At 43.1% G+C, this 71,021-nt stretch overlaps 2 protein-coding genes across 3 annotated transcripts; both read left to right on the top strand.

The window, feature by feature from the left end:
* Positions 1–8,299: 8,299 nt before the first annotated feature.
* MALT1 (MALT1 paracaspase) lies at positions 8,300–25,872 on the top strand. Its single transcript, XM_066569914.1, has 18 exons — positions 8,300–8,451; positions 9,219–9,385; positions 10,297–10,418; positions 10,803–10,953; positions 11,076–11,254; positions 11,500–11,596; positions 12,226–12,258; positions 13,317–13,343; positions 14,402–14,434; positions 15,291–15,494; positions 16,438–16,467; positions 18,530–18,707; positions 19,859–19,933; positions 20,321–20,448; positions 21,995–22,144; positions 22,856–23,013; positions 23,190–23,315; positions 24,057–25,872. Exons 1-18 carry the CDS (start codon positions 8,300–8,302, stop codon positions 24,519–24,521), a joined length of 2,475 nt encoding a protein of 824 aa, XP_066426011.1. The 3' UTR covers positions 24,522–25,872.
* A 12,135-nt stretch (positions 25,873–38,007) lies between these two features.
* Positions 38,008–69,221, top strand: ZNF532 (zinc finger protein 532). 2 transcript variants are annotated; one of them, XM_066569908.1, is made up of 10 exons: positions 38,008–38,041; positions 38,842–38,951; positions 44,636–46,995; positions 51,542–51,723; positions 54,608–54,784; positions 58,863–59,025; positions 62,423–62,701; positions 66,124–66,236; positions 66,575–66,722; positions 66,980–69,221. In XM_066569908.1, exons 3-10 carry the CDS (start codon positions 44,656–44,658, stop codon positions 67,472–67,474), a joined length of 3,897 nt encoding a protein of 1,298 aa, XP_066426005.1. In that variant the 5' UTR covers positions 38,008–38,041; positions 38,842–38,951; positions 44,636–44,655; the 3' UTR covers positions 67,475–69,221. The 2 variants fall into 2 exon arrangements, with proteins under 2 accessions (XP_066426005.1, XP_066426004.1); XM_066569907.1 differs by lacking the exon at positions 38,008–38,041 and adding an exon at positions 38,249–38,403.
* Positions 69,222–71,021: the final 1,800 nt, after the last annotated feature.

Here is a 71,021-nt window from a genome sequence, read left to right as displayed (position 1 = left end):
CCAGAGCAGCCTTTCTGATCAAACTGCCTTCCTTTTCAACTCCAAGGAATATATTTAACAGGACAAAACCAGAGCAGTAGGGATTAATCTTTTCCTCATCCATTTATTACAGTACCATGGAAATACCCTTCAGAGTTCAGCCTCTCCTCATTAAGTAAATATGCATTTGCTTAATGTTTCCTGTTGCATTGTTTCAATGCTTCTCTCATTTTTCCTTTTCAGAAGACCAGATGGCTCTCTCCTCTCTTTTGGAGGTTGCAAATTATTTTAAAAGCAGGTAATTTCCCCAGCTGAAAAGAGCTCTGGCAACATGTTCTTAAAGCAGATTGACTAATGCAGAGCCTTTCCTAAAGGCCATTGTACTAGACAGTTATCATTGTCTCAGTTTGGCTGCACTCTGACATTGAGGGGAAAAGAGCTGTCAAGATTTCTCCATATGAAAATTACATTGGGTTTCCATGCACTGTCAGACACAACCACATAAATGAAAGCAAAATAACATTCCAGGAGAAAACTGCATGTGTTTCCACCCAAGACAAAGAGATACTATTTTTTAAATCTAGGAGGAAAGTAGAAAGTATTAAGATTTTTTAAAAATCCAATTACTGAATTTAGACAGAAACTGGAAAGAGAACTTCTAGTACGATACCCTCTCAGCTCATCAGGAAAACTTGTGACAGAGGATGCACAGTGAAATTCCCAAAGGGAAGAGGAATGGGAGAGACCATGGTAATTTACCTTCAACTATTGACCAGTAACCTGAAATTAACTCACTTCCTGATAAACTGGGAGTTGAACGCTTGCTGGCAGAAGACACGAGAACATGCCAGGGTGTTGTGGCTGCTTGTCCCCACTCTCACTCTGAAAACCAGTGATGTTACAGTGATGATCAGGCCCTGGCTCACAACAGGAGGCACTTGAAGCACAGCCACACAGGAGGAATTCACACACAAGGTTGAGCAGGTCATGGCAGGAAATATGCCTGGTTTGGCTCTCGAATCTTCTGTAAACAGATTTTCCATCTCTGATCAGAACCATGGGGAATTTTTATGGTAGCCCTTGAGGCAAATGAAACACAAGTTCATGCTCAGCAGGGTCTGCTCCTGCCTGAGCTCAGTGCCTGGGAACTGAGATTAAGGGAGAACAAAGCTGGGAGCAGCATGAGAACAGCAACCTGACAACTGTGCTTGGGTGTGATTGAGGAGAAATGTTGAACTGATGCAAACCTGCAACAGTCAGATTAACAAGGCAGCAAGAGGCAGATGGAGCTGCTTCACCAAAACCCTTTGATGGCAGGAAGTTATCAGGGTTTGTGAAAAATAATCCATTTCAAATAGTATTTAACAAAAGAATGGCTGGGAAAAGCATCAAAATGGATAAAACAATCACCAACATTTCTGTAAGGCATATATATAATAAAACAAATTCAAGTCAATTTCCAGAAGAGATTTTTCATTTAAAATTCATACTTTGTCATAATTCCACATTGGTTGTGAAAAGCCTATTCACTATTCATATTGAAAGTATTGTCTGAAATTCCAATTCTAAATATAAAATTTGACTGTTCAATATTATCTTCCTTGAAATGACATCACTCCCAATTGAACCTTATTTTTTATACATTATTAAATATGTTCAATATTTGATAATTTATTTCAATTGAGATCAAAACAGTTTTGAATTACACTTCAACATGGAAGGAAAAAAAAATTAAATTATTTTATATTTTGTAGGTAGTTCTGGTGACAAAGCCACTTCTAGTGATTTCAGAGGGATTATTCCTAATGTCAGAAAAAAAATTAACAAACGAAAAATATAAACTTGATTAAACTTAAAAAGTGGCCATTAAATTTTCTCTCCTGCATCACATTTTACCTACTTTATTAAATTATTACCAAAATTAAAATCCTCCTGTGAAAAATGACTAGACAATATTGGCTTTTGCATTTAAGTATTAGCCTATGCATGCTGTTAGTGATTATAACTATTTAGAAATAATATCAATTATAACTGGTTTTAGCTGCATGTTAATATAATATAATCTATCAGCTAAAGTATGCACTGTGTTGCTCATAGAAATAGTAGTGTAATGAATATAATAGTTATGTATCACTTACGGAAATAATAGTGTGATGAATGTACTGTGTTATAGACCTTAGCAAAACATAAGATGTGGGAAAAAAAGGCTTTTGTGTAACCAAAAACAGTGCAAGGTCATCCACTGACCAACCTGTCCAAGTGATAAGATAACCATGACACAAACTGGAGCACCGGAGGACAATTAGAGAATACCATGTTAAAATTAAGGAGGACATACTAAAATCTTATCAGAGGATGTGAAACAGCAGGATGGAGACACAAAAAGAAATAAAATATATTGACCTGACACCCAGCATGTCATGCAGATAAGCTGGAGTATGAAGAAGTCAAACAAAGGAGTTCTCAAAACATCAGAAAGTTCAAAAGAACATTTGAATAATGCATGAAACACAAGAATATGCATGTATCTTACTGATGTAACTGTATAAAGATAACATTGTCTGTATGCCCCCCCCCCCCCCCCCCAGCACTGGAAATATTGTCCTTTTTTATCCTATTACTATTACTATCATTATTATTATTATCATTAAACTTTTAAAAACTCTAAGCAGTGATCTCTGTTTTTCACGTTCTTTGTAAGCGATTTTATAATCACAGAAATTCTTTCTACAGGAAGCTTATGCATTTTAGCCACCCAGAAGTGAATTTGTGCCTTTCTGTGAGGTTCATGTCCTCTAGAGTCAGTGGGAAAACACCCTTTATGACCTCTCTGAAGCACTTTTATTTAAGACCTATTCACGGAGTAATCTCTGTTTTGTGTGCAGGCCCTCCTTGGCCCACACCCTTTTCAGTAGGATTCCCTCCTATCTTTCAGCAGCACTCTCTGGTCCCTGACCTTGCTGACCAGCTCCCGTTATCTGTGCAGCCCCAGCCCTGGGCTCAGGGCCCGTCCCACGCGTTCCCATGGCACGGTGAGTACCTGGCCAATGCCCACCCTCGATGGAGCCAAGCTGTGACCCCCAAAGCTCCCACTCAGAGCAGGCCCTGCCAAGGAGCTGCCTCATGCCCACCCAGCGAGAGGAGAGGGAACGGAGAGGCTGAGTGAGCCCACACAGGGGATATCTCAGCAGAACACTGGGGAATGACATTGATAATGCCACAGTGGCTCACCCTGGGAAACAGCCTTTCATCAACCAACATGCTGGGGTCTCTACACTGGGCTGACAGCAGTTCTGGGACACCTGAACCATGAGAGAGAGCTCCAGAAACACTGTGTGCTGCAGGCACATGGACCATGGCTGCAGGAACTGAACTGCTGCTGGCCACACCAATCCTGTCAGAAGCCCTTGCCTTAGGTGGTCAAGGATCAACTTTCACCAGAGTTGTATGCACAAGAAGGCCAGCCTTCCTCCTTTGTACGTAGGTGCACCTGAGGAGGATGTGGATGTGAGCCACACATGGTCTGCTCACCTGTGCTTCGAACACTTCTCCAGCAGACAGATTCTGTTTAGAGAGTCAGTGCTTGTGTGCTTTGCCTTTTTTAATCTGAGCTTTTTGGTCTGAGACAACTCCCCAGCTGCCGGCTGAGCTTCCTACTATGGCCTCCACTCCACAGGCTGAACTTTGGAATCTGCAGTTATTCTTTTGCAACATAATTATATCCTATCCTATCCTACCCTACCCCATCCCATCCCACCCTACCTATTACTGTTCTTAGATTTAGCAAAAGCTCTTTCTCCACCTCCCTGAGCATACATCATACATTCTCATACATCCCTTTAAAAGATGTTTTACTGGCAGGTAGCTAAACCACAAAGAAATATAATATATTTGGTCAATATAATTAGACTTCATGTGAGATGAACATGAAATATTTCTAAACCAAACCACCAATAACCAGAGAACTTGTCTTGATGATGAACAGAAGTGGTTATATATTACACAGATCCAACCAGAAAGCTTGCTGGTACGAACAGCAGGATGTAAGAAATATTGATTAAAGGAACAGAAAGCAGCAAAAGTAGAACAGAAACAATAAATTAAAAAAAAAAAAAAAGAAAGAAAGAAAGGAATCTCCACTAACCACAGGATCACAAGGCTGACCAACTACAGTACCATATGTATAACAAAAAACCTGTCACCTGTGAAATCTGAGTGTCCTGCCTAAATGCTGCCATGCTCCAAGGTTAATGCTACTTCCCTTGCCATTCTCCCTGGGATGTCCCTCAAATATGTCTTAGCTTTCCTACAGAACTTTGCATATGTTTTGTTTAGCTCTTCTAAAAAGTCAACAGGTATAATTGCATCCAATCACCATTCCCACCCCGCCATCTGTTTTGTATCTGGGAACATACATATTTTTTTACTCCTCATGCAGGGCACCTCTCAACAGAGATCTTTTGAAATGCTACATTCTTCTTCTTCCAAAGTAAAACAAAACATAAGACTTTTCAGTTATACAATTAACACAGACATTACACACCAATTTGTATTTCTTAAATGAGGTATTATATGCCCCGTATGGAAATACATACAATATACTTATGGTCTGGAACATATAACTTTATCTTTCCAGAAAGGTTGCCATGAATGTTTTGCTATGTTTAAATGCTTTTCCTGATGTTCTCTGTTTAAACTTTTCCTTTAACAGAAATTAAAGATTTCAAAAGTTTTTGGTTCAAAACTTCATCAATACTGACATTGGGAATCTTTTCAGCTCAGTGCACCTGTAAGTACTAATGGAATCTAGTTCCACATGAAATTTCTGATCCGCCATTCCTGGTCTGTACAAGCTTTCCAACTTGGAACACCATAAAAACATTTTCCAAATGTGTTGTGATCATGGTTGCATTCTTAAACTGTTACCTTGTAAAAGTTACAATCTCCGAAAGAACAGAAACCAGAATTCCAGATGCTCTGTAACTTTGTGAACTCTACTCACCACAAGGCTATAGTAAGGATTTGTACAGCACTGAGCCTACTACAGAGTGTAACATTTGATGGGGTAGTAATGACAACCCATGGGTGCACAGATTTACAATTATGCATTTTCTGCTTGTTTCTTCACCTCACAGGAGTTCTGCCTGGTTCAGTTCTGTCTTAGATACAAATAACCACATTATTCTTTTCCAGTCCTTTGAGATACCACAATCAAATGGTACACCTCGAGCAGCATACTTGTCAAAGACTGCACAGTGTCAGAAAGCAAACTACAGAAACGCTGTATTATCAAAACCAGTTATCACACTATTTGTTGGATTAACAAGGTCTAGGTAAGAAAAACATCAGTGAAGTTGTGGCTGCTCAAAAAGCAGATGTCTGGAAAATATGCCCTTGCCAAAATTCTGTGATACATTGCAGTTCTTCAGCTGCCAATATCCAAGGCTTTTTGACAACATTTTGATTAGTGCAGTACCCACTGTAAACAGCCCCACACTATAAAAACACCTCAGCCATAATTTATCAGCTAAATAGAATAATAAATGACTGGCTCTGCACATGTCAAACAAACACCTTAATATAGAGTAATTAAAATAAGCAATCACAGCACAACTCTTAACACTGATCTGTCTTAATCTATTTTTAACATCTGTCAAGCATCTGACCCTGTCAGACTGAGCAATTCATGAAGCCTGGGAATCGTCTATTACTACCAAGTGACCAGACCTTTTTCTCAAGAATGGAGGAACTTTTTATCTAATGAGTATTAGACCATGCAATAAACATTTAGAATTAATAAATTTGTTTTTCAGGATACCTAGTATCACTTACACACTCTTTAGAGAAGGAAGCTTGCTTTTGTACAATTTTTGCAATTTTGTCTTAATGAGACTTGGTGGAAATAGTAGCAGAGTGTAGTTTCAGAAACAGTGAGCAGAACTATAAATGCAACACATTTAGAAAGACCCAAATCTATCAGAATAAACAAAAATGGCTCTTCTTTAGCAGAAGGAAATAACAAATCCCATTTCCTGGTCAATAGCAGTATAAATCACTATATCCATGTAGTGCATTGATAATAAAACTAACTTGCTCTTCTTCTTAAATTAGACTTTTATGATTCACATTCTATTTGCCCACAGGAGAAAAACAGAAAAATAATTTTCAAAGTCCAAACACCCTGACCCCCTCACTTACCCTCGAGCTCTTTGTGGATGTTCTGGGATAGGCTGGTCCTGGGCTGGGCTTCCCTGCTGGAGACAAAGGAGGCTGAATTTGTGCGCGTTGTTTGGAGCTGCAAGCCAGCGCGACGGCTTCGCTGGTGTTTGGAGTGTGACCTCAGGATAGGGAGTCTGATCACTGAACAGTTTGACTTTTAAGAGAGACGATTTCATTACATGCAGCAGATGGCCCTTCCTGGGAAAACCTCTGCCAGGCAGGGAGTTGGCAGTGAGGAGAGGGCACATCCTACTTCCATAGAAGTCCATAGGAATTTCCTAATGGCCTTGAGACAGAGGAAGTGTTGGCCTTAGCTTTTCATAACAAAGCACAGGCTTGTTTTTTTAAGCACGTGCCTAACTGCTCTCCTAGGCACATTGGGAATTTCTTACTTGCTGGAAGTTAAGCACACAAAAGTTCTGCTGAGCATGAGAAAATCCACAGTGTCTACCTAACTAACAAGCAGGCTGAGGAAATCGAAGGTGGACAGTGAACTTTTCAAAATCTCTACACAGAAATTCACCTAATGATTCTCATCCCTCAAAGGCAAATAAGCAAATCCTGAAGTAAGAAAGTATTTCCACTCTTGGTACCCAAGAAGACAAGTCTCACACAGGGCAAACTGGAATGAATTGCACAAACTGCCCTAAGCTCAAGGGATCTGAAAGAGGCTGAAAAGCAACTTTTGTGCCACGCTTTTTCTTAAGCATTTTGAAGGACATGCAGCTAAAACTGGTTACAAGATACTACTGTGCTAAATACTCCTTGCTCCCAGTGTTATCTATACAGATAGGAAACAGGTCTTCAGCAGTAAATACAGCACTTCCAACCACCCTCATCCAGAAATAGCAATAGGGATATTGAGAGCCTAACAGTCAAGATAACCCCCAAAGAAATGAGAGGCAGCCACATTCAAATCGGAACAGTTTGGGTTGGAAGAGACCTTTAAGGGTCATACAGTCCTACACCAACATGGGCAGAAACACCTTCCACCACACCAAGTTGCTCCAAGCCCCATCCAACCTGATCCTGAACACCTCTAATGATGGGGCCTCTACCACCTCTCTGAGCTACCTGAATGCTGATTAAAAATGTTTGTAAAATTACCTTCTTAGGCACTTCAAGTCCACTTTGAGCAAGCTGCAATACCAGAGAGTGTAGGGGGATACAGTATGGGTAAATGAAGGTGGTACAGAATGTAATCTTATCCCCTAAAGAGTTGCAGCTGGGTTAATTACTAAAGATTAGGAGCAGGCCTGATGCCAACAGGCCACACCTGTAGCCAATAAGAAGAGTGTTATAAAAGAGTGGATTGGTGAGAGTGGGAATTAGTTGGCTACTGTGAGGATGAGTCAGTGCTTAGAGGAGCTGCCTACAAGAAACATCAAGGAGGTATGATACTCTAGCAATATGCAACCCTTGTAATGATAATAAAACCTTTGTACTATAATTATAATGATAATAGAACCTTTGTACTATAATGACAACAGAGAGGTCAGAATTCACCTCAGATCATCTGTCCATTTGCAGTGATGACCATCACTCATGGGAATAGCTCCTTGGGAGGCTTTTCCCGAGCAGCCCCTCTTCTCCCTCCCTAAGGATGCAAGGTGCCTTACACTGCGTGCTGCAACAGTGGCAGCAGGCTGGAGAAAGTTGTAACAATGAGGAGAGTCCATAGTCGTGCTGGTTGCAGTTGAACAAAGCTGTTTCTGCTCAAAGCAGACCCCTGCCCACAGTGTCCTGTGGGCCTTGTCTGGTTTACGCCCCAGGCCCGGCTCTAAAGCCACGTTCGATCTTCTCAGTACCAGCTGGGGACCCTGCAGGAGGTCTCGCCCTTGAAGTCGGATACTCGACACTCACATTTCAACATAGGTACAACCGCACCCCGTCTGTTCCCTCTCGGTGTCCGGCGGGACGCCCCCTCAGGGCTGGGCCCCCTCAGGCGCGGTGCCCCCTCAGGGCTGGGCCCCCTCAGGCGCGGTGCCCGTGCTCCCCTCAGCCGGAGCCCGCTCACCGCCCCGTCCCGCGCTGCCCGCACTCCCCACACTCCCCACGCGGCGCTTCCTTCCGGGCGGCAGCACCGCCCCGGCGAGCAGCCATGGAGAGCGGCGCGGCGGGGCCGCTGCCCCTGAGCCGACTGGCCGGGCCGCTGCTCCGCAGGCTCAGCGAGCTGCTGGACCGCGCGGCGCCCGGCAAGGGCTGGCGGGAGCTGGCGCAGCGCGCGGGGAGCCGCGGCACGGTGCGGCTGAGGTGAGCGCGGGCGGCGGCGGGGCGCGTTTATCTCTCTAATCCCCTAAAACACTGAAAGTCCGCTCGGTAAGTGGAAGGTATCGCCACATAGTGAAGGTATCTCGCCCCCAGGTTTGCGTGGCACTGTGATTTAAGGAAGGAAACGTTGATGAATCTCTTTAGTGGAAATATGTAACCTTGTATTCTCTTTAGGTAGCTGTTATTATTTCTTTATTTGTGTTGATTGAATCGGCTATGATTGAAAGTGTGTGATGACAACGACACCAAAGTTGAATCCATAAAGTTTCAGACACAGTTACCTACACTGCACAGTCGGTGTGTTAGGCTGGGCTCCAGCAGTCGCTTGTTTACCACAACTTTAAAATCAGTTTCCTGTACTTTGAAGTCAAGAGTCTGACTCACTCTCTACGGCTTCTGAATTAGGCTTATGGAAATAAAAGGTGCTGTACTACTTTTTCTGCTGACACTTTAAAAGTGAAAAATAGAAGGTTTCTTAATACATTTGCTGAGCATTGTGAGGTATATGCATCTCTTTTACTATCCAGCTCACTAATACTAGTTTCTGTCTGTGGAGGTGTCACTGAATAACGTCTGAACTCCTGAAACTTGAAGAAAATGCTGCAAATATGTCCAAATTAGCTAGGAATTTCCCATCTCTATTTTTAAAAATCTTTTTATTTATCTACGAGTGATTGTTTACCCAGGTCCTTTCTGAGAAAAAGGTATTGAGAAGGTGTGTGCCGTGTCTTTCTCCCATTATTCCACAGCCCTCTGGACTTGGAGCAGTGCTCCCTCCAGGTGCTGGAGCCCGAAGGCAGTCCCAGCTGGAGTCTCCTGAAGCTGCTGGGGGATCGGGGCTGCACTGTGGTGGAGCTGGCGGAGTCCCTGCAGGCCCTGGAGCACACAGAGGCTCTCCGGTGTCTCAGCCATTCAGGTCAGCTCTGGGCTGTGCTTTCACTGCAGCCCTGGATTTTAGAGTGGCAACACTCAAGGTTGTAGCCCTCTAAAGTAACCAAAAACATATTTAGTGCTTGGATTCTGGTAGTTGGAATCCAGATGATTACCGAGGTTATTGGCTGATCTGATTCTGAGGTCAAATGTGAGCCAAGCCTTCATGCAGTGTTGTTGAAGACTTGGACTTGGCTGGGTGCTGTCGTTCAGTTTACTGACTGGGCTTTGGTCTCCAGTGGATTTGGTTTTGGGACCATCCTGTAGCAAGATCTGGAATGGTTTAGGTTGAGAAAATAACTGCATCATGTTGGAGTGGTGTTAGAGTTGCTCTCCTGGCAGTTAAGCTTTGAAGTAGAAAATTTGACTTTGCAGAAAACCCCAGCCCTGTGTTCTGCAGGACTCAGAGGCATAAAGCTGAAACCAAAGATTCAGCTCATAAGAGTGCATAAGGAATAGCAGGAAAATGTGCTCTGTTGGACTTAAACTCTGACTGCTTTGATTCCCTCAGGCTGGGCCTTAATTTGAACAGCTAAAAGAAATTGTTGGGAGTGAGCAAACATTTAAAACTGAGAATATCTTTCCAAAAAGGGATCTGTGATACCATGAGACATATTATTTCCTTTAAAATACATGAATGATATACTTTAAATCTTTTATGAGCTCCGTTGAGTACTGATCAATTTGAGCATGGATTTTGTGTAGTGGAAGACAATTTTGAATGTCCTACAGTAATATAACTAACTGGAACTGTGTGTATAAACAGTACAAACAAATTGTTTTCAAGTATATTTAATGGCAGAAGTCTTCTGTGCTCCAAGGGCAATTTAAATGCAAATATAAATTAAGGACTTGTATTTCTTCATAATTTTCCTATGTGTAAATTCTGTCTTAAAGGTGTAAAGATCGTTGTACAGCCAGACTCTCAAGCAGTGCTCTCTGGTCAGGTTGTCAAGTTGTGCTGCTGGGCAACAGGACACCCGTTTGTGCAATACCAGTGGTTCAAGCAGGAAAGAGAGGTAAGAGTTCATAGAGAATACAGTGGTTTTAAATAGTGAAAATATAATGATTTTGGATTGTCCTTTTTTTAAGACTTACTCACAATGAGAGAAGATTGCTGTATATACTCATAAAGTTTAAGAAATGCTGGATGATCCTACAAACATGCTAAAACAAAACCATGATTCCTTGTGTTCACACCACTTCATTCCTGGGGGCTGTGAATGTGGAATGGGGCAGAAAGGAAGCTGTAAGTTCAGTTGTCTCAGCCTACCAGTAAGTTTTGAGTAAGTGAAGGAGTTGAGGATGGTGTTAAGGACTTGGAAATAAATATTATAATGCTTGATCCTGGTTAAGATGAAACCAATTGAAATTGAAGGATTTTTGGTTCACCTGTGATGCAGGTTCCGCACGGTAATTCTCCAGAACTGGTTTTGAGTCCAGTGAGTGTAAAGGATTCTGGCTTTTACATCTGCCGAGTGAACAGTGAATCTTCTTTCACGTTCAGTCGGTGGGCGCGCCTTGAAGTTTGTGAGCTTCAGGATCCGCCTCATGGTGAGTGGCACAAACACCTTCTGAAAGTGCCTTCCTGCTTCCTCAAGGCACTTGGGTCCCTGTTGCTGTGCTTAGGTTGTTTCACACTTCCTTTTCTTGTTACTTCCTTTTCCTTTTTTAAGGGCTCTTAACAGGTTTGCCTGAAAACAAGTTGTGCATTTGTAATCAGCCTCAGCCACAAAACTTGACAGTGGGGGATGCTTTGGTACTAGAATGTGGAGCTGTTGGAAACCCAATTCCTCATTACCAATGGTTCAGAAATGGATTTCCTTTGGCAAATGGGAGCAAAAATGTCTACACAGTAAGTTACTGCAATGGGTCACACTTGGGAGCTGATGTTAACCACTTTGAGCTTACCACAGAAAGTTCCCTTGAAGAAAATAATTTCTCCAGAACCTTGGTAACTTCTGATGAAGTGCTCACTTGGAAGTGCTGCTTTTAGTTTTTTATCTCTTTTTTGCCTGTGGGGCTTAGATGCAAGGCTTAAATACCTGATGCAGGCATTTTTTGGAGGTCTGTTGGGATGATTGTGTGATGCTTGCATAGGTAACATACGTGGATGTGGGACATCAAGGAACATACTGGTGTCATGTATTCAATGACCAGGAGGATGAAGACAGCAAGAAAGTAGAAGTCATTATAGGTAAGGAGTTCTTCTCTTTCATACAGGTCAGCTCCTTTGTCCATTTCTTCCACATCACTAAAATTTATTTTTGAAGCTTTCAGTATTAAGACAAGCACATGCCTTCTATATTTTTAATTTATCCATTTGTTAAAATACCCGTGCTTGCATCCAGCAAATGGCATTTTAGAGTTTTGGGGTGTTATGGTAACCAGCACAGAATTGCTGTCCCTTTTTGGCCCTGCCAGCACTTATGTGGCTTGTTAGCAGATTGCTAGCTGTTTTATGCTTTTTGACAACTAAAAACCACTTTAACCCTTGCTGGGGATACGAACTCTGTTACATGGAGTCCTTCAGCAATCAGGAGAGGTGAGATTGTTCATTTCAAGTAGAATGAATGAATTTCAGTGCCTGTGTATTTGCAGTGAAATGAAGAGGACTTCCTCACCACCTAAGAAATACCCTAGTGTAGTACTCCTGAGTTTCAGGAATCATTACTGTACAGTGTTATGGGCAATGCAAGTTTACACTGCTGTAAAGTGAGCCACATTGCACAGCAGCTTGACAGTGCCCTTTGTCTTCCACCTTGTGTGCTAACTCTCATAACTGAGAGCTCATCTTCCAATTTTTTCCCCTCCTTAAAACACAAGGAAGGAAAGCTGTAGCAGTGGAGTGCACAGAAGGTAATGTAAGCCTCTAATTTTAGTTTTAAAAATTGGTGATGGGAGTGACAGGTTGTTGAGTGTGTTGCTGAAAGGCATGTGTGGGTTTTTGGGCAAACCTGGGTTTAAAACACTGATGGATGATGCAGCAGTCCTTCTGCATGTGCTTCTCTCTTCTTTGCCTGGACACCATGATCTAGATCACACAGGAGAAAAAACAGGGATCTGGAGATTTCTTTGGTGGGGCTCAGGAGGCAACATCCTAGCAAGAAAATCTGGAGATACGGCAGGAACCTGGGTGATCTTAGAGAGCTGGCTAGGGCTAGTTCCAATGCCAGCTCCATGTCTGCAGAAGTGTTTCAAGCAACTTCCTTAGGATGATTTCTGTTCTCCTCTGCATTGTTGCAACAGGGAGGAAAAGTGTATTGTGACCCAAATGTTGGTACCATCCCTCCGTGGACTGCTGAGCATCTCAGAGTCTGCAGTATCTGCAGCACAGGGGATTGGGTACAATGGTGTGAGGCTGCTCCCAGAGAGCACTGCTGCTTCAGAGATGCTCATTTTCTTTTCCTTGCTTTCCAGTGTCCAGAATAAAGAGGTGAAACCCCTGGTAGTTTAGGATGTTTGAAGATGGTGTCTGAAGTCTTTCTGAATACACATGGCTTCCCAAAATCAGATTTTTTGCTCAGGATGTTGCTTTTTCAGCAGCCCTTCAAACATCTGTTCTTCAGTGGGATGATTTTGATACCTTGTTCCTTTTCCCCTCAACCTACTTGCATGCCTGTGGGATTGAGGTGTCCTAACTGTACCCCCCTTTGTTTTTACATTTACTGTACTGCAATGCTGTGTCTATCTAGCACAGCTTAATGTATTGCTGTAGGATTTTCTCTTCTCTTTGTGTGGAATAAACACAAAAGGTTTCATTTACACAAATGCAAAGTCAAAAGTATTTTAGAAATGTAGTTTGTTTTCTGTGTTCAGCTGTGTTTAATAATGGCATGGCACTTATGTTTTTACTAATAAAATGGGGTTTCTACTTCTTGTTTAAACTATTATTTTATTGGTGTTTTCCTTCACAGAAGATTTAAGTGATCTTCAGGAATCAGGTAAGTGATAAGTTTTGAAAAAATTTTAACTTGGCATCTTCATTTTATGTTACACTGAAGGCTTGCTGGGTTGCAGTATGAACTTTACAGTATTTGGATGTACCTGTAACTGAGAATTGAATAGGAGCTGGTATCACCTTAAGAGCAGCACAGCTTTCTAGTTCCAAGAGATTGAACTTGAAGCATATAGAGAATCATAGGGGTGCTGTTTGTAAAATAGCCCAAGGCTGCACATATACATACACGGATACAAAGGGAATTATCTTTATTATCTGGGGTTTCTTAGGACACTCAGTTTTAGCACATTGCTGCTTTCTCAGATAATTAAAATGAAAAAGATCTGAGGTGTCTGGCTATCGCTCATGTTGAGTGGCATATTTCTTCCAGTCATGTTGGAGTCAGCCAATGTGATTTGAAGCCTGTTAGGTGGTTAGTGTAGAAGTGTAGCTCCAGAGGGGATTACTCCTGATACAGTTTTCCCAAAACCTCAACTCCCAAAGATAGTTTCCTGGGTTAGATATCAAATATGTTTGTTTGCCCAGCCTCAGTTTCAACCACTGAAGGGCTTCTCTGTCATGTTATCCAGGTGAGCCACTTTGGCACACTGCTTACTGTTTCTTTTGGGACAGCACTGGCTTTGCCACCCCTCTGTGAAGTACAGAATAAAATAATTTTCCCATTCAGATGGGAATCCCTGCAAAGCGTCTTCCACCTTGCATGTTGCATTTTGTTTGGAGAGGATGACCTGGTCAGATGTCACTGAAAATGCCAGTGTGCAGTTTGTGAGATTCAGCATCTATTCTTTCTTAATCTATAGAATTAGCTATTCACATCCTGTCAGGATTGTTTGCTGGAAGAGGGTAAAGGAAATCATCTAAACAAAAACAACAATACCAACAAAACACCCCCAAACCCCACCAAAAACAAAGTGGACTTTTTCTTGCATTAAACTAGCAAAGTGTTAGAGAAAGCAGTGCTACTAGACTGTGGCTGTGGGGAAGATGCAGTTCATTTTCTGTAGTCACTGACTCGCTGCTCTTTTCTTCTATTTCAAACAGACCCACAAGAAGAATCAAGTCGCAGACCTGTGGGTAAGTAGTTTTGTACTGAAATGACTGTCTGCATTTGACATGTAGGATGCAGATTTTGCTGCTCCTGAGTATTGCTGCTACTGACACTGCCAGTGCAAGACCCATGGGGCAAATAGAGAGCTCCAGGGAGGGAGATCTGTGGATATTTGTGTAGTCCTTTTAGAATGCTTGTTTGCCCTTTCAGGAGTAAACTGTGCCAAGGGCACCCGTGTTTTTAGTGACCCTGTGAAGTGTTTGCAGCTTCTCATAGGGGCTGTTTCAGTTTACTGCTTCAGATTCCTTAGCCACTGCCTTAGCCAGTGTGTTCCTGCATTCCCTTGAACCCTTGGAGCCAGTGCTATTGGGATGATGTGATAGGAAGCACTGCTATCCTGTCTGCTAAGGAAATGCTGTCCTTGCAGCTCTCCCCGTTCTGTCCTGTGGATGCTTTGATCCTGAGCTGAAGCTCATAAAGAGATGGATAGCGCATATCACATGAAGAATAGTTGCTGGGTTTTTAAATCACATTCTTAAATTTGAACTGTAGACTTGAGTGGTCAGGCATGTTGTCCTGTTGATACTTAACCAGATGGAAAGGCTGCTGGCCTCTGTCAGAATTTTATGGCTCATTCAGGTTCATTAGTGGGAGGGGGAATGTAAGTCTTCCCCTCTCACGCAGGTGAGTTTTTTCCTTCAGGCTGAAAAGACAGTTGAGCTGTGTTGTTGATGTGGGATGACTTGTAAAATCAGAGAAAATATTGTGCCTGAAGTGAGATTGATACCCTTTCCACTTTGGAAAACCTTAAATTTAAAGGCGTTGAATCCATGGAATATATAAATGTGACCTGGTGTTTTTTTTCTCTGTGTGTCTTGGCAGCCACAGACAAGGTGGCTCTCTTAATAGGAAACATGAGCTACTGGAATCATCCCCAGCTCAAGGCTCCAATGGTAGATGTCTATGAATTGACCAGTTTGCTAAGGCAGCTGGATTTCAAAGTTGTATCTCTGCTGGATCTTACCGAGTCTGAGATGCGAAATGCAGTGGATGAATTTTTACTTCTCCTGGACGAAGGAGTTTATGGTAAGGACACGTAAATCCCTTCTGAAGTAGGTCCATTTTGTATGTATCGAGTAGCAAACATCTGGTATTTGCCTCGGCTAAACAACCTTCAGGGTAAATACGATGTATGTAGAACCGGAAGAATAAGTTAAAGGCACCCACCAGCATATCCTGACTTTGGTTAAAATGCTATTGTTCCTTTACTTTTAGACCAGATCAGATGTTTGAGCTTCATTCTTTAACCACACCTAAAACTGCAGTGCAGGCTTTTATTTTGTTTGATAGTACTTGCTTGCTTAGATTTGATTTTGGGGCACAAAACACAAGACAGAAGTGAGGGGAGAGCATGATGGAATTGATGTATGGAGCAAAAGCCTTGCATGGAAAAAGCCAAGAGTGATCTGGTTTGGAGTGTAAGAAAAGTTCTTACGTTTTCTGCTGACTGACATTATTTTGTCTTTTTTCTAAGATTGTATTGTCTAAGATTGTATAGAAAACTCCTGAAAATATTTAGGACAGAGAGCAGAATGTTTTCCCAGGTCCCTATTTATTGGATTGCAGAATTCCTGTAGTAAAAATCCTTTTGAGAAAACATTATTTGATCCCTTTTTGGAACACAAGGTCAGCTTATTTCTTAGCATGATTTTTTTTACGGATGTGTTACCTGATGCTCTCTCTGTGCAGAACTGCCTGCTCTGACATTTGGGCATTTATATCTGAGCCAAAACCTGCCTGACACGAAGCCTCAGTCTGGCAGGAACATGAGGCTTTTGAGAGCAGTTTGCTTTTATTATTCCCTGGGAAATAGATGGGCTTATCTATTTGGGTGAGCTTTGAGATTTTTGCACCTTCTCAATTTTTCTCCCTAATTGTGGACATGAATGTAGCAAATAAAGTACTGAAAGGCTTTAATTAATTTCTCAGCAGCACCATATGAAAGCTCTTACATGGCATATTTTTGCAGTTGTACTTTTCCAGCCAGTTGATACAAAAGGTAAGCAGAACAGTTTTTGGTGGTGTTTGGCAATAACTACTTCTGTTTAAAGGATTACTTTGTTCTTTCTGCATAGTGGCTATGAATGGCTTAAAGCCTATAAAAGATGCTGTCAGTGCACAAATAGGTAACGATTTATTGCCTTTTCTAGTGGGCATAGCTTCAAATAGAAGAGGCATAATGACTACTGCTGTTTAGTCCCTGCTACATATAAACCTGATGCTTACTAGGTTGTGTAATTCTGGCTTACTGCCAGGAAAGTGGCATTTCAGATGCTGGTCCTTAAGAGCAGGAGTAGTAAACAAAGTGATGATGACTGTCTCCTCTGCTGTCTTAGTCTGTGCTGTTCTAAATGTAGGTTGCAATTAACATTGTATTCCACACAGGGTAAAAGCACAGACCCATGTGTTTGAAAGGCTAAAAATATTTAGGCTGCTTTCTTTTTAAATGAGAGGGACTGAGGGAGGGAGGGAGGGAGGCAGATATCAGTTAAATGCTGACGTCTCTGAGGAACTTGAGCCTACTTAAAATTGTTGTGTGTGTCTCTGTTGAGGCCCTCCAAATATGTTTACTCCACTTACCCCAGGTATGTGCAGATTTATTTCTGATCTTGAGCTCAACGTATTAACTGTTGCAGGTACTTGGCACATAGCACAGTCATCTGCCAAGGATAGAAAAGGAATGTGGTCAGTCAGTCCAATTACTTACAGAATATATGCCCAGATACATAGAATCTTAAATATAACCCTGATTAAGTCCAGATCTGAGCTCTGGAAATCACATGAAGACTTTCTTTTTAGCCTAAGGCCTAGACACAAGGTTATGCAGTTGCACTTTATACCATTTTTAGGTCTCTTGCAGCTCGCCAGGCTCAGGTAGCCCTCATATTTTCATTTCTTGTAGCTACGTGTACTGAAAAGGTGAAAACATCTAGCATGCCCACCTCCATGAGCTAGTATGTTAGGATGAGGCTTATTTTGGGTTTTATCTGAATCTGCTGCCAGTGTTGTAGTGACTTAAATTTTTCAGCAAATGTTAGTAAGAATAACAACATAAGAATATGGTATCTCCAGCCAGCATAAATTGTCAGATTTCTGTTGACTTTTATTCAGCTGAGCACTATATTCTAATTGCAGATCTGACCCACAGACTGCTTTGACTAGGTAAATAAAAATTCTTTTTAGAAGGTGGAATTAGCATCATTAAGGAAAACCAGCACTGGGAATAGGCAATAGGAAAATTCAATTAAATCATACAAGCCTCTGGTAACTGCATTTTATGGCAGTAGAGATTATTGATTCTAAGATGATCTAATCTTCATGCAAATTTAAATGACTTTAATATTGGACATTTTTATTCATATAAGGAATGTCTAAGTCCTAGCTTGCAGTTCCCTTTCTCAGGGTTGAGAAAAACTTTCTTGTTTTATTGAAGATTCTAAATCTTAAAATGTTGTAGACTGTTGTGCAGTGACACATGAGGGACATGATGGCAGGATAATAATTTCTGGGTAGATAAGCATGTGAAGAGTTTGTTTAGTAGACCCAGAAGAGTCATGAGTCTGTGACTAGAAGATATAGCTGCAATCAACTGAACATGAGCTGTTGGTAGTTGGTAATGAGGATGTGCTCTGGAGTCCTACCAAACTCTTCAGCATTATTTTTTTTTTCTGTCTATAAGCTGCAGACTTAGTGCTGCTCAGAGCTTTGTAATTGTTCATGTGGAGAAGATGTTTTATGGTTGGCACATTTCCTTGTTCCTGTCTGTGAATTACACGTAACAGGCTACCTCTGTTAGAGGTCATAGCTATTAGAGCATTTTAAGAGTATTTAACTTGGTGTGTTTATGCAGATGTCTAACTGATTCTCTTGCATGTGTGATTTTTGTGCTTCTTTTAATATATTGTGTTGGTGTATTGTGGAGTTGATGTAATTGTGGCTTGGAGTGGCTTCAGTGATCTGCCTGGCCCGCAGTCAGCGCTGTGCATGATGGTTTTGACCCATTTTGAAATGGACAGAAGTCTCTGATGCCCTGCTCACTGTCGCACCTCTTTTGAATTCAGGTTTGTTATACTATGCTGGCCATGGCTATGAAAACTATGGGAACAGTTTCATGGTTCCTGTTGATGCCCCAAACCCCTACTGCTCAGCAAACTGCCTGTGCGTGCAGAACATCCTGCGGCTGATGCAGGAGAAGCGGACAGGCCTCAACGTCTTCCTGCTGGACATGTGTCGCAAAAGGTACCTCCTGCACCCCCAGGAGCTGAGCTGCCCTCAGCTCTCTGGGCTCCTCACAGAAAGCTGGGCCTCCTGCACATGAGAAGTCTTTAGGCTGAAAATTCACGGTACTGCAAAGTCCATGGTTCTGAGGATTCACAGCCTGCACGTGAGTGCTTTTAGCATCAGTAGGATTCACCCAGAGACTTCTGCCCATGGCCTTGGATAGAGATGTGAACCTGGTGGTTAGACTTTGTCCCCATGGGTACATACCTGCCTCCTGATTTCAATGACATTTATTTCTTCTGCTGTTTTTTAGACATTAAAAACAGACTGATCAGATAAAAGTAAAATTTGGCATCTTAAAGAAGAAACAGGACCCTTTGCCCTGGGATCATTATCCATCTTCTTCATTACAGGGAGGAAGGAAAGCCCTGCGATCAAAGGCATGTTAACTTAGCAGAAGGTCTCAAGTGAAGTGCTTGTTTTAGAATTCCTGAGAGCCATGGATTTTGCTTCTATACTGAGGATGTTGTATCTTTATTTAGAGGTTAAAAAACAACTGATTTATGGGATTTTTCTACACAAAGTACTGTGTTCTTTCCATGTTGAGAAACTACTATGATCAATTGAACTTGCACTTGAAATCAGCTCTTCAGTCAGCACTTCTGGCAATTGGTCTCTGAGGAATGTCTCATAACAGAAAGTTGCTGGCACTTCAGTATCTGTGGAGCCTCCAGACTTCTTTGCTAATGAAATGCCCATGACCCAATTCAGCTTCACAATCTGCTGTCCAAATAGAAAATCCATCTACATAAGCCTTGTACTAACAGCGCCATGTTTGGTGGGGAAAAGTTTTAAAAAACATGCCATTTTTGAAATAACCTAAAATGGGTGGATATCAGAATTGTGTTTTGCAGAGACTGCAGCCAAACTCTACTGGTTACTACAGCCTGCCCTTCTCTGGGTAATGCCTGGTGCCTCTGTCTTTACACTGCCCTCAGGCAGAGTGTTGATGGTGCTGACTTTTGTATTTGAGCAGTCAGGATCCATTACAGACTTGGAGGAGTGAAACAAATTACTGGTTCTGAACTCTCTGTTTTGTGTTTTGATTTTGTTACCATTACGAGTTCTCAAATTACTATTTTACTTTCTTGTGTTTCCATTTATTACAGAAATGAATACGATGACACGATTCTTATCTTGGATGCTTTGAAGGTTACGGCCAACATTGTTTTTGGATATGCAACGTAAGGAAGTTACTCTTCTGTGCCACGGAAATGACTGAGATTGTATAGCTGATCTTTTTCAGAATTCTGCTGTGGGCCAGTAACCTTGGTCACTTTTCAAGTGCAAAAACTGCTGAATAGAAGTAGTCAGGAGCTTAACTAAAATCATCAATAAGAAATTTAAGCTCCTCATATGAGCAGTTTGATGAACAGGTCTAGTCTGTGACGTCATTTTTAAGAGAAACTTCCATCAGCTGCTTGCAAGGGGGCACAAAGAGCAGGTTGGCCTTGGACACAACTTGGTTTTCAAATTGTAAGGTTTCTTTCCCCATTTCCAGTATAATTTTACTCTTAATCCTGCAGGTTTTTCAGTGTTTTTTTCCTTGACTGATGCTGATGATCTCACAGGTGCCAAGGAGCAGAAGCTTATGAAATTCAGCAGCTGGGGCTGGCCAATGGAATCTTCATGAAGTTCCTGAAGGACCGTTTGTTAGAAGACAAGAAGGTCACTGTTCTGCTTGATGAGGTTGCAGAAGGTGAACTCCAGCTCACTGCACTAACAGTCAGTCTGCATTACTGAAAACAACTTTGTTTCCGTGTCTTTCCTCTCATGGTGAATGTGTTACACGAATTAAATCTTTCTTCTTGTGCTTTGTTCAGCTAGCAGGTGCTACTGGGCAGCATATGAACAACATTCCTGATGCTCAGCTTCTTTAATAGTGTTCACTTTTATACTTTCCTCTTCAGTGAACCTTATTTGTTCTGAGTATCTTTCTGCATGGAGCTTTGAATTGTCCATCCACAAAACTGCTCTTCTGTCATGTGGTGCCAGCTGCTTGTGGTATTCCAGTTGTTTGCATGTTCATTTAAACAATTAACATAATCCTACTTGCCTCAGGGTGCTATAGCAATGATAATGATTTGTTCTCTAAGTGCAGTAAAAAGAGCAGTGCACTGTGTTAATTTGCCTGGCTCAGTGATTGTATTTTTGATGGGAGAAGCACTGAAGTGAAAAGTGTGAAGGGAAAGCATGCTGCTTCTGTGCAGACACCTGCTCCAAGCACAGAACAGTGTCAGACTGGTGTGTGCAGGTGCATCAGCCCAGCTCTGCCCTGGGTTCAGCAGCCTGGGACAGCTGCAGGTCACAGAGCTTTGTGTTCTGTTCAAGAGTGCAGGGAAAGATTGACTTGTCAGGCAGCGTGACAAACACTGGGAGTATGCCCAGGTGTTGGGGGTCAGGGAGTACGCAGGTTCTGTGCAGACAGTGCCAGAGGAATGTTCCCATTAAGTGTTTCATGGAAAAGGCTGTAGCCTGCTGGCTCCGTGGTTCTTGCTGTGCCTGTGCCACAAGAGTGCAGTGCTGGCTCATGGTCAGCTTGGTGGCCACTAGGTCCCCAAGCAGGTCCTTCCTTGCAGAGGTCCTTCCCTGCAGATCTGTGTCCCAGTGAGTCAGGGCCCTTCGTGGGCCTCTGCAAGGGATTACTCCTGCTTGGGAGCAGAACTTGGTGTTCCCTGTTACTGGACTTGATGACATTCCTCTCTGCTCAATTCCACAGCCTGTCCAGGACCCTCCAAGAGCAGTACAGTCTTGTGGGGGATCAGCCACTCCTCTCAGTTTTTAATCATCTGCAAACTTTTCAAGTTTTGTTCTCTCTCCTGACACATAGGTCATTAGTGATGCTGTTAAATAATCAATATTGGACCCTTGTACCTAAACCTAAAATATTCCCCTTGCCCCCAGTTCTTTACAATAATCTCCTCTAATGGCATTACTCACATTCTTGAAATTAGCCACTCTAATTAGGACCTTACGCAGTCAGAGCTGTGATGCTGCTTGGACTGGCTCTGAGGAACAGGGGACAATGTTGGCCAGGCTGCATGCAGCCCCTCGGGGCTCTGCAGAGCTGCTTTGGCCTTCAGGAAGGAAGAGCTGAGCAAGGAGTGCCTGTAAAACTGCAGCTCTTGATGGATGTGCTGGCTCTGCCATAACCACAGTAACCACGCATTGCAGGAAGGTACTTAATTCAGTTGGAATTGCAGCAGCATTGATCTTGAAAGAACCTCTCTGTGTCTTGTTTTTAGATATGGGCAAGTGTCCCCTTACCAAAGGCAAGCAAGCCCTGGAGATCCGCAGCAGCTTGTCAGAGAAAAGGGCATTAACTGATCCTGTTCAGCAAAGCACATCTTCTGCAGAGTGCCTGGCACGGAACCTGCAGTGGGCCAAGGCTCATGGTACAGTACAGTCTGCTTTCAGATGATCCTGCTGCCATGATGGGAGGAGGGAGGGCATGCACTACTGAGTGGAAATGGAAGAAATTCAAGGCTATAGCTACATTTTCATTACTATGTTCAGTTGGAAGGTTTTGGGTTGGGGTTTACCCCTACATGAGATAGTAATGAACCAAGGTGACATGTAGAATTCATGTATATTCAGTATATTTAAGACCTCTCAGACCCTGGAGGGGAGACTTATGGGTTGTCTGTCTTCTGGGACAGTCTCCCAGAACTGCTTGTCTAGCAGTGACATTTGTAAGATGTCACTGATCTCCTTCTAAAGTCATCACCTGAAATAGCCAGGTGAACTGTATAGTAAATGTGCATGATGAAAAGAAGTTTTCAATGCAGACAACTAAGAAAGCTAAAATAAGACTGAGATGAGTTCCAGGCTTCCTAGCCTTTTAAGAAGGCCAGTGGGGTTTAAGACCTGTTTTTACCTTTTTCACCTAAACCTGTTGGAGTACATCTTCAAATTTCTTTGACAGTTGGGGCAGAGGGTCAGGGATGGCATTTCTAAGACCACTTGTCATATAGGAAGGCTCTCTCAGAGATGCAGATGTTTATTTGATCCCAAGCACTTAATTCTTGTTTGTTGAATGATTGAAAAAGAAAAATGCATATGCTTAATTTATATATAGACTGTAACAATGTGTTATTTCTTGGCAGAGCTTCCAGAAAGTATGTCCCTTGAATTCCAGTGTGGTGTTCAGATTCAGTTGGGGTTTGCAGCCGAGTTCTCCAATGTCATGATAATCTATACACAGATAGTTAAGAAGCCCCCTGAAATCACAGCTTGCAGAGCCCACATCACAGACTTCCCACTCGTAAGTGCTTCCTGCTGCTGTCTCATGGTCTTGCTCACTGAAGTTGCATCTTGTATAATAAAATGGGTCTAAAATGCTCTAACTTCTCAAACTGAAAGAAATACTATTTTATGAACTACAAATTCTATATCATCAATTAAGTTTTTGTTTGGTTTTTTTTTTTTTTCTTGCAATAGGACTTGGATGTAGATCCTAAAGAGGCCAATAAAGGAACTCCTGAGGAAACTGGGAGCTATTTAGTATCAAAGGACCTTCCCAAACACTGCCTCTACACTAGGCTGAGTTCACTGCAAAAACTAAGGGTTAGTATATACTGTTCATTACGAATTTGCCCAGATAATTGACACTATTTATGTTGCTTTGCAGTTCTGTTGAGGGAGCTGTGTATTGTTAGTGTAGTAAGTTCTTTGGAGGGAAAGAATGGATAATAACACAGTTCAGTGACTTTAATTTTGGCTGAAAAGTAAAAGGCAGGGAATTGATGCATATGCAATCCTGAAACTGGTGTGCAAGGCCCTTTGTATTTTCCAGGCCCATGCTGAACTTGGCCAAGATGGTTATTTTTGTGCAGATCACCTATTGCATGCTCTGAGGGTGCTCCTATGCTTTTTAGGGGGAACATGTCCTGAAGCAGAGCTGCCTCTTACAAAGTCATTAGTAGGAGATGAAAGTGTTGTGTATCATCAGCCTGTGCTCCTGGGCACACAGTTTCTGGAAGGTTCTCTTCAGCAGACCGGGGCACTGCTAAGTGTCTCTGTATCTTTGTGTCATGAACATCTGTGCCAGACACAGCCTGGCATCTCTTCTTCAGTGCTTTTGGCAGTTGAGGTAACACAAGTGCTTCTGGAAATACAGACTGTTCAGTGAACAAGCAGTGACCAAAAGAGGACCTCAGGAAACAAGGCCTGCCCATTGTGTGTCTCTAGCTCGTAAAGAGGTCACTCTGCTTCTCCAGGAGACTGGAGCCTCTCCAAGGGTTTCCTGTAGTGTTTATTTGCAGAGGAAGTATAACTTTTTCTCTCCCCTTCTTTCTGCTTTTACAGGAACATTTAATCTTCACTGTTTGCTTGCACTATGAGTATTCAGGAATAGAAGATACAATGGATGAAAGAAAGAAGATTAATGTTGGGAAGCCCCTTATTGCTAAATTAGGGCTTCACCCTGGATTCAAAACCCAGAACTGCCTCCAGACATGTTGCATGCCTGGTTATCCTTTTCATAATCCAGTAGAATTGAGTCCAGAGGCAGCTGAATACTACATCCCTAGTCATTGCCAACCCACTTCCTCTCCAGGTGTTTACCATCCAAACTGTGCTTGCTCAAACAGCATCACACAACCAGAGGCATGTTCCTGCAATAGAACTGCCAGGATGTTGGCTCCAAGACACGAAGTACAGCATTACTCACCCACTGTGGAAAAGCAGAATGTACCAGTAGAGACCACTGATGATACTGTTGAACTGGAATTCTTGCTCTCTGACAGCCTGAGCTTCTCTGAACAGCAATAGCTGGGATATGTTTGGATAGACCAGAGTGGTATCCTTGAACAGAGGGGCTTCCACACTGCCTCTCCATCTTGTGGAGTTTGGAGACTTCTGGACAAGGCCCTGGAGAGTCTAGAGTAGGTGCTGGGAATGAGGTGGTGATGAAAATTTTTCATACCTTAAGAGACAAAACTGGACCAATAGATTTAGGAACGAAAAATGCATTCTTTCTAATTTTTTTTCACCTACTATTTGTTGTTTGGTACAGAGAAAAGTCTGAACTGCTCCAAGTTTCCTATGCTGTTCTTTGGCCATCGTGCATTAGGATTGGTCACTGATGTTCCAGTGCCTGGGATGTAGCCAGAAAGCAGCTCTGACTGCATTCTCCTCTCTGACTGCCACATGTCCAGTGTCTGGCAGCATCTGAGAGGGCTAAGATCTGTACAAGGAACCCAAAACCTGAAGAGCCAGCAAATTGACATCACTTTTGTTTTTAAGAGAACCACAGATTATCAGAGGGAGCAAAGTCACAGAATCATACTGTGGTGGATTGTTTCTATTTTGATTTTTTTTTTTCTTTTACATAACACTCTTAAGATTTTTGCTGATCTGATACCTGATTCTTCATGTTCTGGAAGAACACTAACTGGAAAGATGAGGGCAAGTGCCTGCTCAGCAAGCAAGGTATTGTATGGTCAGTCTCACAGACATGCTGAGGGCTAAAACAAGAATCTCAAGAAAAGTGATGTTTATTAGGTCATTAAAAGTCTTGATGCTTTGAAAATGCAAAAAATATTGGGGTGTAAGGAAACTAAAATCAAAGGGAGTTTTCTGACAGGGGTAGTAGCCTTTCCTGTACCGGTAATATTGAGAGGAAGAATTGCTTTAATTAAGATCCTCATCATAAAAACAAGATAAGTGAATGTTATGGAGGCAGACAGGCCAGTTTCAATCTGCAGTGGAGAGTGCTGTGATCTGGTGGTCTGGCAATGTCCTGGTGTGGCCATAAAACTTTTGAGATGGGAATGTTAATGCTTCTTTAACTAAATCTGGTGATCTTCAGGTTGCTCTGTCCTGAAAGGTCAATATAGGTACATGGATATAGTTATTTCCAGGATGACAGCCATGCTTGAAGTAATCTGTACATGAGCTTGAATTTCTGTTTTCCTTCTGCAGGGTGTTAAGTAGCATCATACCTATTAATGAATGAGATCTGCCTGCATTAACTATTCTATGCAGTTGACTTCTAAATCAGATTATAGCTTGAGACATGGTCGAGGGGTGTACTACTTAGTTAATACTTTGTCACTTTCCTAGTTTGTATAAAAGCTTATTATTTTTCTTACTGTGTAATAAATTGTTGTCCATAAAATTATGTACTATGTGCATATGTAATTGCTACATTCTTCTACGGCCTTCCAGGCTGAAAAAGCCCAAAACTTTATTGAAACAAAACATGTAAGGAAAGAATTTCCTTTCCAGAAAAGAAGGGGAAATCTGAATCATGAGCTTCAGCTCAAGATATAGATCTGGGCCTCGGCTGATAGCCTTGCTCCTCGAAGCTCAACCCTTGCCTCTTGAGAGGTGCAAAGGCGTTTGATCTTTAATAAGTATCCTTGGACATATTTGTATATGCATGTATGTACTTGTGTGTGTGCGTGAATTGATTTAAATCCTCTCTGGGCAGTATAGTATGGATATTGCCATCTTAGATCTAGAATTAAATTCCTGCTGCACTTATAGGAATGGAATCATTTCACAAATGTTAAATAGTCAGCAGTTAGGTGGTGCCAAATTCTTCAGGCGTAAACCCCTGCCCAGCTCTGAACCCTGTGACTCAGCAGCAGGGCCTCTCTTAGCCTTTGGCATTCATGATGCCTGTGTAAATCATTCTACATTGATTCTAGACAGATTTTCCTCTGTGTGCATCATCCATGTAGCAGTTACCAGAGTGAGCCCTGCCATTCAACCTCATCACCCTTTTGCACATTTACATTAAACCTGCTTTTGCCAATACCTTTAACAGAGTTCTCTAAGTGACCTAAATCACTCAGACTTGTCCAAATTGTATGACAAAAGTCTGCCTGTGGCAGTAGAGTGTGTAGAGGAAAACTTTATCTGTCTGAACCCTCGTTAAAAAGAGAATAGTGATGGAAAGGCATTTTCTCACTGCAGCACTGTCTTTAGGAAGTGCTCTAACTGTTTTAATTATTAGTGTTTAGAATTAAATACTCTGGTTCTTCAGTGCAAGCAGCACCCATTTCCTTCAGCCTAGCTCCAGGAAAGCACTTTAAGAGTTCAACCGGCATAAATTAACATTTCAATCTAAGTGGAATTGGTGGGATTAAAAGACATGCCTAAACCTAGGCAGTTGTTACCGCTCTCTTTGACTTGTGGTACGCTTTCTAAATCAAAGCCTCAGGGGTTTGTTTTTTCCCTACAGTGCAGTTATAGCACTGGAGAGAATTATTTTTTGCTGAAGTATCTGGTAGGCTAAATTACTTTGCCCTCTGCTGTAGCACTGCTGTATGGTTTTGTATAACTCAAGTGTTTGTTACCTGGGTTTGGATGTTGAATACATTTAGAAGGAAGGTTTAAGGTAATCTATATAAACTTAGACTTCTCTGGCAAAAGAAGGGCCAAGAAACTTCTTCCATTGTCCCTCACCACACTGCAGTAAGGTCGGAGTGCATTTACCTTCTGTACCTCCATAGAGCTGTGCAGGCTGACTGCTCTTGTTATCCTGAGAGTCCTGAAACTGCCTCTGGCTCAGAAGACCATCTGCACCATGGAACTACTCAGCAGATTTCAGGGCTGGCGTTGCTGTCTCTGTAGTTACTGCCTTGGTTCATGCATCAACTACTTTTCCTCATTCTGTCAGCTAATTAGTAACTTTGGCAGCTTTCACATGCAGTAAGCTCCTGGGCTATGTTCACCTTGACATAGATTCCTCAGTACTGTAATGTGGGTATGTCTCAGTATTACTTCTTCCTTGCATAGAATTTTAGTTCAGGTACAGTAAGATCTCCTCACATTTTCGAGTGCAGCATTCTGAGCTCCAAGGTTTTTGCTGGGAATTGGAGATGGGTTTAAAGTATCAGGTGGAGGAGAGCAGGTTGGGAATTTGGTTTGTTGAGTTTTTTTAAAAGATTGATCATTTAGTAATTGCAGTAGTCTAGGAATGGAGTGGGGACACTTCCATGTTGTGGCATTTAGGCAGTTAGTAATTTCTAAGGTATGGCTGCAGCAATTTAGTCATAGCAGGCTTATTTTAAGAGCTAATGAGGAGAAGTGCTGTGTCCCATGCTTGTTGCTGCAGGCAGTGAGCAGGAGCCCCGGATCCCTGTGGGGGTGTGTTACCACAGCGACCAGCCTCCACATCTGCAGCGCATGTGGGAGGGAGCCACCAGGCCTCCCCATCTGCTCTTCAGACAGAATCTGCTGGCACCCTGCTTCCAGCTTTCAAAGCCACTTGCAATTAGGATGAAAAGTCTTCAACCTGCTATGCAAATTACTTCACTACACATAAGATCAAGCAGCTCTCAGATGCTTCCTGGGCTCTCTGATGACTTAACGTGATGGTTATGATTTATTTCATCTCTCTAAATGTGCGCCAGCTCTGCTTCCCGACATCCTGTAAGAAGAGGGATTGACTGTGCGTGGCAGGACAGACTCCCCGAATACTCTGAGCTGGAAGGGACCTACAAGGATCACGGAGTCCAGCTCCTTGCTGTGCACAAGGCCATTCCCAAGAGTCACACCCTGTGCCTGAGAGCATTGTCCAAACGCTCCTGGAGCTCTGGCAGCCTTGGGGCTGTGATCATTCCCCGGGGAGCCTGGTCAGTGTCCTACCACCCTCTGGGGGAAGAACCTTTTTGTAATATCTAACCTAAACCTAACCTAGACCTCCCCTGCCACAACTTCAGGCCATTCCCTTGGGTCCTGTCAACAGTCACCACGAAGAAGATACCAATGCCTACCTACAGAGGTAAGCACCTTTTCGGTGGGTTACCATCAGGCAGCCTGTCGGCAATTGCTCAGATTATTCCCCTCTGAAAGGGCTGTTTTTCAGAGCTGTAAGTGTTTAAAGCAGTCCCAGGAGCCTTCTCTGTTCACATCCTGTCTTCTTTGTGCCTGCCAGCTCTTTTCCTCTCTTTCTTCTTCTGCTGAATTCCAGCAGTATGCATGAGACCTGCCTTGCAGGACCGGGATTGGTCCAGAAATTTGTCAGGACTGCTTTGAGATATTTGTAACATACCAAATCTATTTTTTTGGTCTGTAAGAAGCATAACAGTCTTAAGCTACAGAGTCACTATAAAATAATAGTTTGCTGATTCTCAAACCTTTGTAGGCTTTGATTTATCCCTGCCTCAGGGATATGCAGAAAATTGCTGCAGATTCTGGTTCAGTGTTGCACCTGCAAGAAAACACAATTTTGTAACACCCATTGGATTACTAGCCCTTATTTTAGTGGAAATAGTGGGTTTATTTGAATCAGAAAATAGCTGTGCTTCATGACAAGCTGTTTAGCCATGCTGGCAGGTGGAGAACTGCAGCTGTTTGCACCTCACTGCACCCCAGCACATAAATCAGAGGTGGGACTCATTACCACTGCAGAGCCTCCCTGCTAGTTCCTCTCTTGCTGTCTGCACTGGGATAATCCAGGTTTTAACAAGAGTACAACATGCTTTCCTGTGGCGGGATACACAGGAGCAAGCCACTTGCCAGCTGGAGTGAGTTTTACTTGGAATTAGGTGTTTTACCCTCCACTCTGGTGTTACCTTGCCATCAGCATATTTTTTCTTTTTCTGATCTGATGAGAAGAGCCACGTGCCCAGCAGGCCCTTAGTACCCTGCATGTGCTGGGACACCTCTACACCTCCCATCATCCTGTTCTATAAAACAATCCATGGGAACTCCTCATCTCTGCTGCTGGCAGTCCAATAATCCCTTCTTTTCTTTATAAGCTCCGATAAACAAAAACCTTTTTTTTGTTGTGTTTTGTGGAAACTGTAAGTTTCCACAATTGGAAAAGTTCTGTCTGATATCATGCAACAATTCTTAACAGAATATGATAGCAAAGAAGGATTAAACCCAGGTTTGTTACCTAAAGGTTCCCAAGATAAATAACTGCCCTTTCTCAAGTAATTTTGTTTACAGTTATTTTCCTTTTAGACTAATTAGTTAAGTACTTTCTTATTGCTATAGTCTTGATGCTAGACGATAGTTACAATACAGTCAACATGTAGTTAATAACAGGGCTGTCTTGAGAATGGTATTAATAATGTTTTTCCTTATATGAGTTATCCTGAGTCACTGGTGACAGCAGCTTCTCAAGCTGGCAGATGGTGTCTCTGTAAGAAAACATGTTTTCTTGCCTTGCCCATCAGTTCATTCCCAGACTGAGCAAAGAGAACTCAGTGGTAGTAGCATCTGTTGATGGAATAGTTCCTGTTAAACTCCATCTGCCTGCCAGCTCTAGGATGTTCAAACTGTGGTGTAAATATAAGGTACAAAAGGTATTATTAGAATTCTGATGTATCACAAACTAGAGTGGGTTTAGTTATGTAAGATGGACATTTTTGGACAGCTCTAAGAAGTAATAAAAAAAAAAAAAATCTCATTAGTAAAGAGATGATGCTCAGCAGTTACTTTTTCAGCCTGCATTATTATTTGCACCCATGCAGTGCAAGATGGAGATTTTTGACTGATCTGAAGCCAAGCCAGTTCTCGCATGGTGGCTGTGTGGGAGCCTAACTTCTGAAGCAGAGGTTTCAGAGGTGAAAGGACAAGGAGAAAAGATCCCTGGGGCTGGAAGGGAGGATGACCCCTCCCAGACAACGTGAGCCTGTAATTTGGCCAGGCACGTGCAGGCAGGCCCAGCAGTGTCACTAGGGACAGCAGCAGGTGCCTTGCTGTTGGCTGCTGGTGGCCCCTGCACTGTGTGGGAAGCCCAGGCTCAAGCACAGCAGCTGGGGGAACCCCTGTGTGCCCCCACAGCTCGTGTCCCACAGGGAGCCGTGCTCTGTCACTGGGGGACCCTTCCAGGCAGGGGCTGCAGGCTGGAGCTGTAGCTGCTGCAGCTGTTTGTTCACATGAAACAAGTCAAGAGCCTGCCCACCTGTACTGCAGAGGGGAAAGCCATCAGGGCCTAATGGCTAATCTGGCTGATGGAACTAAGCAGGGGCTGCTGCTGAGCAGTGAAACCCTTGGGGCTGGATGCTGCTCTGGTGGCTCTCCCCTCCTCTGTACCCAAGACTTTTATGGCAGCAGACAGGAAAGCTTGCAACATGGGAAGTAGTGTTGTTACACAAACGAAATAGAATTTGTATAATCCTGACTCATCTTCGGTAGGTGGGGATGAATCAGATGTCCTTTTTCCAGCAGGAGATGCCAAGGACCAGCATGGAAAATATGAGTGCTTGAAAGACTCCCTGGCCGTGCTGGCCACAAACCAGCAAGGCGCCTTGATTTTAACTTTGCTTTCATTGTAGGAAGATCATCACAGGCAGCTTGGAATCAGGAACCACAGCCAGGCTGAGCTGCTGCTGCCACCCTCATCTGTGAGGACAGCATTTCCTGAAGTAAACAGAGGAAAAGTGGCAGAAAAATCACTCTTGGGTTCCTCCTTCTTTTATTATGTGCTTCCAGAAAAGGCTCTGGAAAGGCAGAATTGCAAGCACAGCTGCTGCTGGTCCCAAGCAGCTGTGTGCCCGTCCTGCAGAGGGGCAGCACCTCTTGTGTCACACAGCACCATCCCAGCGCCTCTCCCCAGCTGTGCAGGTGGCAGCCCCGAGGAACCAGCAGGAAGGCTGCCAAGCTGTGTGATTTGGGATGGATTTCTCAAGCAGCTATGCACTGTCTCCCACTTCCTAAGGCCCCCTCAAAGCAAGGGTGCAGCTGTGCCTGTTGTGTCTGTTCTCCCAGACACAGAACCCACTTGGGTTCTGGAATACAGTGTCTTCTCTCACTTCTCGGTCTCCTCTTCCAAGAAAGAAGTACGTGGAGCACACAGATGATGTCTGGCCCTGCTCATGCCCATAAGTCATGGCAGCAGTTGTCACACCTTGCAGGACAACATAGGTAAACTGCTGGCAGTTTCTGTCCTCTGCTTCCCTGCTTGAAGCGATGTATTGGGTAGTTTGGTGGGATATATACTCAGCTATTCTAAGATTTTCTGAGAAAATTGTATTAGATAACGTCTAGGACCAAATGTAAGTTTTACAGCAACACTTGCTCTCTTGGTGTGGTTTGTGGGATCACTGCATGGGCATTACTCATCTCCCACACCGTGCTCAGGTTCAGCGCTCTCCGTTTGCTGGGTAAATGCACGGAACACACAGCACAGGAGCTGTTGATGGCACCATCTGCAAAAGCCTAATGGCTCATTCATTAAGCAGTGGGAACTGGCACCGCCACAGTCTAATCAGATATTGTATGATGAATAATTCAGGAATAATCCTCGTATACTTGAATAAATATAAGAAGGAAGAAGGAAAAAGCCCTGTACATATGGCACATATGGGAACAAAACAGGCATTCTTCAATGTGCCAGGCTGCTGAGCTCTGTGGTACTGATGTTAATCACGCAGGTGGCTAATTCCTGATGAGGAACTGACTGAGGGGTTCTGGCCCAGCACTCGGAACATGTTCGTAAGTGGAAAAGAGAACAGTGTCATGGAAAATCCAAAAATCCATCAGCCTTGCATTCTGCAATATGCCTGTGGTTGTGTTGTGTTGTGTAAGCAGGTTGGGGACTGAGTTTGGGAGGTCTGGCCTGAGGCTGTGCTCTTTGTGCTGCTGGAAAGATGGCTGTGATCAGGTGTGTGCTGTCCCTCAGCAGCTCCTGCCTGCACATCCTGAGCTGCTGCTCTGGCCGAAGTGCTGGTGTGATGCACTCAGCACTGAGTGCTCAGGGAGCCTCAGGGTGCTACGTGCTGTATACATGGAGTATACGGACATAAAGTATTAGGGTACATAGTTTTTCACCAGAGCCTGTAGTGACAGGGCAAGGGATTTAAATTTTTTAAGTTTTAAATTGACAGAGGGCAGGACTAGATTGGAAATAAGGAAGAAATTCTTCCCTGTCAGGGGAGTGAGACGCTGGCAGATTGCCCAGTGGAGCTGTGGCTGCCCTGCCTCTGGGGAGCAGTCAATTTTCTGCTGCTGCTACTCTGGGAGTAGTCAATTTCTCCAAAAACGGTAGTCCTGTGCAGAAGAAATGCCTTCCCAGCTTTTGACAATCATCAAGTTATACAGGCTTTTCTATTTCATTTTTCATATCTAGAAATGCTTGGGCTGAAGGCATGCTTTTGCCAACAGATGTAACCCTGTGACAGTGCCTTCAGCTGTCTGCCTTGAACACCAGTGTCACCACTTGGCAGCTTGGGGATGAGGCAGCAAGTGCTGTGGGCATATGGCCTGTGTACCAGGCCTGCTCATGTGCAACACTGAGGCTCATCTATGTGCAGATTTGGAGCAAAGCCCTTTATTTCCCACTGGGAATACACTTCATACTATAGTTCATATGTAGGTGAGTGTCTGAGGAGTGTTGTTCTGCTCTTGCCTGTTCAGAGGAGCTGGGAGCTCACAGCACAGTGTCACCTCATACGTCATACCTCATACACATGGAAAAACTGAGCTATTGACTGCAACTCCTCACAAACAGAACTGTTTTAATGATCCGTGATCCTCACTAACCAACTCTGATTTCTTTGGATAATGTTTCGTTTGCTCTGGTTAACAGCCAGAAAAAAAGGTAGAATTAGGCCCTGACAAATCCTCTTGGCTTTGTATTATATCTAAATATCAGCATCTCTTTTACAGATGATTAAAAATGGGAGTCTGTTGTTGTTCAAGACATTGCAGTATTTGGGCCTTTACAGTATTTAACATCTTGAGAGTCATTAGGGTTTCTCACTCTTCATGCTCCTTGGGCATTGCAAGTGTTCACGCTGTAGTGAAAGATTCTCTCCTTACAGATGGATAGCATGAGTTGCCATCTTCCATGAACATATTCTTTAGATCTGGGGGAAACTGCCTGTTGCAGAGATGTTTCTCAGTTCTGGACAGTGTTTGTACATTTCTCCCTACCAAAGTCCTTATCTCCTATGAGATGGCTTTTAAAAAAAAAAAAACTTGTAATTTTAAAAAGCAATCCTGGGGGTTTTAGTCCAAAATGTAATAGAAGATATATTTTAATGACCAGGAAAGGAAAATGATTTTTTTCCCCCAAGAAAATACCTAGAGATTAGTGATAGGAACATTTGAAAAGGGGAAATTTAATTGTAAGCTGGTCTTTAAATATTGAATGTTTAAATATATGTGGTTAAAGGAAAGTACCACTGCATTCTAAACAATGATAAAAAGAAAAATAAAAGTATTCTAAAACAAGAAATATAAACTTCTGCTCTGCTCTTGTTGATCACAAGTTACAAGAAATTTTATGGTGAAAAAAGCAATGGAATTAACAAACGCTATTAAGCATTTGCCAGAAGTTGTAAAGCTATTACTCTGAAAACAAATTTAGGATTGGAAATATGGAATCTGTATTTTACCCTCCTTGCTTAAAGTTAAGCATGTTTTGCTAGCTAGAAAGGAAATGTTCTCTTATTGTTCCCCAAAAGTAGGAAGGACAAAACAGGCAGTATTTATTCTGACATAAAAAAATCAAATGTAAATTAACTTCAGTTTTTATTGTGTCAATCCACCTGCAAAATCCTCTCTGGTCCCAGCACACCGTTAAAGTGCAGAAGCTGTGTTTGATGCAGTTAAAATTGATCCCTGTACAGAAGGCACGAAATGAATACACCACTGTTCAGAGTTCTGAATTTCAAGAGCCTTAAAATCCTTATAAGTTAAATAATTAAGAAGTTATTATTGCACTCAAGTTCAGCATTCACTGTAGGATGAGTGTTGTGGGTTGGCAGCACTCCTTGCTGACTGCTCAGAAGGAGCAGCAGGCCACACTGGAGGCGTTTCTCCAGGAAAAGAAAAGGAGGGGCTCACGGTTCCCAGAGAAAGAAGTACAAGTTATGGGACTCTGGGAGATCCCACCTCAGAGCTGGAGTCCAGCTGCAAGGATCCAGTGGTGATGGTTTCATTGGTTGGGATGGACATTATCCGTGCCAGGACAGCAGGGCTGGGCACTTTGAACCTGGCTGCTGCAAAGCCAAGGGATAACACAGGATAACTTAAACAAGGAGAATTTCCTCCACCACGGTTTCTAAGGATTATGTAGCAGAGTGTCTACAGGAGAGTGAACAGGACCTCTGATCTAAGACTTCAGAGCCAAGACATAAGATCAACATGCCAAAAACTCCCAATGCAGAAGTGACTGCAGGGACACTCATGGTGCTGAACCTCTTTTTTTGTGCGCTTGAATTAAAAAACCACTGGACAAGCGTTTTCAGCCTGACTTGTAAGATATACTTTAAATTCTCTTCATTTTAGGTGTTTTAAGTCAAATACTTAGGGTGACAGACTTTTTCTCCTATGGAGTTATCAAGGATACCTGGCTGGAAGGAAAACAAGTAGATTTCCTTCCTGGCTGGAAGGAAAATAAGTGTGAAAGGCAGCACACGCAAGGACCTTTGTGCCATGTATGAACTGTGAAATTGATTAACATTTCAGATATTAATACCAGAGTAGTAGTAGCAGCTGCCATCTTCTTTTATGCTATTATGCAAGCCGACCACAGAAATTCACTGGAAGTAAAGAGAGTGTAGTTTTCACTTCTTTAATCAAATCAGTTTACTGGTGAATTGGGAAGAAATAGGGTGTTGTAATTATCATGGCCTAATTCTACAAGTCACTTGGAGGATGAGCCAAAGGCTTGTGCAAGCTGAATTGTATGACCCTTCTTGAACATTAAAATTGGTGCACAAATCCACTTTCATATAATCCTAAAATCGATTTATTATATTAAAATTCAAATCAGTAGAACCTGTGTTCTGCTGCTGTTTTGGTTAATTGGAGTAAGTTAGAATTTTTATGTGGAGGCAGGATTGGAGCAGCCAGGGTATGGCACGATGGGTAATTTCCTGCCCTACCGATACTTGCGGGCACAGCTACTGGGGCAGCTTCCCAGAAGGAGCTGTGCTTGTGCAGAACGCCTATGGGACTCTGCTGCCTTCCTAACAGGCTCGTAAGAGACGCTAAGGCACCAGACGTTAATGCACTATTACACATTATTTTATCTAGAATATTTCGTGTACTGTATGCCCATAGCGTAAACTTGAGACGGGTGTTATGTATTTAAAGCCATTAGTATGCTTCGATAAAGCGATTCGCGTGCAAAACTTTACATTCTGAAAATGGTGCTGCACGGTGGTACCGGAGAGGGCGGGATCTCGTCCTGCCGTTCCTAGCAATGGCGATGCCGCCGGGACGCTGCGCAGCCAACAAAGGCGGCCGGTCAGAGGCAGCGCACGGGCCGCAGGCGCTGCGCAGGCGGGCCCCAGAGTGCCCGGGTAGGGGGTGTGGAAGGAAAGGCAGCATCGCTCCGGGACACGGTTCCCGGCCGCGCCCCGGGACCTGGGGGGGTGACCTCGGCCGGGCCCGGGCACAGCGGCCGCAGCGCCGGCGGAGGGGCTGAACCGCCAGAGCTGGCAGCGTGTGGCTCCTCCCGTCCTTTGTTGGCCTGCAACCGGAGCGGCGGCCGCGGGCTCTTCCCCCGGCTGCCCTTCGAGGCCTGAGGCGCTCGGGCACGGGGAGAGCCCGGCGGGCCCCGGGGAGCGTCTCCCACGGCACCCGGGCGGCGCCGGCCGCGGCGCGGAGGAGGTCGGCCCCGGCGGCCGGCGCGGCTCTGCCCGCCGGCAGCGCTCGGAAACCCCCCCGAGCTGTGCGGGCTGCGGGAGGCCGCGACCCGGCCCCGGCCCCGGCCCCGCGGCGCTCGGCGGCCCCGCAGCCTCCCCGCCCCCGGCACTCTCCAGGGAGCCGTTCCACACGGAATCACACGGGAGCGTCTCCCCATCTGTGCCGCCGAGCACCCCCACCCCCACCGCCCAGCCCCGCAGCCTCCTGCCATTATGTTCCTCCGACGCGGGGCCGGGCCGCACCGCGGGCCGTAGCCCTGCCCGAGCCCGCCGGCTCCGGCCGCAGCAGGTGTGTCGCATGGGGACCGGAGGTTGCATGCTATGGGGTCGCTTCCTCCCGGTCCGGCGGCGGCCGGAGGCCCGCGGGCACCCGTGCAGGGACTGCCCGGATCGGCGGCTCCGGGCCGGCCGGGCGGGGGCGGATCGTTCTCCCCGCCGCCGAAGGGGCCACGGCCTCTCCTCCCCGGCCGTCCCCAGGGTTCGCAAGGCCCGCTCGGACAGGGCCAATTCGGGCCGGGAGCGCGCAGACCCGCGGGGAGGTGCCCGGGGCCGCGGCAGCCCGGAGGAGGGAGCGGCCCCCCGGACCGAGGGGCCGAGGGAGGGCCGGCCGCGGTTGCGGCCGCAGCAGCCTGTGCAGGGAAGACGGGCCGAGGCAGCGGAAGAACATGGTGGTTCTCCCCAGAACGGGGTGGGGATGAGGGATGCGAAGAAGGTGTCTCCGCAGGGAGGGGTGCAGGGTTGTGCCCGAGACCTCTGTTCAATTGCAGGTGCAGCCAGGGGCAGAGGGGCTTTGTCGGGGTCGCCCACCCAGCCGGAGGGAGCCCTGCACAGCAGCATCTCCCGCAGCCTCCGAGAGGAGGGGGTTTCAGCGCGTAGGCGGAGGTGGTTACTGGTGTTCCCAGAGCAAGGGTGAGTAGCCAAGAGGAGCGGGGTGGCTGCTGTCTCGGTCTGGGTGCCTGTCAGCCATGCAGGAGGAAGGCCCTTGCGTGGCCGAGGTGAAGGGGAGCGGGCAGGAGCAGAGCGGCCACGGGCACAGGTGGGTGCGGACCCCCGGAGCGGCGTGGGCACCGCAAGGGGCTGAGACCCTGGGCAGGCATCGCCTGCGAAGCGCAGGGCCGGGCAGGCGGTCGGTCCGCACGGTCTCTGCGGGGTGGGAGCTGCGCAGAGCCTGACCGGGCCTCCCCAGCCGGCGGGTGCAAGCCGGGGGGGCTACCCAGCCGTGGGGCTGCAGCTCGCCGTTTCTCAAGGCCTCCAGCCTAGTCGAATAGCAAAAGAAAGAAAAAAAAAAAAAATCAGTGTAGCAGCCAAGTCGGTGCTGCGAGGAGGGGGCAAAGGAACTATTTTGTAGGCATCTTGCTACTGCGGAAATGGCTTTCTTGAGGGGAGGGAGGCGCATTTGTGGGTACTCTATAGTAATGCTGCTCAGAGCACAGAAAATGCCACTTGGGCGGCCCCAGATGGAACGAGGAGTGGGGAGGGCAGATGGGAGAAGCCCTTGATGGGGCACCCCATGGCCGTGGGCATGAGGGGGCAGATGTGACGCGTGCGAGCAGCCACCCCTCATCTGGGGGAGCAGAGGGGCAGCAGCCCGGGTTAGCAGCCTGTCTCCCAGGGCTGTGGCCGAGCCTGCCTGGTGCTGCAAGAGAGATCCTGTGAGGATTTTTATTGCGGTCTCTTTGTTAGCTACAGCCAGGCACGCACACACAGCTCTCAGCCAGGTTGTGGGAGGTAAGTGGGGGAGGCGAGCAAGGGAGCGTGTGGGGGGCTCTGGGGAGCAGGGGCCGCGTGGGCCGGGCAGGAGGGGAGCCGGGGCACAGGGCTGTGCCGGCCCCACGCCACACAAAAACCAGCCCCTGCGATTTTCAGGGTCTTGTTGGCAACTCAGCGAGGGTTGCCATAGCTTTTTATGTAGGGTGACCAGAACCGGCTGGAACTGGTTTGAGGCAGATCAGCTCCTGAACACAATGCAGTCACTGAGCTACTACACTGGGATAGCTTCCTCCCTTCATGGCAGCCAAAAGCAGAGGAGCTTGCAGAAAGATACCATCCCAAAACAGTATGTGAATGCACACTTTAGACACACAGCACTGGTATGTGGCTAACGTAGTCATAAAGGGTTCTGTATGTAAATGTACATATTTGCAGTAACTGAGATTACTTTGGCTTTTTGTGCCTTTTTATGCTTAAGGAATGGGCAAGAGCTGAGATTTATGACCCTTACTAAAATATTTTTGCTTTGCAAGGGTGGGACACTGGTTATACAGTCTATTTTAAAACTAAACTAAATAAAATGGATTGAATTATTTGTAATTGTAGATATGCTTGTGACTGAGGATGCTTTGCATGCTGTTTTATTTACAGGGTGCTGTCTTGTGGTTTGCTTCCTTAGGAAACATTAATGGGGGGGGGGGGTTCTGTGCCTTTCTCTAAGGCCAGAAGGAAACAATATTGTTGTAGAATTGTGCATAAAAGCATTGAAAAGATGCTGTAAGGCATACTCATTTTCCTTTTTTTTTTTTTTCTTGTAGGCCTATTGATTGGGGCTGCCTTTAACCCTTTGGTGTTTGCAGAGGTAATGCGGCTGTGGCAGTAACTGAGCACTGGCTAAAAAAATCCCTCAAAGGTCAAGGTTCACAAGGTGAGACGTGGTGTTTTGGGCTGAATAGAACAATAGATTGGAGTTACATCCTGATTGCACACTTGGCACATTAGGAAGGAAACAATTGTTTAAGTGTTAATGAAGAAATGCTATTAAGGTTCTCCAGTTTTAAAAGGATTAAAGCTATTTTTTGTAAAGACTTACTGATATCTTGGTTAAATACAGTATTTTCATTGAAATATATCCAGATAAACTTTTTTTTTCACAGTGTAGTGATACGAATAGGCCTCTGAATGACAATCATGAATTGCTGAGCAGTTGTGGCAGGGAGCTGTTCTGTGCTGTATTAAGAGACTCATACATGCAGGATTTGCTGTCTGATTATTTACACGTTGTTTGACCACATCTCAGTGACCCAATACTTGGTTTTTAAATAAGGTCTTCAGTATTAAACACGTACTTAATATCGCCTACAGAGAAAAAACCTGTGCAAAAGAAATAGTATGGATGGCTTTTCTTAAACTTTTGTAACCTGGGGAGGATTTTGCAGCAGCCAAGTGGAAAGATGTATTTTGGGGGCTGGATGGAGCTCCAGTGGTGTGAATTATAATATTGTGCATAGGAAATTGGATGGGCAGTGCAGCAACTGCAGAGGGGTGACTGCTTTCAACTTAAAGCAATGGATAATGGATAGAATTTTTAGTTTTTCTTTCTGAACTAGAAAATACAACATGTGTACTTAGATTTGAGCTGACGTTTTTATCTTACAGTGAAATCTGAAGGAGTCAGAGAGAGGGAGAGGGGCAGAGAGAAGGAAGCAGTAATGAATCTAGCAAAGGGAAGAACAAAGGCTGTTAGAGCTTGCACAGTGGATCACTAAACATTTTGCCTGGAGGATTCTTTTGCTGGAACTGTTACTTCCTATAACAGGAAATCAGCAACTCTAGAATCCTAACCAGTGTGATTTTTTTAAAATCTTCCCAGTCCTGGCTGTGTTAGCTGGTTTGGTAACCTACAATCAAGATAATATAGAAGCAGAACATTGGAAATACTCTGTTGTGGTGTGAAATGAGGGTCCTTTCCTCTGTGCTCAGCAGAACAGACAGCCCTAAAGGCCTTGAGAGGTTGTGGATACTGGGTAAGTTGTGTGCTGGCTGCTGAGGCAGGGTGACAATACAAGGGAACCTTTTTGTTTCTGACTGCAGTAGATTACGTAAGGCACTGAGCTATTAATCGTGGAAAAGTGAAAATAGCATACTACCATCTGGCCTGAAATTCTGGGTTTGTGAGCTTTACTGCAGCTGTGATAAGCTGTTTTTCAGGTTTGATAGAGCAGTGAATAGCTCGTGGCAGAGCAAAGTGCCTGACAGATCACTGTGCTGATTTCTGCTCCTGTTCTTCAGCATAGGATGCAGAGGGTCTATATTTGACTCGAGACGTCTGTGGCAGAATGATGCTGCAAACAGGAGTTCTTGTTGCATGCTAGGAATAGGATTTCTTCCTGATGAGGATGCATGTTCTTTTCCAAGTGTCAGCTAAAATTCATATATTTCACTAGAGCGTCTTTTATGATTTTTTTTTCCTTCTGCCAGAATAGTAGGCAGCTTTAAAATTTTAAGTTCTTGGATTGTGACAGAATTCCTTGAATCTGTTTTGTTTGGGTATTTGAATGCTATCTATATTATGAATTTTTGTTTTTAGCAAAGGAGATTTTGAATTTGCAGGGATTTTTGGTGGCTGTAAGATGAGAAAACTGAATAGATGGAGTCTGCAGTATTCTTGGTGAGTTATCTTTTTTCAGTCTAGTAATATCTGTAAAGGCTCTTCATCAGGAGATTTGGATTGTGCACACAGGCCAGCTTTCCAGCAGCAAATGCTAATGCTGGAGGGCTGCTCTTCTGTATCAGCACCCAGCATCTCATTTTGCATTGGTCTCAATTATTTGATCTTCAGAATGAGGGTAAGAATTTATCACATTCCAAGTCCCTTTGGAATGAATTGACTAACTGTTGTTTCTCTAGCCATATGCCTATGTGTTAAAATACAAATATGCAGCAGAGTACCAGGAATATATGTTCAGAAAAACCCAAAGTTGACCCTAATGTTCTCGGGTCTGCTTGTTGCTCTGCTGGGCCCTGCCTGTCTGGGAGAGCTCCCTGAGAGGCTACAACTGCTCATGCTGTGCTTTGGCCACAATTGTCATCCACTTCAGAAAAAGTACCTTTAAGGAAAGAGGTGGGAAGCTTGTGCCATTTAGAATGTAATTCCAGTCTGCATTCGTTTGAGAATCTCAACATTCTCTTCATTGTTGTTGTGCATCTGAATTATTCACGTGGTACTGATCCAGCCTATTTTTCATATAGAAGTACAAAATTAAGCCATGATTTTAATTAATTTCTAAGTAGACTAGAAAAAGAGTGGTATGTAGATTTCCCTGCTTTTCAGGAATTCATCCGTGTTTTAGGAGGGATTTGGGAAGTAGGTAGACCCAAACCCTGGCCTGAATCTCTTGATAAATACACGTGGTTTTCATGTGATCAGCTGTAGCTGGGGATGGCCTGTTCAGCCCCATGTTGTGTATAAGGAGATTCCTTGCTCATGTGTTGAAACATCCCTGTTCTTTTTGCCAGCCAAAGGCTGATTGTCCTGAACTTTGAACCAGCTGTGTGTGGTTCTCTTCAAATTATGCTAGCAGTGGTTCAGATTCCAGAAGATTCCCCTCCTCTTTCCCATCTTGTTTTCTCATACCCAAAGAGAACCTGAAATACCCAGTTCAAAAATTGATGTGTTGGACTACAGGATCAGGCTCCTAAGGAGTCATAAACTACAAGTAACACTATTTTGGCTGTTAGAATGGTGGATCAAATCTTTTACTCATTGAGTCTTGAGCATGGAAGCAAATTGGATTTTCCCCTTTTTTGAAGGCAGGTGGATATGGTGTATAATATAGAAAAAGTAGGTTCTTGGGATAAATTTTAACTGTAAAACACCCGATACTTCACAAAGATGTTTACATTAGGACTGGCATGACCTTACTGATGCTGTCGATGCTAAATAGATGCTAAATAAGACTGTTATCCTAAGAAATTGAAAATTCCTAGGGTAAGAATTACTTTGCATATGACAAAAGGAATTTCTGTGATTTGTGGAACTGGGTATTTGTCTGGGTTTTGCACCAGTAGCAGGTCATGGGCCTTTGATAGTGAAAAGGAACCCGTTCATTATCCATATAGGCATGAGAGCCATTCCTGACTGTGGTTGAAGTGGCCTCTTGCACATCCCACTTGCCTGCTGAGTATGTCAAAGCAGGCCAGGCTGTGATTGGAGATGTGGTTCCCATTTCCTGAAGAAGGTTTTGTGGTTAGATTAGCATATTGCTTTGTCTGTCTGTACAACGCTTGGCTTTCAGAGCAAATGACTGGAAGTGTCAGTCATAATTACTAATAACCAATGAACCGCTCATCATCTGTGTATTAAGATGAAATTTGTCTAATGTTAGGATACATGTTACTGTAATTCTGATTGAATCCCTTATGTTTTCTCTACCTGATGAAATTTCTTGTCACAACAATACAGAAACCAAAACCCCAAAACGTATGGTTTTATGCTGGTTAGGCTGGTATTGCTCCCTGTGTAGGCATTTTCTTCCAGAATGAGCTTGATGTTACTTAGGCATCGTTACTCTTGTTTGGAGGTGGAGTAATTATTCCAGATTACTGGAATTTTGCTCTGGAATAGTGTGTCTGCCTGGGAATCAGTAGAAGTAACAGACTAATTCCTGTATGTGGCTATAACAGAACCAAGACGCTGGCATGTGGCAGACCCTGAAAAGAAGTTTCTCAGTGTTCTCATTTCACAAAACTGGAAAGAATGCTGGTGGTTTTGGAAGAACATGCAAAAGAAAACGTCTCCATCCTACAGTGTGCACAGTTCTCAAATGTATGTAGTACAAAGAGCAGTAAAAACAAGAGTTTAGGGCAGGTAAAGGAATGTAGTCCCAAGAATGTGAGTGGCGTAGGTAGAGGAAGATTAAATTTGGTGGTTTTCCTTTGATAACAAGTGGATTTGCTGCTGAGGGAACTGAAGTTGAGTAATTGTCTGAACAAAAGCAAGGAATTAGATATTTAGATGGGATATGAAGGCAAAGGGTAGGAATTCAGTAAGGCAGAAAAGATGGTCTGGTCCAGTTAAAGCAATTGTATAAAGTTGTTAGACTTGTGGTTTAGCTGTTTGGAAGATCTGGATGAATAGAAAGGTGAGTGTCAAGGAGGAAGAGTTGGTTGGTTCTTCAAAGGTTAAGGATTAAATAAAAGAGCAAAAATTGAGAATGTAAGAAGTATTTACAGGCATCATGTTAGGCCAGAGAAGGAATAGACTCACAGCTCGTCTGGCAGCAAAGGTGTCGCTTGATTTTGATCTTGGATAAAAAGCGGAGTTTTATCCTTAAGGAAAGAGTTACTAAAAGGTTTGTGGAGGTAAAAAAAAAAGGGGGAGGGGGGGGGAATATGGCTACAGAGTCCTGGCAGTTGTAGTGGAAACATAGTTTATATACTGAATCTTAAATGGGTGCCCTAGAATAGTGAGAAGGAGATTAACAAAATGGCCAGGTTAGACCTTCTCTTCTTTGTGTATCACGACTGACCATGTTTGTCTCCCTTTTTGTTTAACTTTGATTGCTTGAAAAGTTTTTGATAAGGGCAGCAGTAGTTCTCAGTAAAGTACAGCTCTGTCTCCTCTGCTGGGCAGTTGTGATCTTAAACATTCTTGGAGGAAGAGGAATTAAGTGTCTAAGCAGGTCTTCATTCATTGTTATGGGTAAATGTTAATTAAACTCCAGGATATATAATTGGAAGAAGTTTCAGACTAGGGAGACTATCTAGCTCTTTTTGAGTGTATGCAACAACTGTAAAAAGACACCTATGGACAGATGTATAACCAGAATGCAACTAATAAGTATCCCAGATTGTGAGAAACTGTGTCAAAGATTTCTGTCAGTTTACATGGATTTGATATGCTTTGGTATCTGCAGTCTTTTCCATTTAATCCTCAGAGAAACTTGTTTTGTGATTTTGATTCTATGCATGCATCTATTTTTTTATTAAGAACTTCATAGGTTAGACAAAGCGCCCAAAACCATTAAGTGAACTGTGTAAACAAATTTCCCAACTCTTCTATATTTTTTTGAAACTGTTTCATGAAATGTCTGTGTCTATTCCAGTATCCTTTAAAAATTTTCCTCAATTGCCTTCTCATAGTCCACAAGGACTTCCAGGTAGCCAGTGTTGATGAATACCTAAGTCTTACAGATGTTTATTACTTTATACTTCATTATTTTCAGGAAGACTCCTCAGATTAATAGTGCAGCTGTTAAAGAGAGGAATTACAAATGTCTCATGTTATTTTTATGCATGTCTAGGTATTTTGCGGTCTGGGTGGGTGAGGACAGGAGTGAGTGTAGGAGAGGGAACAGGAAGCAAGTCACTGCAATTTGGGCCCAGAATAAAACTGCCAGGTTACTATCTGTGGAGTTTATAAATTACTATAGTTCTTGGTGTAATAATTCAACTGTACACTTGGTCACTGTTCTGTAATGTATAATCTCTGAAAACATTATTTCAGAAGTGAAATAGCACTTCTTTGCATGGCAGATGTGAACAAGAACTTGTTTTATGTAAGACTGGGCTACTAGAGCTTAAAGTGATGACTTTCTGCTTATTTTACAGATTTGCTTACAATCAAATACATGGCCATGGGGGATATGAAGACCCCAGATTTTGATGACCTTCTTGCAGCCTTTGACATACCAGACATGGTAGATCCCAAAGCAGCTATTGAATCTGGACATGATGACCACGAAAGCCACATAAAACAGAATGCTCACACAGATGAAGACTCCCATGTCCCATCATCATCTGATGTTGGGGTGAGCGTCATCGTGAAAAACGTGCGTACTATTGATTCTTCCGAAGGTCTGGATAAGGATGGCCACCATTCCACAGGCAATAGCTTGCACAATGGCTTTCTAACATCAGCAGCTCTTGAGAGTTACAGTAAAGATGAAGGGAAATCACTTAAAGATGATGGGTCAGCTTCTGAGACTACACTGAAGGATTCAGCTTTCAACCAGTTCAGCCCAATATCAAGTGCGGAAGAATTTGATGATGATGAGAGAATTGAGGTGGATGACCCCCCAGATAAAGAGGAGATACGTGCAAATTTCAGAGCAAATGTCTTGGCAGGATCTCTATCGCAGCAGGAATATGACAAACTAAAGGCACTTGGAGGGGAGAACTTAATTAAATCTGGAATCACTGTTTCAAGTAGTATAGATAAAAATAAAACTGGTAAACGAGAGACAGAGACAAGCTCCATGAATTTAGGTGTCTATGAGCCTTTTAAAACTCGAAAAACAGAGGACAAGTTAATAAAAGACAGTTCTGAGAAGCTTCTTGAAAACAGGGTACTTGATGGAAAACTGAGTACTGAAAAATGTGACACAAATCTTGCCAGCATTTCCCAGTCCAAAGCAAAGTCATCAGCAAAGCTTTCATCCTGCATTGCTGCAATCGCAGCACTGAGTGCTAAAAAGGCAGCTACAGATAGCAGTAAAGATTTACAGTCTAATTCAGGAGAGTCTTCTCCATTACCAAAAGACATGAGTGAAAGTCCCCGGGCTATTGAAAAATCTCCTGAGTCTCAGAGTCTCATTGATGGTGCTAAGAAGCCTTTTGTCAAACCGCCCGATAGTCCCAGAAGCGTCTCCAGTGAGAACAGCAGCAGAGGGTCTCCATCTTCTCCCGCAGGGTCAACACCAGCAATTCCTAAGGTTCGCATAAAAACCATCAAGACTTCTTCCGGGGAGATCAAGAGAACTGTTACTAGAGTGTTGCCAGAAGTTGATTTGGACTCTGGTAAAAAGCCAGAGCAGAGCGCTTCCATGGTAACCTCCATGACATCTCTCCTGTCCTCACCAACTTCCGCTGCTGTTCTCTCCTCTCCTCCCAGAGCTCCTCTGCAGTCCTCAGTTGTCACCAATGCAGTTGGATCTGCAGAACTTGCCCCCAAGCAGGTCACTATCAAACCCGTGGCTACTGCCTTCCTGCCTGTTTCAGCAGTGAAAACTGCAGGTTCCCAAGTGATCAATCTGAAGCTGGCTAACAACACCACAGTGAAAGCCACCGTCATCTCTGCTGCATCTGTGCAGAGCGCCAGCAGCGCCATTATCAAAGCTGCCAACGCCATCCAGCAGCAGACGGTCGTGGTGCCAGCATCGAGCCTTGCCAGTGCCAAACTCGTGCCAAAGACAGTCCATCTTGCCAACCTTAACCTTTTGCCTCAGGGTGCTCAAACCACCTCTGAACTGCGCCAAGTGCTAACAAAACCCCAGCAGCAAATCAAGCAGGCAATAATTTCTGCAGCTGCCTCCCAGCCTTCGAAAAAAGTGTCTCGAGTGCAGGTGGTGTCATCTCTGCAGAGCTCTGTAGTGGAAGCATTCAATAAGGTGCTGAGCAGTGTCAATCCCGTACCAGTTTACGTCCCAAACCTCAGCCCCCCCGCCAATGCCGGAATCACGCTACCGACACGAGGGTACAAGTGCTTGGAGTGTGGCGACTCGTTTGCTCTCGAGAAGAGCCTGACCCAGCATTACGACAGGAGAAGCGTGCGAATTGAAGTGACTTGTAACCATTGTACAAAGAATTTAGTTTTCTACAATAAATGTAGTCTCCTGTCCCATGCTCGTGGGCACAAGGAGAAAGGCGTCGTGATGCAGTGTTCCCACCTGATCCTAAAACCAGTCCCAGCAGATCAAATGATAGCATCTCCTTCCAGCAATACTGCTGCAGCCGTGCTCCAGAGCGCAGGGGGAGCTGGCACACACTCCCTAACAAAGATCCAGACTGGCTTAACTGGGACAGTGATCTCGGCCCCTGCGAGCTCTCCTGTCATTCCAGCTATGCCCCTAGACGAAGATCCATCAAAACTCTGTAGACATAGTCTAAAGTGTTTGGAGTGCAATGAAGTTTTCCAAGATGAGACATCTCTTGCAACTCATTTCCAGCAGGCCGCAGACACAAGTGGACAAGTAGAGTATCCTATGTTTACATTCCAATGTTTCATCTATAAGCCTAGGAGACTTTGGATATGTTTTTATTTTCATTTAGCTGTTATTATCTGAACCTCTGTGATTAAACTGATAAATGAAAACCATAGAAAGTCTTGCAAGCACTTACATAGTGAATGTCAACACTTTTTAAATAAGACTTAGAATCTCTACAGGCCCTGAAGTCTGAAATTGACACTTATATTTTTGCTAAAATTTAGCATTAGTTTTCTTACAGCTGAACATGATAATGCAGAAAATAATCGTGGGTATTACTAATCATATGTTAATGCTTCTTTCTGTGCTTTGGAATTTGACTAGCCAGTGGAATCCACTTAATTGGCACCCTCATTAACAGCCCATCTATTCAACTTGAATGAAAGCCTTAAGTGATTCATTCTAGATTGGTCTTCAGGTTTTAGAGTTTTCACCAAGTGCCCTAAGTGAGAGAGGCCTTCCCCTCACGTGCAGGGAGGGACTCAGGCAGTGACAAATGGCACACTGACTACTGACAGGAATGCTGCCGTTTGCCTCAGCTCTTCCTCAGAAAGTGCAAAGTGCTGTTCTCACTTGCACATCTTCCTTTCTGTGTGACCATTGGTTTAGTTGGTTCCGTTTCTTTTCCTCTTACAAATGCTAATGAGTTTAACATAAAAACCATTTGAAAATTATTTACTAATGTATGTGGCCTGACCTGAAAGAAATACGTCATTCAATAAAACGTAATATTAATCAGTGTGCGATGTATTTTATAATCCTGGCAGAGTGAAGGTGGTCAATTAAATGATATGGTTGGATCTCTGTTGGGGTGTGCCAATTAAAAGGGATTCTGGTGTGTTTCAAAGCATTCAGCTGAGCTTGGTGCTCCAGCTTCTTGCTGCGGGGGAAGCTGAAAACCTGCAAGCATGCTCAAGACAGGAATGCCCCAGGAGTCTTTCTGGGAATCACACAAAGTGGACAGGCTAAAGACTAGACTAAATGCACTAGTCCTAGGAGCACAGGCAGGTTCCTGTCAGGATCTATTCACTGCATGTAGGACCTATTCTGTACCATGAAGCAGCTCCGCTGCACCTACCACTACAGGAGTAATGTAAAGAGATTTGCACGTGGAAATAGCCTTGATTATGTGGCTCTGCCTTAGCTCCTCCCTTTCATTGGCTGGCAGAATTAGACTGAAATTACCTGGATTCCAGGTGGAATGCCATGCAAGTGAATTTCTGTTTGTAAGATACTACAAGTGTGCATACCTCAGGGAGTTTCCTTCAGCAGAACATGTCCATCCATAGATGTTGCTGCAGTTCTGAACAGGATCTAATGGTTGACCATTAAGAGTACATTCTGCACCAGCTCGGGCTACTTAATACTTAGGCTGTTTAGCTACCTGATTTGCTGATGCTTATTGGTTGTAGATAGATTTTTTTTCCCCCCATAATAAGCCCATTAGGTAACATTCCATCTAAGGTCCAGTAGACCTTGCAAAAACCTGGTGGTTTTGGTACTGGAAAAGCAAGCAGGAAAGAAGGTGACAAAACAAAGCAGTTGAATGAGGGACAGAGAATTGGTTGGGAGGATGAGGCTAAAATAGAAATTGAAAGAGAACAAAGATAAAGTGATGTTCTCACTTTCAGGGTGTGAGGATTTTTAGGGTCTTTATGGCCAAGTAAACGAAACCTTTTGCCCTTCCCTTTCTCCCTCTGTCTGGTGCTTTTGCCCTGTTGCTGCTGAGTTGCTCTCCCTACATGTCCTTTAGATACTATTTATGCTGTTAATTTACTAAAGGAAAGCAATTGTGATGTTCACAGCATGTGAAAATGCAGCTGCAGGGAGGTGGAGGGAGAAGTACGGGTTCCCAGGTACTGCTGTTCAAGGAGGGAAGCCCCTGGAGCTGCAGGAGCAGCTGGCATTGCCTGCTGCCTGTCTGGGTGTTTGTGTCTCCTCATAGAAACCTGCTCTGCTGAGCTGCAGGTTTAAAAAAACCGGTGCAAAGCACTGGAGGGAAATAAGCTATTTTCATGTTCTTCCGTTGGAAAAGAACACTTAATAAATGTAGTTTTAAGTGTTCTTTGTTGAAGTATCCTTTTACATCCTAATTACAGATTTTTGTAGTCCTTTTCATGTGTCAAGCAGACGCTGTTTTTTATGTTGAGTTTGGTTGCATCCTGTAGGGGTAGTGTTTCCTGGAGAAAGGCTCTGTATAGGCATTTATTACTATGTTTGTTGCTACTTTTTCATTAGATGTTACCTCTTGAGAAGCTTGAATGAGAAATACCCTGACTTGTTTTCCTTCTTAGTGCTTGGCACTGTCTTTTTGCTGTAAAACTGCCATTATTGTGGAGGGAAGAAGACAAGGAAGTTAGATGAGATTGGTATTTTTTCTTTGGAAGGAAGAAAGAATAAAAATGAACACAGATTTTGCAAACAAGTAATAGGAAAAAAGGTTATTTGCAGCTTACTGTTCTTTCTAGGGTCCCATCTAATTGCTCCTGAAATGGAAAATGTATAGTTTTGTGTTTCCAGTGAGTAAGTAGCTGCTCTTATACTCCTGTTACGAAGGTAGAATGTTTTGTTTAAAATAAGCAATGGTAGAACAATCTTATCAATGAAAATACATTCACTATGAAGTTGTTACCTTTCTGTAATGTTTTATTGCCATTAATATTCCTGTTAAAGGAATATTAATCTAAAGGCATATTCCTGCTAAAGGAGTATTAACCCTGACTCACTGATAGGTTTTCTGGCTGAATAAAACCCTCATGTACTTGCTGGGGGGAAAAGGTAGCAAATCTGGGCTAATGAATGTTAGTATTTCTCTTAGTTATAGATAGGAGTATATTGCTCCCATGGAAACTGCATAGCTCATTTCCCTTCATACTCAGCGTATGTGTGTATCTTTATTTTCCACCTCCACCATTTTTCCTTCTAACCCTTTTTTTTTTCTGAAACTTTGACTTTAAATGCAGGCAGGTGATGATTTTCACAAACTGTGTTTTATTTTGGTGTGGGTTGGAATGAGAGAACTGGAAGTTAATGCCACCTTAAGCCCAAAATAAAATGGTAAGCAAACGTGCTGAATGTCAGAATTTCACAGTAGATGCTTCTTGTTCTACTGTAATCAGTTACAATTAAACATTTTCTGTACTCATTGAAATAGCAGAGCAGGGGCCTTAACTAAGAGCATTACTGGCATGTTGGGTCAGCAAATGAGTCTGGCAGATTGCTGCAAAATCAGGAAGATCACTGAGCTGGGGCTGGAATGTTGTGTGGCTCTTCTGTGGCATCACATTCCGGTTTCCTTCAGAAGTCCTGCAAGCCAAAGGCTTTGGAAGGACTGTGAAACCTCCAAATGTTTCTATTACTGGAGTAACAAGTTCTGGTCTGCTGTTTTCTTACGTAATCAAATTATGCTGCAGATTCTCCAGTATTGTATTACAGCTTGTTAATACAGGAATAGCCAAAGAGAGATTTGGGGAATGGTACTGAGCCCAGTAAATGTGGCGCTTATTGCTGGTCTGAGGGTTTTGCCTTTATCTGAACTTAAGACAAAGTTAACACCCCAAAACAACTCTATAGTCAGCCTGAGGCTGTGAGTCCCCCACTTTTGGGCACTCTTTGGTCAATTAAGCCAAGTATTTGGCATTTCAAAGTGAGTATTTGTGTCTCAGTATAGCCTTGCTGTGTCCCAAAGGCTGTAAGAAGGTGCCAGTTTGAAATCCCTGTAGATAGCTGAACTCAGGCAGAGCCTTGCAGGAGAGCAGTGCATGTACCCATGCTGAACACTACTGTAGTGGGCTGGCAGGAGTGCCAGTGGAACCTGCATTGCAGTGATGGCCTGTTTTCTTTGCTTAACATGCTGTGTATTTAATGGTTTGCATTTTGCCATCTTGCTGCATCAGGCCATGGGAGAACTCAGTTTGTACAGAGACTGTGTTCAAACACACCAGGCCACAGTGCTCCCAGAGCATTTACTTCAGGATTTCTTCATGTATATGTTAGTAAATAATTTATAATGCAGATCTGGAGATCTTTTTTTGGTCAATATTCTTGCAGAGTGTACACATCACTACATATGCCAGAACATTCTTAGAACATTCCTAAAAACATGCAAATACATGTTCAAAAACATACTGATGTCATGAAGGAGTCTTGGGTTTGATTTTAAATCTTTGCAAGTCACTGGTGAAGTTCACAAGTCCCAGGCCATAAGAGACAATAGCAGTAATTTGATTCTGGAGTTGTTTGTAGGCCCCTTGCACTATTAAGGTAATCTGGGAAGGCACCCCAGTAATATTTCTGTAAAGCACGTGTATCTTCCGTGGTCAGTGGTGTAGGAAGGAGCTTTGTAGCCCAGGATGCCAGACAGCACCTACCAGCTCTGGGAGCAGGGCTTGTGTTTGTACTTGCTACTGCACTGGGTCCCATCCCAGTTATGACATTTAACCTTTATTTGCTGTATTGCAGTGTTTGACACAAGACGTTATGTAGAGCTGAACCAAACCTTTTGTCTCATCTATTCTGGTTTATCATTTAGAAGACATGCAATATCTGCCAGATGCTGCTTCCTAACCAGTGCAGTTTTGCATCACACCAGAGAATTCATCAGCATAAATCTCCATACACGTGTCCTGAATGTGGAGCAATCTGCAGATCTGTCCACTTCCAGACCCATGTCACTAAGAACTGCCTGCATTATACCCGAAGAGTTGGGTTTCGGTCAGTATAATGATTCCTTTTGCTGTCAATTGATGTATAATTTATGGTTTTTAAAGTGGTTTTCCATTTTCATAAGCACTGTTTGGACAATACTAGCTTCATGGGTTTAAGATTGTCATGGCAACAGTACTATTAGTACTGAAATTTTGGAATAAATGCATTAGGATTCTGCTTTGGTTTGGGCATCCACTTTTGTATATGATTAAATCAGAATATTAGCTAGTGTAACACAGATTCAGGACTTCACAGTTTATAAAGTCTAGAGAATTCAGATGCATTATCTTAATTTCAGGTTTTCAGAAACCTTCTTGAGTTTTTCCAAACCGTTGAATTTTAGATGGTTCTTTCTGGTAGAAGAGTCATTGTCAGTACTTCCAGAATGTATGGTTGAGATGTTGATGGGCATGCTGCATCTGTCTGGTTGTTCTCTTTTCTGTGGCAAATGAAGATTCATTGACTTTATCACTTTACATCACTTGGAAATTGCCTTTCTCAAACAACCTTATCTTTTGGTTCTCCTTTGTTACTCTTCAGTTTCCCTTTGACTTTTACATTTCCCTGTAATGGCAACTCACTGGGAAAATGGGGAGCAGAGGCATTTCATAGAAATGTTTCGTTTTAAAAGACTTGAAAAGATGCTTTCTGTTAGCATTTTCCTTGCACTTGAATGGCAGGCAGCACAGCAAGAGATCAGAAGAGCCACCTGTACCTTGAGCTTTGCTTAGCACTCCAAAAACATGTCCACTTCACCCTGTCTGCCTGGAAAAAGGCCATTGTAAATCTTCCAGCAGGTAGCTCCTTCCACCCTTAAGGTGCCACAGTTCATTTTCCAGGATGGCTGTGCAATTGTCCCCTAAGGGATGAAAGCATTTTTACTGCATCAAGCCTCTGTTTTCAGCTTGAATTCATGGCCTGACATAACTCCAAGCTCTTCCCATTTCTTTGGGTTCTTTTCTTTTACCCTTTTCTCTCAAGCAGTAATCTTTCTTGTCCTGCATTTCTCCTCCATCTGCTTCCTGCACTCCACTGCTCTTCCCTCTCATGTATGTCTCTTGGGTTTGTACATGGAATCACCTCTGGGACTCCTGGCCTGCCCTGGTAACACCAGCAGAAAGAATCCCCTTCGCTGGGAATCTAAGTCACTAAACTTTTCAAGATGTTTCAAAAAATCTCATGTCACATTGAGTTGAGAATATCTTGATCTGGTGAGACTAAACCAAAGTCATCCAGGCAAGCAAAAGCAGTCTCTGGGAATGTTACTGTCTCCCTCCTTAGCCTCCTCAGCCTCTCCTTAGAACTGTGGTGCTTTTCCCCATGAGCAGCACAGCCTGTCCTGCTTCTCCACAGGGCCTCTGCCAGGAAGTTCCCTTTGACTCCAGTGATTTAGGCTAGTTGTCTGCACTGAATCTGCTGAAAACTTCAGCCTGAAGTTTCACTGCATCCAGCCAAGGTGAAAGCAAGCAGCTGTTAGAACAGTCCCCAGAGGAAGGCTCGGGCCTTAGAAACTGTGTGATATACAATGGTGGATGCTGAGGATCAGCTGTTATGTGGCATCACTAGAGAGTAAAGTCAGGCCGTGGCACGGGGCGGCGGCAATGCCACCCTGCTCTCTGAGGGACACCTCAGGAGCAGGTGTGTCACTGAGCATCACGCTGTGCACGGCTAGGAAAAGTGCTCAGCTCTCTGGGAGAGCTCTTAACAGAGCCAAAAAAGACCAGAACAATCTGCTTTAGAGAATGCATTGGTAAGCAGAGACTAGATGGGTATAAACTCAATGAATATTATTAAGAGTGTAAATTAAATGCCCGGAAAAAGAATGGATGACATTTCATAAAATTCAAGGGTGATAAATTTTAAAAGTAAAATGGGATCTTTGAATTCAATGTAGAACTGTATTTCCTGCTTTATTGCTATCATCAGGGCAGTAAAACTATTGAAAAATTAAATTGACATTTATATGAAAACAATCATACTGCCATGATAGATGCTAAAATTAAAATTCTGGAAGGGTGGAGGCCTTCTACGTTTCAAGAGTTTGTAAAAGTCTTACTGCAAAATACTGATCAATAAGAAATTGTCTCATTTGATAGGTAATTGCTGGTTGCACTATGTTCTTGGACTGATTTGGGAGCATTTGCTACTGAAGACGTAGGGCATTAAAGGGGATCATTGTGTATAAAAATTCTTATGTTCTAATATTAATTCAATTTTTTAATAATTTCATTTTAGAATAGATGCAGAAAGGTCACAAATTTTCGTCACAGCAGAAGTATGTTTTTGAAAAATATTTTCTGAATTCCAATATGATGTATTGATCTGATAGTAGGGATTTGGTTTCGTTTTCCTGAATTTCAGTCCAAGTGCTGATTTGATTACATGTCCAGAAAATCATTACCAGTATATCTTCATTAAATCTAAACAAGGCAAATGGTGAAAATATTTTCCTTACTGGTTTTCCATTTGGTGGTAGTTTCTAAATTGCTGTGGTGTACTTTAAACAATGCCCTGCATGTGATAAAAATGCATTCTGGAAAATCTCCTTCCAAATTTGCACAGGATTTAAGCATTTTTCTGCAATCAATAGAGTACTTGTCTGTCCACCCTTCTATCTGTTTTATTGTAATAACATAAAAACATGTTCTGACCTCATATCTCTTAGATTTTCAAATGACAGTGTGTGAGATTACTCTCCCCTTACTTTGTGACCCACAAATCGCTGGTTATGTTGATTCTTACGGGGTTGTTGAAGTTGACAGAGTAACGCAGTTTTATCCAGTTGTTCTCCATGTGTGTTTCTCTCTGGCCTTTGCTTGAGAATCCATGTTGATGATGTCCAGCCCTGCTGGGGGCAGGCTGCACTGACTCTCCTCCGCTCTCTCCGCAGCTGCGTGCACTGCAATGTCGTGTACTCTGACGTGGCGGCACTCAAGTCTCACATTCAAGGTTGTCACTGTGAAGTCTTTTACAAATGTCCTATCTGTCCCATGGCATTTAAATCTGCTCCCAGCACACACTCCCATGCCTACACACAACACCCGGGTATCAAGATAGGCGAACCAAAGTAAGCAAACTTCATCTTCTACTACACTTGCCTGCATTTGAATGAGCTGTGAAATTGCATTGTGTCCTGTGCTTGCAGGACACCTCTGACCGGCTCTGACAAGCCACCGGTTTGTCAGCCTGCTGGGAATGTGGGATTTGTATAGTGCTTTCATGACTTTTCAGCTGGGAGTTCATTGGGCAAAGATGACATTTCTCTGAATGCACTAGCAGCTCTTCAAGCACTGCATGCTACAAGAGAGTGATTGCAAAATGTAATTACACAAATTATTTGGACAGGTGGCCAGAGCATTGCTCGTTCTGATGTTTTAATCTGCTTAGCTCATCTGCATTTTTACTGTGAATTAAAATAATATGATTCCTAAAAGAGATGCTAATACTAATTGGTGATATGTGGTGATTTTCATAACGTGGTTGAGAAGTTGAGAAAAGGCAATTTTATCTGTTTATATAAGCTTTTTTCCAATAGGTAATCTCTTTCTGGCTTGAAGCAGAAGTGGTTTTGTTCTGTGGCTAGGAAAGTTGCCCATAAAGGTGGTAGTTTGCTGAAGGTGGTGACACAGAGTACAAGTAGGACTCAGCTTCAGGTTCTTTTTTTAAAGCTATTGGACAGCTCTGCTGTAGGTGCTCTGTGCATGCAGACTCCTCCAGCCCTCGGGTGTGAGCCTCTGAAAACCCCTGCTCCTCCCTCTGCCTCTCCCTCACTGCCACAGTGCACTGTGGAAAGCAAACAGGGACTGAGCTCCGTGTTCTCTGTGGGGCGTGCAGAACACCAGCACGGTAACAACTTGCACGCTCAAGAACATAGAAGGTGTCTTGTGATGTAATAACCAGCGTTCCTAAGAGTTCACTTTCTCACTGTTTCTTCTAACATATTAACAGATTTTTCTCTGTTCAGTTTCTCACTGTTTCTTCTTACATATAAACAGCAGATTTTTTTTTTCTTTGTTTACACTTCCATCAAAGCAAAATGGCAACAAACTTGCCATGTCTGATACCAAATGGAAGTAATTTCTGCCTCGTGGGAAATGATACCTTGTTTTAATTCAGGATAGTATCATCAGTCAGGGGCTGTTAGATACCAGCATTTAAAACTTTTTTCAGGTTCCCATAGTTCTCATTAGAGAACTCTAAAAGATTAAGATCACTGTTTGTGTAAAATGCTACACATGTGAAAAGTGAACTGTGCTTGGATCTGCCAAATTGTTTCTGATCAGGTTAATGAATGAAGTATTTTGCATTAGTTTTTTTTTCCATATAGACACACTTATAATTGCATTCCTCTACGAATTTACTTTCATTATAAAAAAATGAAATGAAATTTTATTATGTACTACTGTAATAAGTCACAGAATCCATAGTGGAGCGGTTCTCTTAAGAAGTGGTGTTTCCTTTAAATTTGCCAGTTTTAATCACAATGCTGCCTTAAATGCATGCAGAGTGACTGGTACGATGTTTCCAGCCCTTGCAGTGCTCAGAGTTCTTGGCTTGCCTAGTTCTGAGCAGAGCTGCCAGGTTGCATTTGAGGCAGTGCATTCACATTTGGGTTACCTGTGCTGCACCATGGAGCACCCAGGCTGTGTGACTGGCACCCCCTGCCAGCCTGCCAGCCCCATTGCTGAGCCCAGGGCTGTGGCACAGGGCAGGGACACTGGCTATGGCTCAGCAGTGCCCCGGGCCTTCTGAGGCACTCTGCAGTAGGTCACGCTCCTCTGCTACAGGAATGGGGCTCCTGGGCAAGCTTGCTGCCTGCCCCTGGCATTTACTTGGGACTGTGTGATTTACAATTACATTACGAACCGCTGCTGCACAACAGATGCACTAAACTATTTGGTGTATGAAAAATGACTTTTATATCCAGGGATTCTCAGTGGGATGAAATGAGATTATTTTAATACAGGGAAATGGATGGCTGTCTTGTCTTTCAACTCTGGGAAGCTCTCTCCTGTAAGATACTCTTAAGCTCTGGTTTTCCCAGAAAACCACCGAGGTGATCTTTTTTCAGTAAGCAGTGTCTAGGAGTGGCACTAAGATATTTTTCATGGCTGATCTCTTTTTGAATACTGGAGAAATTCTTGTTTATTGAGCCAAATTATGGATATTTACGGTACTATTGGTAAAAAGTATATTATCCCACAAGTTCCTTTTTTTCAAGAAAAAAAATTGGGAAGGAGGAATACTATCTTCTGGTGCAGATGCTTTCCAAATGCTAAATGTCTTTTATATGACTGAAAGTATTTTCCTGAGATAACACTTGTATTTATTCCAAGATAGTACATGAATTTGCTAAGCAGATTCATGATTTTTGGGAAGTGAAAAGGCCATGTGCCTGCTTTGGTGTGTCCTGTGGGGCAGGAGCAGTGCTGAATAACCACCCTGGGAGTGGGATGGGAATGGGATGAGATGGGATGGGATGGGATGGGATGGGATGGGATGGGATGGGATGGGATGGAATGGGATGGGATTAACTGCCTGACTTATTCCAGCATCCCTGTAAATGACATCCTGTGGAAGCACAACTGCCTTTGAGCTTTGAACAGCATTTTAGGCAGTTGCATGTTAAACACCGATTACTTCAATTAAATTAAAAAAAAACCAAAACCAGTGTACATGGTTGCATGTATGTTAAGGATTGAAAATTATGGTTTTGCTGTGTTTGAAGGAAATACTCCAGGTGTTTATAGTCATAACTCATACTGTGAGGTGTGTTGGTATGAATTTAAGTGAGTACAGTCTTTGTCCAGAGACTTGTCTGAAATTTGGATTTTTACCAGATAGTTCTGCTTCTGTGAAGGCAGGGTAAAGTACTTTAGCTGCCATAGAAAATGCAGAGATTCAGCTCGTGGTGGTTTTAGAGAGTTACAGTTTCTATATGTGATAAATTCAGAAAGAATTTCTACAAACCTCCAGATCTGCAGTGAAGGGTTCACCACAGAAAGCGGGACAATAGTACATTGATCATCAGAGGATGCTGTGTAAATAATACATTTATGTTAGCATGTGTCAGAAACTGGGACCCCTTGATAGCACAAAGTCTTTCCCAGTTAATATGAAGCAGTGTATCGTTTTTCATTTGGAGTTCCAGGACAGCTTGGACATGGAAGCAATGTCCATGTTCTTGTCATCTCAAAACAGAGTGCAGAGTGATCCCTAGAGCTCTGGAACAATGCACTATCAATGGCAATTACTTAGAGGGATATAGAAAGGATATTATGTGGCTAATGAGAAGATTTAGCACTCGGGCAGGTAGGAGGGTTTGATGGTTGTTTTTTTAAGTGGAAGTTACTCTTAAAGATGGGAAGTGCCTGTTGCTGTACTGACCACTGTGGTTGGTTCTTTTATTGTAGCTAAACTTTCTCTGCAGCACTGCAGATTACATGGCTTAGATTTCTCTCTTATCTCATGATCTGTGGTTAGAAAACTGCTGTAAGAACAGGAGTCTGGGGAACCTATGTTCAAAAGTCACATGTGCTCCAAGAAAGGAAGTGTTTGGTGGTGTGTCTACATTTCTGTGGCAGATTCATCAAGACTTGGAATGGCAGATCAGGGAAAAACCCTGTCCTGCGCTGTTGGAGCTTCAGGGCATTGACAGAGTCTAGGTTTGGCATTCAGGAGCATCACAGCCATGAACATTGCCAAAAATGTATTTATCTTGAAGTGTGTTACTAACTGCAATTGAATTAATCACTCCCTTACAATTTACTGCATATACAATATACAGGTTTGTAACCTGGAGCAGGGATATTATCCTTTAGCTACAATGTGAGTTCAGAAACTGAAGGTGTTGAACTGTCAGAGTATCCTGAGCAGATGTTGTTGTTGTATCTGTAACTGGCACATGCTATTGTTTTCTGGCTTCTTGTTTGCACTTTTTTTCCCCTATTTTTCTGTTTCTTCTACTGCTCCCATATTTTGAATTGAAGGATGTTTTGAATTAGTTTAACTTTTTTTCAGGCAGTGCGAAACAATTGCTTAAACATGTCAGATCTTATCTGTGATGAGGAAAAAAGTTAATGTTGTGATTCTTGCAAATAGATCATCAACGTGACTGACATTGTTTATTGTGTTTCTGTTTTTAGAATAATATATAAATGCTCTATGTGTGACACTGTGTTTACCCTACAACCTTTGCTCTATCGCCACTTTGATCAGCACATTGAAAACCAGAAGGTGTCTGTTTTCAAGTGTCCAGACTGTTCTCTTCTATATGCACAGAAACAGCTTATGATGGATCATATCAAGGTGTGTAGGCATCTTCTCTTGTTTCCTTCATGATACCATTTGTCATGCAATACACGCTGTGAAAAGGCACAAAGTAACAAGACTGCTGAGAGAGATGTTAATAATTCTGAGGGGATAATCTGTGAATGTTGTTCTCAAATGTTAAACTTTTATATTTTGTCTGGTCTTCAGCATATCTGTAATGACTCAGTCGGTTTTTCTGTAAGAATGTTGATTTTGGTGTACTGGGAATATCTCAGCAAGTCCAATCCTAACAAATACTGAGTTTTATTTACAATAATTTAAGTATTATTCCAGTTGTTAGGAGCTAAAAATGCTGAGTGCATCACAAAATCAAACCTTTGATGTTCAGAATTCACCATGTTGCTAGATATAGAGGTTACCTGTGTTATATGAACATGTGTGCTTTGCAAAGAACTCCAGCGGATTTCCTTATAAACACCCTTAGGAGCTGACGATTCACTGTGATCCTTGTAAGTCCTGGTTTGAAGGATCAGCAGCCCCCTGGCCATCATTTGTTAGCCTCTTACCTCATGTCATACAGACCAAAGCTGAGGTTTTTCTGCCTTATTAACCCCTGGTGCTTGAACACACAATGGGACTGTGGAGCTCGCTGCGCTTCTCTGGCAGTGACACAATCTCTGAATGCCATTTCTCTACCACAGAGTGGAAGACCAGACTTCTTTTTTGGCTGCTAAAGCCATAATTTTGCATTTTAGTCCCAGCTATGGCACTTGTAACCACAGAATTCTCTGAAGTAGTGTTGAAAATAAGATCACAAGTCTTGAAAAAAAACAGGTGGCCTTAAAGCCAGTCTTCATCTTGAGGAAGAGATGAGGGAAAGGCTGAGCCAGGATGTTCAGAAATACAAGGACTGGGTATTTTCATTATTTCTGAACTAGTGGCACTAGTTCTTGCATGTTTACTGCAAGATATCCTAGATGCTCCTCTCATGCAGCAATGCAAAACTGATTTCTGTTTCCTTTGATCTACTCAGATGGTTGGGGTTTTTTACTGAATAGGCAAATTCTGTGTATTGCAGTGTAGGCTTGTTTCTGTAGTTAGTTTTTCCTGACTCAGATATTACTGGAAAAGTATTGTTCTCTCTGTACACAAGTACTTCTGTAAGACCTGAAGACAACACTTTCAGGAGCTCGATCTGACTGCAGTTAGGGCCAGAAGCTGTCTTTACAGAAATTGAGTGCTTAGCAACTCACATTTCAAAGATGTGCTCACTTACTTGGGCACTACTTAACTTCTTTGGCTTTAGTGTTCCATGACAGTATTTGAACTTTCAGCCAGTGGGGTTTTACCATTATTCACGATAAACGATTCACACATTTTTGAGACTAAAAATAGAGAATTAATCAATACATGTGCAGTAGCAGTATTGCTGGTTTTGCATTTAGGATGTGTGTACAGCAGTAGGAGCAAAGCATTGTAAATTGGAATTCAGCTAAGGGGGACTGAAAAAACAGTAACAGATTATAGATAAAAGCAGAAAAGGAATCAGGGAGAGGATAAAAGCACAAAAGGACTCAAGGAGAGTACGAGTGCCAGACAGAGGCAGAGCTCAGCTGCACAGAAAGTAATGGTTTGGTATGGCTAGACATAAACCATCAAGGCAGAGACAGACCTGGTGAAAGTAGGACAGAAAGGGACAGAAGGAAGCTCAGAAGGAGATTATTTAAAGCTACAGAAAATAACCCAGAATAATTCCTGCAGATGCCAATATTTCTTGGTGGCAAAATGTATGTCTTATTTTCCTGTAATGACTCGCTACAAGAAAATTTCCAGCAGCCAGTGAGAGCAGATGGTGAAGGACTTGCCTGGCCTGGCCTGGAGATGTAATACTCCCTGTTTGGCCAGCACTGGGACTCCATACCATGCTTTAATGCTCTTGGTATAGTTTCAAATAAGAAATGAAATTTCAAATATTATATTTACAAGACATTTGGAAAGTTGAGCACTAACATTTTACATGCTGATAGGTTAGGCTGGAATGGAATCTCCAGGTCAGCTTCAGTTGCCTGAGAGTACAGGAACCTTGTTTCCTGCTCCGCTGTGCAGTGGGATACTAAAGCCAGCCTCCTCCTTTACTACACACCTGCACTTTGCTCTTAGTTGTTGGTCCTGTGCACTTTGCTTTCTATTAACAGTTATGGGGGGTTAATTACTGGCTTCTCTGCTATTTAAATGTGTTAAATCAAAGAACATGTTCTACTGGTGAGGTTGATATTTGCTCTAGAGCCAGTGGGTAGTCCCAAGAGCCAAAGTATTTACAAAAGAACTTGTTGCTGGAGTATCACATTGATACTCCTATATTCCCAGAATCAAGAATGGATTGAATGGGTTTTACCTAAAGGAAAAATAATTCTGTTTGCGCTGGTTAAATGTATCCTCCAAGAGCATTATAGAAAGGGTCAGTAGGTGAGAGGATCAGAACACTGTCCTGGTAAAGGACAGGCCTTTCAGACATGAGACCTCAATTGTGGGTCCCTGTTCAGCAGTGGATTAGCTCTGTGCTGCATTCATCCCTGCTGGCCCACAACCCTCCTCATTCTTGCTGTGTCCACGTCCACATGTGGAACTCAGACACACAGCTGAAGGCCCCCAGCCCTTTCTGAATAAGTCACTTTGTTGGAAGGCTTGGATGTCACACCAGCGCACTACACTGGTTTGGAAATGGGGAGTGGGGAAGGAGGGGTTCTTCCTTTCTTACTGACCATTGACTGCAAGTGCAGACATAAGTCCCTGAGGAGAGCTTCCCACCCAGGAGCTTCAGGGGCTGGAGAAGACCCCTCTCATCTGCTCAGACCCCTCTCATCTGCTGTGCGCCCCACACACCTTGCCCCACACTGCCTAGCAAGGTAGCCCTAAATGAGTGTGCTCATAACCTGACTAGAGAGTAAGGCAGGGCTCACCCTCAGCCTCAACATAAAATGTTAATAGATTACATAGCCGTGTGATGTTTCTGGAGTTGCCTTATCTTATTTACCAATGTGCCAAGTCAACATTTGGTCAGTAAAAATGCCTCTCCTTCTTGGAAAACTCCAGTCACATAGTCTGGAATGAGGATGCTCAACTCACATGTCAGGTAATTAAAGTGACAAATTAAACTTAACATAAAGTACTTCTTGAGCCCTTTTTCCCTCCCTGCTAAACCGCAACTTAAACTTAACCTCCAAAGTCTCTTATTTTTTTTGTGAAAATACCTATATACGGTGTCAGTTATTGTTAGGTCATGCTAGGTCTTGCCTTTACTTAATCCTCTTTCTTTACAAATGTGATCTGATGATAATAGTATGCCAAAGAAGTAACTGAAGGCTTTTGGTTGAGTACAACTGTGTATGTCTATGTCAGTTTTGTCCCTTTTTTTCTCTCTGTTTTATTATAGTCTATGCATGGAACTTTGAAAAGTGTTGAGGGGCCACCAAACCTGGGGATAAATCTGCCTCTCAGTACTAAACCCACAACTCAAAACTCAGCCAGTCACAACAAGGAGGACACAAAATCTATCAACGGAACAGAAAAGTTGGAGAAGAAATCTCCTTCTCCCATAAAGAAAGCAGAACCTAAAAAGGTCACTAGCCCTGGCTGGACATGTTGGGAGTGTGACAGGCTCTTCACTCAGAGAGATGTTTACATCTCCCACATGAGGAAAGAACATGGAAAGGTAAAGGAATATATTCAGTACAAAAAGGTGAATTAAACCTGAAAGGTGAAGTATTTGTTTCTACATTCCAATTGTGTTTCTGAAAATAATTCCTTTAAATCCCAGTATTATTATTTACTGTTCTTATATCTATTTCATCTTTTTTGCTTTGGCTGCTTAGTTTTTTTTTTCAGTTTCTACATCATTCTACTGAGAAAATCAATTGTAGACTTGTTCATTCAGTACCGAAATTTTTTCAAGATGGAAAGAGTGACATATATTGCTGTATTTCATCCAAACCATCTAATCTGTTCCAGGTTCTTATTTCTTCTTTGTGCCTTCTCAGTTCCCTCTCTTTACGGTGGTGTGGTCAACGTGGCAGTGCTGGGGTAACGGTTGGACCCAGTTTTAAAGATCTTTTCCAGCTTAAACAATTTGATTCTGTTCTGTTCTGAAGCTCAGTGCCTGTTAGCCTCAGGGAGTGGAGACTCAGTCATGTTTTACTCATCCACTGAGTGCCAACTGGTGTTTCATTTAAAGGCAGACACATTCCATAGTTGAGCTGTTGCTCTAATCTGACACTTAAGAGTTCAGCTGAGTTAACAAGTTGAATTTTGTATTTAAAGCACCTGAATTTGAGCTACCTTACTTAAAATGGATTGAAAGGGAAATATGGGAATGTTGCATCCTCATGTCAGCAGAGAGACTGTTTGATGTTCTTCCTGCGCTCAATAGCATTTCCAGTTAAATGAAGTTAAAAAGACTGGCAGGCAGGAAGGCAGCAGTGACCCTGCTTAGCTGTGGCAGGCTCCAGCCCCTTGCTGACCTGTGGCAGCCACCAGCCAAGCCGGTCTTCACCTTTGCAATGCTCTGACTCTTTCCTCAGCTGGGAACCAGGGAGCTAAACTGATGTACTGTGCTGCACTGCAGCAAAAGAGCAGGACTGGGAGGGATAATAGGCTGATTTTGTCAAAGTGGAGGAGAACCACTCTGAATGAAAATCCATCATTTTCATGATTCTAATGTGCTGTAATAAATGATTGCACATTTCCAGAGGTTTCTATTACAGTTATTATCTCTAAAGCTGTTCTGCAAATTATTTATTCTGTTTATAAACGTTTTATGGAAAAGCTGAAAATGCTGGACTACTGAGTGTCATCTTCAATTTTCTTAGGACAACTTCAAGCAAATAGCACCCCAGCATCATTGCCTCCAGTAACTCCCACCCCATTCCTTCAGCTTCCTGCTGCCCAAATATTAACTCAGCAGAGCTTTTACTGGCAATCAGAAATGCATTTAGAACTGAATGCATTGTACATTTATGCAATTCTTAAAAACAAAGCAGCACAACCTCCCAATGAAACTGTCACTTCAGAGTGAACTAGAGAGCGATATTCAGTCTGATTCCATCCACAGCAGAGTAGCCAAAGGCATGTAAAAGAAGGTTAGTAACATATCAATAATGCTTTTTAAATATTAGCTTTAAATCTGTGTCTTTCTGATGTTTATGTGCAATGTTACCTCAAGAATAGCCCTTATTATGAAATATTAGATAATTGTTGCACTCAAATCCTGGCCTGAACGCCTCTTTCATTGCTTCCATTCAGGTGCTGGTTTTTATACCCACTCAAGGAGTTCTTTGAGTAACACAGGAGGCACACAGATACTAAAATGAACAGAAATACAATTCCATGTCTTTCAGAAATGGGGGATACAGACCAGGTGCTACATTCCTTCCCAACCTGTGAAAATTTCTAGTAATTGTTAGCTGTCAAAATGACTATGTTGAAAAACTGAACTTCTACCATAGACAGAATAGAAATGAGCATAAGATAACCAAGTATGTCATATGGATCTAATAAATAGAGGAACTAATTTACAGTCTTATTTTCTTAAGAATCATAGGTGTGGGTTAAATGCTCTAAAATGATCCTTTCAGAATGATTGTTTAAAACTGTAATTAAGCAATTCATGTGCTATTCACAAAATCCATTGTGAAGGTATGCAAGGTATATGAAAATCCTAGTTTCAAACTTCTAGTTTCTGCTTTTGTAGGAGCAGAGTGCAAGAGCTGTAACCCCTAGCTGACCCCAGGCTGGATTATGCAGAGGTATTCATAGGCGAGGTGTTGCTGTGTATATCCCCTTTGGACAGATCCTTAAGGTTCCAGCCTTTACTGGGAACTGTCTATGCAGATTCACCTTTTCTGATCCTCTCCTGAGGATCCTGGAGGAAGGGAGCCAGCTGGAGGGTAGGAAATTTTGTAGCCACCTTGGTGTGACTCTCTACCTGATCTTAAAAGGGCTGCCAAAAAAACCCAAATGTTACCAGCCCAGACAAGGGAGGGTTGCAACAAGCCTGTATAACTCCTGTCTGAAATTGGATCATGTGTGTCTGCCTTCCACCAGGCACCCGTCTGCTGAGCTCCTTGCCCTTGTGTGCAGGTGTGTTTCTGTGAAGGGCAGATGTTTTCTAAGTAGGAATTACCAACTCCAACTTAGTTATTGATCATCCTCTTCTGTCAAGACAAGATGCTCTACAACAGATCATGCTGCACTTAATTACAGAAATAATTTTTCAGTTCTTTTTGGTTTGGCTGCCATTGCAGAATCTAATGCATCCAAAATTCTGTTTGGGTCTCTATCTTGAGTCTCCCCAAGGAATTTAGAACAAGTGTGGGGTCACAGCTAGCTGCCCCACATAGTGCCCCCAGGTCCTGCTGAGCATCATCCTCCTCCTGCTTTTCTGACCATGGGCTTGATGCTTCTGCTCACTGCCACACAGCTAGTGTGTGACTGCTCCAGCCCTTCTCAATTTCTTCCTTTACTTTTTCCTACCCCTCGACCAGCTGAAACATCAGCCCCACAGAATTCCCCAGACAGATGGCCATCAAGTTGGCATCAGATCATACTGCTTGTTTTGTCATGACTTTCCTGAACTCTGTTAGTGTGTCAGTGTCTGTGAGGTTCAAGTTTGGTCCTTCTTCTGTGCTCTTCGCCACTCCCTGTATGTGGCTGAGGAGCTCCTAGTCAGCAGCTGAGGACATGGTTTGGTGATGGGAAGGGAAAGCACCCCCTCATCCTGCTGCCTTTATTGATCCAGAAACAGTCCTCTGATCTTCCCTGTTTCTTTGGTGGAAGAAATTCTCTTCATCCACTGTCCTTGACACCAGTTCACAGCTGGAGACAGGTGTGTGTGTGTGTGTGTGTGTGTGTGTGTGTGTGTGTGTGTGTGTGTGTATGTGTGTAGCTCATGGGGGCCACACTGCTTTGAAAGAGGTCCAGCTCTGACTTGTACAGTGTTGTTAAAGAGGGGTTGTACGTGAAGTACAGTACCAAAAACGGGTAAGTGATGTTTCTTTCCTATTTATCAGAAGGTTCAACACAGGCACCACTTTTTCTGAGCTTTTTAAATGAAAGTCTTTCTCTTATTTTTTTTTAAAGCAAATGAAGAAACATCCTTGTCGGCAATGTGACAAATCTTTCAGTTCATCCCACAGCTTATGTCGGCACAATCGTATCAAGCACAAAGGCATTAGGAAGGTTTATACGTGCTCGTAAGTTCTGGTTTTATTTATTTAGAAATGAAATACAAAAACCATTGTTAGTTGAACATCTTTCCTTAACTGTGGAAAAGCCAGTGTCCCATTCTTTCAGATGCCCAGGACAGGCCAAATCAATTACCTATCCTGCCTGCAGAAACGTGTCAGGCTCCTGAGAGTGCAGTGTGTAAAGTCTACAATCTGAAATTTGGCTGAGCTGAGAGTTCAGAGTTCCACTTTGGGGAACCTGGTTTTCAGGAGTATCTCAAATACAAAACCATTCTTCCAGTCTACAAAAGGCACTTGTTAAGCATGACACTTGAATGTGTGTGTCTGTGTGTGTGTATCTGCAGGCACTGCCCAGATTCCAGACGTACTTTTACCAAGAGGTTGATGCTGGAAAAACATATTCAGTTGATGCACGGCATTAAAGACCCTGATGTGAAAGAAATGACTGAATCTAGCAACATGGAAGAAAGGGAAGTAAAAGAAGACACAAAGGTAATCACTTAGAAGACTCATTCAGTCGCTGAGAATGATTTTTTTGGGGTATATATTCAGGATCTTTAAATAAATACAGGTACTTTGATGCCATAAATGACTCATCTTCTGTGAAGCAGAGCCCCAAAAGGATAGTTCATCAGAGTTGTTTTAGAATTTGCCAAGGGAAAGGTTCTGACATTTGCAAGTCACAAATAGTTATGAAAAGAACTGCATATTTATGCTTACATGACACACCATTTCTGTCTCTTTGTTAGGTTCCTAGTCCAAAGCGTAAACTGGAAGAACCTGTAATGGAGTTCAGACCTCCACGAGGTGCAATCACTCAGCCATTAAAGAAGCTGAAGATAAATGTTTTTAAAGTTCACAAGTGTGCAGTTTGTGGCTTTACAACAGAAAATCTTCTCCAGTTTCATGAACATATTCCTCAGCATAAATCTGATGGCTCTTCGTACCAATGCAGGGAATGTGGACTCTGCTACACATCTCATGTGTCCCTTTCCAGACACCTCTTCATTGTACATAAGCTGAAGGAGCCTCAGCCAGTGTCAAAGCAGAATGGGTCTGGGGAGGATAATCAGCAGGAAAACAAACCCAGCCACGAGGACGACTCTTCCAACAGTGCGGCATCAGACAGAAGATGCAAAGTGTGCGCAAAGACTTTTGAAACTGAAGCGGCCTTAAACACTCACATGAGAACACATGGCATGGCCTTCATCAAGTCCAAAAGAATGAGTTCAGCTGACAAGTGATCAGATTGTTTGGGATGCAGAAATCTCGCTCCACATTGGAATACTAAAGACATTTTTGCTACAGAAAGCTCAAGGTATAATAATATTAACAGTACTGTTCAGGCTGTTGCAATATATTCTGCATAAAAGTGTCCCCTTCACCTCATTGTCTATACCCTCAGAACCATGGAAGCAGTATTTGAGTTGAGAAATGTTTGTATATATTTAAACTAATAATTTTTATACTCTTTGGTTATGTGTTTGTATCAGTAACTAGTGGAAAAAATGGGTTTTTTTCTGGTTATTTTCTGTTCTTTTGTAGTAAGTTTCTTTAAAACAGAGTTCTGAATGCCAGGGCAGTTCCTTAGGTTCTCTTAAACTGTTTGGTTTTTGAATGCTTCTGAAAGAAAGTTTAGCTAATGGAAGTTTAGCATCAAGAGGAGGTGCTAGGAGGGGAGAGGAGAGAGGAAGCAAGCTAAGGGGAGGGTCCAAGAACTTGGACCTCCAAATATCTGAGGAAGCTTTTAAACTTTTTCTTACAAAATACATTATTAAAAAAGACAAAAGTACCACTGCATGTGTAAAATAAAGTGCTGGTTTTTAGGTGGCAACACCAGAACAGGTGCAGACCTCCTGGAGTGGTGAAGTACTTTTGAAGAGTATAAATGCACAACTCTGAGTATCATGAAGTGACGTTTTTAGGTCACCAGGTGCTTGTGATCAAAGCTCAAATTGTTACAAATGGACTGGGCTGCTCTGGATTTAAGAAATAAGATGTAATTAGAGGAATAGGTTTATAATGATGATGTTTTTTGTCATGTAATTTATTAAACATACAGAAGTGAGTACACAGCATTATGTATTTTCCTTGCTGGTTATTGAAAGGAAATAGTTGACCCTTGCTGCAGGGGTTGGGATTTGCCAGCTTCATCTGATCATGCCAAACATTCTGGTGCTCAGTGTCACACACAGCCACAACTGGGAAGGAGCCAGCCCCAGCCAGGAATGGGACTGGGGCCTGCAGCTTTAGCACAAGCCAGACATTGCAAACTCCTGTCCAGCACCACTAGTTTTGCTTGCACAAGTACAAAAAGGTACCATCCTGTCCCTTTCAGATAGAGTTCTCTGTGAGAGTATATTTTTAGTTTGTTTTTGCATTTTATACCTTGTATGTAACCCTACAAAAACATTTTTGTACTTTTTTTTAAAACAAATTGTGTATATATAGATAGCTGCATGATAAACAGTAGTAATTGTTGGGTTCCTTAAAAGTCTTGCTGCTGTCAGATGTTACTATACACTATGTCCATTACGACTGTATTAAACACATTTCATATGTAAATAAATGTGGAGCATTTTGCCCCAAAAGATTTGTGAGATTCTGTTATTTATCATTAAATTCTAATAGTTTTAAAATTGAAGTGTTTAAAAAACATGGGTCCTCTCAGCCACCTCTGTAAAACTTAATCATTCTGGAAGTTGTTTCTCAGCCACATTAGTTCTGCTCTCTCCATCCCCATTCCTAGTTTGGCTCCTGGGTAGATGCTTGTTAGCCCGTTTCTATTACTGGCATATCAAGTGCTTGTGAGGTACTTCATCCTACAGTGGGCAAGCACCACTGCCACCACTGCCCTTCCCATTTAGTGGATACCTCTGAACACTTGTTTGTTGATGTGCACTGTCAACTGTACAACAAATGAGTTATCACTATGCAGAATGGTGTTTTGTATACAGTGAACAGATAATAAAAGTTCGATTTTCACAGCCATTACTATTACTTTTCTTTATTTTCCCTTTTCACTGTCTTACACCTGCAAGTAACCTGATGATGCAAATGGCATCATGCTGCCAGGGTGTCACACTGGCCCTCGTGTCCCCAGAGCAGCTCCTGCACAGCCAGGGAGTGCAGCCCAGCTGCTTGGAAGTGGGCCCTCCTCAGGTCTAACTGGCAGAACAATTTAACCCTCCTGCCAGTAATCTCTTGAAAGGTTTAAGGGACAGAGGGTCTTGAGCTGCCCCATAAGCTCCAGCCACATTTCTGTGTCAGAGCTGACATACCTCCTTAACAGGAAGACATTGTCCTGAAGAGCAGGAGGTGAACAGGAGGTTTTAAAGCAATGTGAGATAGGGTGAAAAGGCACAAATATCAGTAGGCATGCCTAAAGGAATTATTTCCTGTTGTAAACTATAGAAAAAATGTTTAAACTTATTTTAGTCCAAGATCTGACATTTGAGTTGTTTGCTTTTAATTAACAATGTGACACTCGCAGTCAGTGATGTCATAAATACTCCTCTTTTTTACCCTTTTCCTGTGAGGATTGAGTAATGGATTAAACTTCATAAAACCTCTCTGAGAGTTAGGAAAGGGATCATGTAGACTCCACCATTTTGCAGCCACTCTTGTGGTTGGAAACAAAGGTGCTGAACAGTACAACCTCAAATTGCAACAGAAACTAAGGCCATATATCTCCTCCTGTTGTGTGCCTTCCCATTCCATCCCTTCTGCTCTCCAAGGAGGCAGGGAGTGCAACGAGACCTCTGCCCAAATATCCAGCTGCAAACTGCCTAACCAGGACTGCACCAACGCTTGGCTCCACCTGCCAACACAGCCACAATAAAACTGTTTTTCACCTGCTACTATTGGTTAACAGCTCACCTCAGGGCATGTGGGCAGTGACTACCACGTGCATCTGCCTCCCTTGTCCCTGGGGTGCCTGGGTATGACACAGGGGTGCTGTGGCCTCCCTGCACGGTGCCCCCAGATACTTCCCTCGGGAGCTTTGAGCCCTGGCCTGCTTGCCTGGAGCTACAGCCAGAGCTAAACCTGGCCCTGTGATTCTCTACACTTGTCTGGTGTTTGTATTTCTGAAGGGCATTTACAGATGCACAACTTGACCTGCCAAAGGCCCAAATGTTCTCAGTTCTTAACCTCTGTCTACCTGTGGGGAATTCAGTTTGGCAAGCCTATTTACTTTTAAAAGGATTTTTATACAACTGCGACCTTTTCATTCTGTTAATATTACCTTTCTCAGTACACTTAGCGTACCTACATAGCTGCCAGGCCAATAACAGCACACAGAAGAACCTATTTAAGTTTAAAACCTTTCTCAAATATTAGGGCAGTTCCGTAGTCAATTATTTGTATTTGAATTTCAGCTTATTACTCAAAGGTTATCTGCCTGGGCTATGTGAAGGGTGACTAGGAGCAGTGGGGAATGGACTGACAAGAGAAACGAGTACAGAACTGGTCACCCATGGAAGGCACAAGCATGCCTGACCTACATCCCCAGAGCAGATTCTGCAGCCAGGAGTGGATGTGGACGCAGGAGCACGGAAGAAGGAGTTACTTCCCGGCTCATCCCTGGGCACTTCCTCACTTTGGGAAAAGAAATTTGATTTGCTCCTCAACAGTGGCCATACAAAACCTGGTTTTGATGTTATTTCTTTCCTAGTTGGCAAAAAAGAGCTTTCCTCACTGAGGACCAAAAGGCCCATTTGAGGGCATCGCAGCAAGGCACTGCACTGGGAATGACCCAGATTCACCTGGAAAATTAACTGGAGGCACTGC

Source organism: Molothrus aeneus, assembly GCF_037042795.1.
Source record: "Molothrus aeneus isolate 106 chromosome Z unlocalized genomic scaffold, BPBGC_Maene_1.0 scaffold_55, whole genome shotgun sequence".
In the NCBI taxonomy this organism is placed as follows: Eukaryota; Metazoa; Chordata; class Aves; order Passeriformes; family Icteridae; genus Molothrus; species Molothrus aeneus.
This window is presented reverse-complemented; position numbering and strand designations above follow the sequence as displayed.

Bases quoted from the DNA above. Each gene is read 5' to 3' on its own strand.
- MALT1 (XM_066569914.1), top strand. From the start codon at position 8,300: ATGGAGAGCGGCGCGGCGGGGCCGCTGCCCCTGAGCCGACTGGCCGGG. The intron at 15,495-16,437 runs GTAAGGACACGT...ATATTTTTGCAG, and splicing joins CCTGGACGAAGGAGTTTATG to TTGTACTTTTCCAGCCAGTT. The intron at 22,145-22,855 runs GTACAGTACAGT...ATTTCTTGGCAG, and splicing joins GCAGTGGGCCAAGGCTCATG to AGCTTCCAGAAAGTATGTCC.
- ZNF532 (XM_066569908.1), top strand. From the start codon at position 44,656: ATGGCCATGGGGGATATGAAGACCCCAGATTTTGATGACCTTCTTGCA. The intron at 54,785-58,862 runs GTAAGCAAACTT...TTCTGTTTTTAG, and splicing joins ATCAAGATAGGCGAACCAAA to AATAATATATAAATGCTCTA. The intron at 66,723-66,979 runs GTAATCACTTAG...TCTCTTTGTTAG, and splicing joins AAGTAAAAGAAGACACAAAG to GTTCCTAGTCCAAAGCGTAA.